The sequence below is a fragment of the Phoca vitulina genome, unplaced genomic scaffold (assembly GCF_004348235.1).
Source record: "Phoca vitulina isolate PV1807 unplaced genomic scaffold, GSC_HSeal_1.0 scaffold13, whole genome shotgun sequence".
Classification (NCBI taxonomy): Eukaryota; Metazoa; Chordata; class Mammalia; order Carnivora; family Phocidae; genus Phoca; species Phoca vitulina.
In genome coordinates this window covers 10,128,555-10,195,556 of record NW_022589716.1, presented here as the reverse complement: position 1 = coordinate 10,195,556, position 67,002 = coordinate 10,128,555, and the positions used below count along the sequence as shown (strand labels likewise).

Genomic DNA, 67,002 nt, shown 5'->3' with positions numbered 1-67,002 from the left:
GGCGGGCAGGGAAGCACACCCTGGAAGTGGAGGTCCGTGCACACGGCATCCACATGACAGGGCGGTGGCTGGCCCAGGCAGCGGTCCACGGGCGGCTCCGGCTCCTCCAGACACTGCAGTCCGTCACCCACGTAGCCGGCATGGCACACACAGCGCCGCGCGTTCTGGGGCGGGAGAGCGGGTGGGTGCTCTTGAGGGCCCCGGGAGGGCGGGGGGGCCCGCTCTGTGGAGCCTCCCCTGCTCCGCGGCTCCGCGGCTCCCCGGCTGCTCACCGGGCCGGTGCTCAAGCAGTCCGCGTGCTCACTGCAGCCCCCGCGGCGGCCATCGGCACAGGGGTCGCGGGCCCGGCAGCTCCAGCCGTCGCCCTCGTAGGCGGGCAGGCAGGCGCAGGTGACCACGGTGCCCACTTGGCTGCAGTTGGCGTGCTCGCTGCAGCCGCCATGCCCGACCCGGCACAGGTCCACCACTGGGGGGCAGGGAGAGAGTGGCAGGACCAGGAGACAGGAGGGGCGGGGGGAGCCCCCCACCTCGCATCCCACCCCCCTGCTCACCTGTGCACGTGCGGCCGTCCCCTTCATAGCCCAGGCCGCACTCACAGCTGCTGTCGGCGCGGCACACGGCCTGGGGTGCGCAGGGCGGGGCACACGCGGGCTGCAGCTCTGTCCCCCCAGGGCCCACCCCACACACCCAGGTGAGGAGCTGCCCTCTTGGAGGCCGCCAACCCCCTTCTCACTGCCCCCCCCCAAGTGCCTCAGCCTGAGTGTGCAGCCGGGCGGCCGGTGTCCGCAAGCCAGCACAAGCATGCGGGGGGGGGGGGGGGGGGGGGGGGGGGGGGGGGGCCCGGGACGGGGGGGGGGGGCGCGGGGCAGAGAGGGCAGGACAGCCCACCTTGGCACTGGGGTCCAAAGGCCCCCGGGGCACAGAGTTCACATGCCGTCCCCGTAAACCTCGCGTGGCACTGACACTGCCCGCTGCCACTCATGCCGTCCACGCACACGCCGTGGCCACTGCAGGGGCTGCCGGCACCGCCAGGGCAAGCTAGCGGGAGGAGGGGGGAGGGCAAGGGACCGGGGCTCTCCTCAGGACCCCTACCACACGCAGCCCCAGCCCGGCCACGCTGTCCATCCCACACCTGGGGCAGCCAAGCCTCTTCCAGAAGGCGCAACTCCCTGCCCCCCAAGTCCCCTTGCTGCTGAGAATCCTACAGACGCCCGCCCCCCCAGTGCTCTGTCCCGGTAAAACACCCTCAGCACCCACACCTGCCCCCGCCCCACCGCCCCGACACTTTTCCTCAGGAGCAGTGGCCGCAGCAACCTCAGGACGCTCACCTCGGCACTCACTGCCGTAGTGACCAGGGCAGCAGCTGGGTTTCCAGGTGGTGGTGGCGCAGTTGCGGTGGCAGCCCCTGCCCAGGCCTTGGGGCTGGCCCCAGAGGCTGGACCGGGCCCAAATGCTGCGCAGGGCCAAGGACTGCAGCGGAGGGGATGTCCAGAACTTTGAGTAGTATCGCCAGCAGGCCTCGGGGCTGCCCTGGGCCAAGAGGAGTCAAACAGCCTAAGCTTTGTGGTCCCTGGGCCCTGCCTGAACCCCCACCCAGCTCCCAGGGCCTCACCTGCTCCTGTGAGCCCTCAGGACAAGGCGGTTCCAGCCCGCAAATGCTGCAGATCTTCTGAAAGGGACAGAAGCCAACACAGTAAGATCAGATGGATCGGCAGACGGGTCGGCTAGGGTCCCGGCCTGTCCACCTCTGACCTATGGCCTCCCTCACCAGCCGCAGCGGCCGAGTCTCAAAATGGTCACAGCGGGCACCAAGACCAGGTGGCTCCAGCAGCTGGTCGATGCCATAGGCCAGGCCACCCTCAAAGGGCAGGTGCCGCTGCACGATGCGGGCATCCTCCTCACCCACTGTGAGCTCACCCTGCGGGCGGAGGAAGGAGAGTACATGGGGTCACAGGTGCGTCGCAGCCCCCCACTTCCAGAGCCCCTGCCCCCTGCTTCCCAGACTCACCGGCCGGGCACGGCTGCAGGAGAAGGAGATGGGGGTCCCATGCATTGTGCGGAGTGGGCCCAGGTTGGGCAGGTCAGATGCCAAGGCCTGAGCAGATGGAGCTACGGTTGGAGCTGGGCGGGCAGGCTGGGTGGCAGGCAGTGGGGACCAAGGACTGGGGGGAGACCCACCTCAATGTTGCGAATCACGTGGCCCCGAAGGATGGCTGCCAGCTTGTCACGGTGGTCTTCGTGGTACAGCCAGGTCTGGCGGTCAGGTGGCAGGGCTTGCAGGGCGGAGTCTGTGGGCCACAGCATGGTGAGGGGCCTATGCGACGCATCCTGAAGCAGGGGCAGGAGGCCAGCCACCTGGCAAGGATTAGCAGAGGTGTGACAATCAGAGACTGGGGGGCAGAGGTAGGGGGCTGGACCACAGAGGCCAGGAAGGGGCTCCAGGGACCCAGGTGGCCTTCCCGCCAGCCGCATTCTTCTGTTGCCATCCCAGGCAGATGCACACGGACATACACGCAGGGATAAACTTGCACACACACCTCGACTATTCTCAGGTATGTGGGCACACATAAGCACACACCCCTGTGCTCACACTGAGAGGCTCAGATACACAGACAGCCTGTGCGCACACGAGGGATAGGCTTACACACAGGTGAGTGTGCAGACAGGTGAACATACACAGTCACTCACACATGGACAGACATCTGCATACACACGCACGGGCACAAATGCCCACACGCGGGAGCAGTACCTTCACAAGGCGGCTGAAGATCTTGTAACCGAAGCCCTCCGCGGCGGCCGTGACGTTTCTCTGCGGGAAGGCACTGGTGAGCCTTGAGGTCAGGCAGGGAGAGAGCACGGGAGGGCCCTGGCAAGCTCCCAGGCCTGTGTCCAGGTCATACCCGCAGGACAGGGGCAGCGTCAGGCTCCCAGTGTAGCACGTCGGGAGGCAGCAGGACTCGGTCGATGAAGTGCAGGACTCCGTTCACCGCCTCGTGGTCGCTGCTCACCACCCGCGCGAAGTCATTGAGATAGATGCTGCCCTGGAGGTGGGGCCCAGGACCGAATGAAGCCCATTGGTGGGACACTGAGGCTAAGGGGTGGGGCCCCAGATGGGGGCGGGGCCTGCACTGGGCGAGTCTTGGGGCAGGTGGGCGGGGCCAAGAGCGCGGGGAAACGCCACCGACCGCCAGGCGGGGCTGGAGGGTGGGGGAGGGGGACGGGCAAGGGCACAGGGCCAGGCTCGGAAGTCCTGGGCCTGGGGACTGGCCCTCGGTAGTGGGCACGGTCCGGAGCCGGACTCGTCTATCTCCCTCTCACTAAAGCCCTGTCCCGGCCCAGGGGAGGTGAGAGGGTCTTAAAGGCGCAGGGACGGGGCCCAGGAGCACAGGGGCAGGGCCTGAAAGCTGCTGAGTCCCGGCTCTCTGGGGTGGTCCAGGGCGGGGGCAGGCCGGCCCGGGGACAGGCCCACCTCCCTCTCGTGGATGCGCAGCGGGTGCCCTGAGAGCGTGGTGACATAGCCTTCCTCCAGCAGCTCCTGGCTGCTCAACTGCCGGCAGCCGACCACGTGGTAGCGGAACACGAGCTGGCGATGGGCGCGAATCCGGGCCAGCTCATCCTGCAGTGGGAGTCATGAAGGTTGAAGGAGGCCCCTGACTGCTGTCTCTGCCCGCCCCACACCCACCCCTGCCCATCCCTGCCCCACAGGGCCCATCCCTTCCCAGCCTTGCTGGGGGTGGGGGAGGGTTGCTTTACCTGGGACAGATTGGTCATTAGATCTGCTCGAGGCACAAAAACTGTGAAAGGCCCATCACCCTTGAGCTCCTTGTATTCCTGTGGGGAGGCAGTAACAGCTTGAGCAGAAGAAGGGCAACTTGTGACCAACTCAGGGCTTCCACGGATCCTCCAGGAAAGACTTGGACTCTGAGAGGGCGTCTGGGTGGCTCAGTGGGTTAGGCGTCTGCCTCTGGCTCAGGTCATGATCCCAGGGTCCTGGGATCGAGTCCTGCATCATCGGGCTCCCTGCTCTGCGGGAAGCCTGCTTCTCCCTCTGCCTCTCCCCACCCCCCCCCCCCCCCCCCCCCGCGCTTGGGCCCCCCCCCCCCCCCCCCTCCCAAAAAAAAAAAAATTAAAAAAAAAAAAAAAAAAAAAAAGACTTGGGCTCTGAGAGTCCAGAACAGCCAACCCCTTGACCAAATGAGAACATGGAGGCCCAGAGACTGGTGGGACCTGCAGATCAGAGAGGCCCAGACTCTCTGGACCGAAGAATTGGAAGCCAGTTGGTCACTTACCAGGAGGTGGAGGCTGAAGAATGAGGCATGCCTGTCCCGAAGGAGCTCCTGGGGGGGGCGAGGATCAGCTCAGATTTTGGGTGGCCCCCATTCAGGGCCTGGTGCCTGTCCCAGCACCTGCGGCCCAAGGTCTGGCCAAGGCAGAGATGAGGAAAGGAAAGCCGGGGGTCTGAGCTGGGGTCAGGATTCATTTCATGGATCATAGCTGGGTCAGGCCCAGGTGGAGTCAGGGGGTCAGGGTCATGGTCAAGGCCAGGATCAGGAACAAATCTGGGGTCTTGACCAATATCATGGGTCAGGCCCATGGAGGTCATAGCCAAGGCTGGGTCAGGGGTCCAGCTTGGGCATCATTACCAGGCCGACTCGGGCGCGGCAGGTGAAGCCATCGCCCACTGTGTGGGCCGCGTCACAGGTGCATGTCCTCTGGCCATCCCCCGTGCTTTTGCACACGGCATAGGGGCTGCAGCCTCCATTATTCTGATGTAGGGACAGGAGAGAGAGGCATCAGTGGCTCCCAGACTCTTTTGCCCCACCCAGCCCTGGGTAAGGGGCCATGAAGACCCCTGTCCAAGCCCCAAAGCCCTGTTGGCTACTGAGCAGTCAGATTCGAGCTTGTGGGAGGGTGGCTCACCCTTTAGAGGCCTTTAGGACCCTGACAGGGGCAAGGAGGGCTGGTTCCCGCCTCGGTCCCCCTCCCCTGTGAAATGAGGTGGGGCTGGGGCCTGACCTGGGAGCAAGGGTCCAGGAGAACGCAGGTCCGGATGCCATCCCCGCTGTAACCCTCACGGCAGCTGCAGGAGACCTGTCCCAAATCCTGATCAGTGCGGCTGCTGGGACCCAAGAGCAGGCCAGCACCCTGGACAGAAGGAGCACCTCCTCCCCAGTCTGAGGGGGGCCCACCCTCTGAGGGCCCACGCCTCTGTTGTGCTGACCTGCTGGGGGCCTGTGGGGATACAGTCGGCATGCATGTGACAGCCCCCGTGGCGGATGAGACAGCCGTTGACTTCTGTGGGGGGAGACGCTAGGATGAGAGGCAGCCCTAGGCAGCCCTTCCATTCATCTGTGCCTTCAGGTGCCCACTGCCAGGCTCTCAGTGCCCCCCGTGGGCCCCTCAGCCTCTCCTAGTCTTATAACACTGAAGCCAGAGCCCTGGCCCCACGTACGCCCAGGGTGGGGGTCCCAGGCTCACCCTGGCACAGCTCCCCGTCTCCTGTGTAGCCATCCTGGCAGGTGCACGTCCGCTGCCCAGGCGCCACCTTGGTGCAGTTGGCATGGGGGGAGCAGCCCCCATGGTCCTGCGCACAGGGGTCCACCTCTAGGGGCAAATGATCCCAGAGAGTTGTGAGGAGCAGACACAGGGACAGCGTGGGGCCAGGGGAGGAGGGCAGGGGAGAAAGGAAGAGGTCAGAGGGAAGGGTGAGACCCAAGATGGAAACCGGATGGAAACTGGCCCCAGAAGGACTGGCGAGGGCTCTGCAGGGAAAGCGTCAGGGCGAAATTTCACGGAAAATCTCAGGGTGGGCGCCCGGAGCATTCCACGTGACCCAACCTGAACAGTAGCTGCCGTTGCCCGAGTATCCTGCGGCACAGACACAGGCCGGGGCCGCCGCCGAGTCCTGTAGGCAGCTGGGAGGGACGGCATTAGCTCAGCCTGGGCCGGGCCTGACCCCAGGGCCCCTACCCGCTTGCCCACCCACCCCAGGCTGAGTTCACTCACTTGGCATTGGGGTCGCACTTCTTTGGGCATTGAGGGCCACTGATCTCTGGGAGGGGAGGGGGTAGGAAGATGGTTCTGGTCGTTTGGACCAGGGAAGTACCTCCCCAGGAGTCACCCTCCTCTCCCCCTTGAGGCTACTCACTCTGATCACAGCGGGGGCCCTGCCAGCCCACATTACAGACACAGCTTCCGTTCCCTTGAAGCCCCTCCTGGCACAGCCCATGGGCACAGTCACAGACTGGGAGCAGGACAAGGGAGGACAGGAGTTGCCCAGTGCCTCCCCCCTGCCCAGGCCGGGCTGTCTCCACGCTTGCTGTCCTCTGCCCTCCCCGGTGCTCACCTCCAGCACAGTTGGGCCCATAGCGGCCCAGCTCACACATCTCACAGGCGGTTCCGTGGAAGCCCTCGTGGCAGCGGCACTCCCCACTGCCCAGGAGCCTGTCCTGGCACTGCCCGTGGCCCGAGCACACACCGCCCTGACCCCCTGGGCACGGCTCGCACAGTGTGCCAAAGAAGCCGGGGCAGCAGTCGGGCACCTGTGGGGAGGGGGCAGGGAGGGGCCAGGCCCAGGCCAGAGGTGGGGAGGAGGGAAATGAGCGGGGCGGTGGGGACAGGCCGTGAAGCCAGCCAATGACGCGAGCAGGGACCAGGGAAATGGAGGCTGCCTTCTACGACCCTCCCCTCCCTGTGGCAGGGGTGAGGAAACAGAGCCTCGGGCCGGGGATGGCTGTGCCGGATCCCACAGTGAGGGACCGACTGCGCTGGGTCCACAGCGGACCCTGGGGCCTGCTTGATGGGGTCCAGGCTGAGCCCCTTTGCCCTCTCCCCATCCCCACTCCCTGGGGCGTGGCCACAGGACAGACACTGGCCCCACTGACCTCAGACCTCTCCGTCTGGGCCCTGGCTCCACTGGCCTCACCCTAGTCCCAGTCCTGCCTCTGCCCTTGACATCTAGTCCGGGTTCCTCCCCTGGGCCTGCCCTCCCACCTCCCCCTTTCTGGTCAGACTCGGGGGTGGGGGTGTTGCGAGGCAAACCTGGATCCTCTTGGCACATGTGTAAGAACAGCCCCGGGAGAAGGAGGAGCCGGATCGGTAGACACAGCTCTTCTTGGGGGTGTTCTGGAAACGGGGACAGGCAGGAGGGCTTAGCCTGTGGCTTGGGCAGGGCCAGGGCAGTGAACGGGAAGCCAGGCAGACAGGGATCAATGGATGAGCAGGACAGCAGATCAGGGACGGGTGGAGACAGGCCGACCTGGGCGCAGGCAGCCCTGGCCTCTAGGAGAGGTGGAGCAGCCCTGGCTGTTCCATGCCCCAAGCGGGGGGGGCGGGCAGCTGGGCCCTGGGAGTCGGACACCCGCAGAGCAGGGAGCGCTGCTGAGCCCCTGTCCTCACCTCCAGCTGGAAGCCCTGAGTGCAGCGGAATCTTCGGGAGCAGTTTACACATTTCTCCTGGGGAGGTGGGGGGGAGTCAGGTGGTCCTGGGATGGGGCCCCCAAACCCACCTTCCTTCCTCTCCTACCCTGTCCCAGTGCCCCTCCCTGCCAGCCAGGCGAGCCAGCACCTCCCAGCTCCGAACCCCCCCAGCTCTTCTCCCCACACCCCCCCCACACCCCCGGGCCTCAGGCTCTCACCCGAAGAGACTCGGCGTGGCTGTGCAGACAGCGGCTTGAGCCCACGGTCAGGACCCCCGACAGGCCAAACAGCGAGCGGCCAGGGGCCTCCAGCACAGGGCCTTCCAGCAGCACATGGTTCACCTCGGGCTGAGGAGTGCGGTGGGAGGCTGAGTCCATCCCCCAACACTACCACCCTCGCCTTGGGGCTATGGGCTGGCGGGGGAGCGGGGGGTCTCCCAGGATGGGTGGTCTCTGGAGCAGAGGTTGCAGGCTCCCTGCCCCCCACCCCTGCAAACCTGGCCGCTATGGTTGTAGAAGACGAGCCAGTGGGCAGGGCCCAGGAGCGAGTTGCGGTGTCCCCCTCTCTGCAGGGCCTCCACGGAGAGTGCCTCCCCCAGGATCACGTGGTGCCTCACGGTGTCTGCGTCCTGGCCGGGAAGCCCGACAGAGAAGCTCAGGGGCTCCAGGGACTGCCAAGTGCCCAGGACGGGACATTCCACCCGCCTTGTCCCTTTGCCATGGGACGGGAGGCTCACTGCGGTTTTCATCCTCCCCCTGCAGTGGCCCCATCCCCGTGGTCTCACCAGCCTGCTGCTGTTGCCCCGGGCCTCCAGAGAGCGGTTTGTGGGCACGAAGATGGTGTAGGCCGTGGCAGCCTCAATCTGGGGCACCAGCTTGTGGTGCTAAGGGCAAGGCGCCAGGGTCACCGATGGGCCTAATCGCCCTCGGCCCCGACCCCGGGGCCAGCCAGCTCCCTCCAGGCCTGGGGGAGGGCACCACAAGCGGGCACTCCCCCTCTCTCCTCTTGCTCACCTGCAGCAGCTCCCGGAAGAGGCGGAAGGCAGGCACCAGGTCCAGCTGCTGCAGCAGGCCCTGCCCGGCTAGCACGTCCCCCCTCGGAGGCAGTAAGACCTGCCGTGGGGAGCACCGGGGCTGCTCAGCACGCCAGTGCCCCTTGGCCTAGGCGGTTCCCCACACACACCCCTCTGGCTGTACCTGGCTGACGACGTGTAGGACACCATTGGTGGCGAGGAGATCGGCCACATCCACGCTGGCGTTCTGAACCCAGACCCTCTGGAAAGCAGCAAGCAGAGCTCAGCCACGGGTAGGCACAGATGGACACTTAAGAGTCAGTACCACACCAACAGAGATTCTGCTGGGCACACAGGCATCTCCTGGCGCCCCCCAGCCTGGCCCGGACACCCTCAGAACCTACCATGGCCTCCAGACCCACCCAGGGCCCATGCACAAGAGCGACAGGCGTGCACGTGCAGACAGAGAGACACAGACGACCCCAGGCAGGGTGGTCCCTGCCGGCCCAAAGACACTGAGTAGCCCCCTGCTGGCCCTGGGCAGGTCCGGGGGACTTCAAGCTCAGCCCCGGGGGCCCTGGCCTGGGAAGATGGTGGCCACTCGAGTTCCCTCCCATGCTCCGCACAGCCCCCTCTGCTGCCCAGCGTTCACCACGTACCCCACGGATGTTGTGAATCTCCCAGCGTGTGGTAGGGCTCAGGGTGGCCACATCCTGCCCACCCAGCCGGGTCAGCTCCTCCTCGGACAAGGCACCCTGGAGAAAATGGGCCCTGTGGGGCGTGGAGCCAGGTTAGTATAACCAACAGAGACCCCTGGGACTGGGCTCCACCCCAAGAGGTGGACACAGCGGGGATGAGAACCTCCGGAGGGGCGGGGTCTCGCACGGAAATCTCTTCCCCATCCCGGGTCCCCGCCCTGGCTGCCCACCTGACCAGTTGCCGCAGCGCCCTTGGCTGTAGCCAGAAGACCTGGTCGTCGGGGCTCAGCCTACGGATGGCAGACTCAGAGGGCACCAGGGCAGTGACTCGGCTGTCGGTGGGAAGAGTGAGGCCAGCACTCTGTGCGTGTGGTGACAGGGGGACAGGAGGAGTGATGAAGGTAGCCACCTGAGATTGCTTGCTCCCAGCCTCGAGGCCTGCCCCCACCTCCAGCTCTTGGAGATATTATGTGGCACCTCTGCATCCAGGGAGGCCTCCTGGATTTGAGCCTCAACCCCAGTATTCTGCCCCGTCCTACCTTGATCCACTGGTAGAAGACGGAGAAGTGGGCATTTGCCTCCAGCTCCTAAGGGGAGGGAAAGAGCTGAGGTCATCAGTCTAGGGACAAATCCAAGCCCCTTCCTCACCAGGACCCTGAGTACTGTCCTTTCTCACCTGAGGTGCACTAGAGGACTCCCCCGACCCGAGCATAGGGACCCACTCACCCGGAAGATGTCTCCGTAGCAGCTGAAGCCATCACCCCCGTAGCCAGAGGGGCATGTGCAGACCCGCTGACCTCCCCCCACTGCCCGGCAGGTGGCCTGGGGTGGGGGTGGGGCAAAGAGACAGGGTCCTCCGTTCAGTACCCAGATGGCAAGCTGGACAGCACCCAGTCTACATCTCACCCTTATCACCTATCCTCCTGCCGTTGTCTGTCCTGCCAACCAGCCCCACCCTCTGTCTATCCAGCCAGCCAGTCTGCATTCATGTTGCTCCCTTGGTTTGCGTGGCCCTGCTCTCCAAGATCACTGAGCATTTGACGTGAGTTACCCCAACCCATCATGACAGATGGGTTGGCAAAGCCCAGGGCAGAGGGAGCACCCAGGAAGGGAGGGCCTGCCCCGAGAGCAGGAGGAGCTAGCTGGGAGGCTTCCAGAACACATGGGCAGAGAGAGGTCAGGGTAGGCACAGGAGCATGGAGTGGGGCAGGGGGTGGAGACTGGAGGCGGGGCAGGGGCTGGGGCCTTAACAAGGAATGGAAGCCCTATCCTGTGGGTGAAGGGGTGACACGGGCTGGATTTGGGGCTTAGAGAGATTCCAATCCTGGCCATAGACAGGGACACCCAGAGAGTGGACCAGAGCTGAGGCCCACCCAGAGAGCCTCCCCCGGGCCCTGGGCCCCCGCGGCCCCTCACCAGGTCATGGCAGCCACCGTTGCCTGCCCGGCAGGGGTCAATAGGACTGCACTCATAGCCATCCCCGGCGAACCCCAGCTTGCAGGTGCACCGGCTCTGGAGAGGTTGGGAGCAGAGGGCCTCAGCTCACCAGGGGCGCCCACCCTCTCCTCCTCTGCTCCCCCGCTCTCCGTGGGCCTTGTCCCCTGGGGAAGCTTGTTCAGACCTGAGGAGCTTCTCCCACACCCCTCCATGGAGATCCCTGTTCCAGACCAGGAGCCCGAGGCCCTGAGGGGAGCCTGGCTCTCAGGAAGAGTCCAGAGAAGGGATGGCATTGGCAGGGAAGCATCCGTGGGGACTTGGTACCCCTCTGCTCTCAGGCCTGAGAGAGGCCAGCAGTGTGTGGTGAGTGGGCAGATGTCTTCGAGGCCGGCCCCAGGGATGGCAGCACACACTCACCTCTGACCCTGCCACCCCGCTCTGATCCTTCCCGCTAAATGCCCGAGTCCGCGGCTTGTTCCCACTGCAGCTGAGTGACCGGCGACACTCCCAGATCTCAGTTGCCCTCGTCTGCAACTTGGGGGCATCTCAACCTGCTTATTCTGGTCCTCGGTTCAGCACTTTAGAACTGTGTAGCTCCTCATGGAGCTGGGGGTGCAGGCGGGTGGTCCAGCCATCGTGGGGCAGGTCCCTGCACTCGCTGACCCTGAGCCAGCCAGGCCTGGCCTCCCCATCGGCACAGTAGACACGTGCGTGCTGCCCGGTGCTCGGGGTCATGGGCCTGACCTGCCTCACATGAAAAGCTCCAGATGCTGAGACCCTGTGGCTGGAGTCTGAGGCTGCAAACTCCACAGCTGGATTTCCAGGAGTCTAGAGGGTTCGGGATGTCACTCCCCTGGGGCAGGAGTCTCCTGCTTTGCTCAGCACGGCATCCCTAAGTCTAGAGCAGGGACCAGCACGCCTGGTACCCCGTGGGAACCTGACGAGTGAAGGAAGGACCTAGTTGTCAGAAGACAGTGGCCCCAAGGCCAGGTAGAGCAGGGGACTCGCGGAGCCGGTTACGAGGGTCCTCATCCCCGAGGGACAGGAGCCCCGGCCTTGGTGGAACAAGGTGTGGAACAAGCGGCCTGGGGCTGGCGCTGGCACGTGCCTGCCTTTAAAACCGCCCCGGCCTTTGTGTTGTCTCCTGCACACTTGGGCTCCTTCTAGAACGGTCGGCACTACCTTTCAGACCTGGATTCTCACTTGTGCCTGGGGTTTGAGGCCCCGAGCAAGAGTTCTCGGAGTGGATGCCCCTGGAGCCAGACGGGGTGGGGTGAGAGTCCCCCGGAACAAATACCCACCGCGCCCCCCCCCCCCCCCCCCCCCCCCCCCCCCCCCAGGCCCGCCGAGCCTCACCTGCCCAGGTCCCACATAGCTGCACAGGGCGTCGGCATGACAACCGCCTCTCGCATCCAGCTCGCACTCGTCGATGGCCACACAGACACGGCCGTCCCCGCTCCAGCCTTTGTGGCATGTGCAGTGGTGGGTACCCCGGGCCCCAGGGACACACTCGGCCTGTGAGAGCCACGGTTGTGACCCAGGGCCGCAGGGCGGAGGGCTGAGGAAAAGGGAGTCCCCCTCCCACCCCCGGGTCAGGACTTCAGGAAGGGCCAATGAGACTGACATTTTCTGAGCAGCCACCACGGTCTGGGTGCGAGCAGGGGTTTCCGGGCACACAGGACAGGCCGTCGCCCTCAAAGCCGTCGAGACAGACGCACCTGGGGCAGGGGAACGAAGGGCCTCCCGTGAGCCTCTGGCCGAGGCTGGAGGCTGGACGAGCCGACATGCACGGTCACGGACGAGGCAGAGAGGAAATGCGATGCTCACCTGGTGACGCCCCCCTGGTTGACGCAGCGGGCCTGCGGGTGGCAGTGCTGGGCCTGCTCAGCGGGCCCACAGTTTCCTGCAGACTCGTTACAGAAGCGGCCGCTGAAGCCTGGGGCACACGTGCCCTGCTGGCACACGCCTCCGCTGCCTGGACGGTTGTCACAGAGACCGTGGACACAGCCACAGTCTGCAGGGAGGACATGGGGACGGGAAAGGTGAGGCGGGGGCAGGGCTGGCTGGGAGCCAGGATGCAGCTGAGGGGGCGCTGGGAATGTGGAGGACGGCAGCCAGCGCAGATATGACTTCAGGGTCACAAAATCAGGGGCCACCCCAGACTCAGGGGAAATGCAAGGGGGGCGTTTGTTGCTTTCAGTCACCCCATTCTAGCTGCCCTGCCCCTAACACCACCATCCGAAAGTGCTTCTGTGTGTCTGACCCAAATCCTGCATGCTTTAGATTAAACCACAGCTCTCGTCCTGCCTGGCATGGGGGAAGGAGACATCATCTATTTTTGTTCTCAAATCCTGCTCCCCTTCCTCTGGCCTTCACCCTTGCTCCTGGCACTCTATTCCCCTTCTTGGGAATCCCCAGCCCCCTTTCCAAGCAGACCCTTTTCTCCCTGTCAGGCAGCATGGGCCAGGACCACCCACCTTCCTGGCACTGGTCTCCATGCTTGTTTGGGTTGGAGCAGATGTGGCAGGCGATGCCCTTGTAGTTTGGGAAGCAGAGGCAGGCCCCATTGCCCCGGACCCCATCGCTGCACTGGGGGTGGGAAGGAAGCAGGATTGGTCATGGGGTGGGGACTGCCTCATCCACTCCCCGCACACATTCACCGTCCACAGGCTGGCTCTGAGCCCCTTCTCCCCCTGGAAGAGACCTCCAAATCACTGGCTCCCCAAAAGACACCCGGCCCTGGAGGCTTCATGGGTGACCTTGGCTCAACCTAGAAATCCACAACTCCTGTGCTGATCCCTGGCACAGCACTAAAGTAACCCTGACGTTACAAAGTGGCGAAAACAGAACACCCAAGGAAACCACTGACGGGGCGCCTGGGTGGCTCAGTCGGTTAAGCGTCTGCCTTCGGCTCAGGTCATGATCCTGGAGTCCCCGCATCGGCCCTGCATCAGGCTCCCTGCTCAGCGGGGAGCCTGCTTCTCCATCTGCCCCTCACCCCATTCGTGCTCTCTCTCTCTCTCTCTCAAATAAATAAATAAAATCTTAAAAAAAAAAAAAAAAGGAAAACCACTGACAAATAAACTTCATGAGGTTTGGCACCTAAAAGGTGCCAAAATCCAACTACTTATTTCTTTTTTTGTGGTGGACAGGAAAGCAAGGTTTACTCAGGGATAGTAAAGCAAAGTTTATTGAGTGATAGTACAAAGCTCCCAAAGAGGGAGGGGACCCAAAAGCGTTGCTCTAATTATTTCTAATTAAAATACTAAAAACAATATGGCCCAGCTTCCTCTGCCCAGCTGTGGGAAAGCCGAGGCCAGGGAGGTAGGCCAGCTCAGACCCACGAGGACCCCCGGCCGGCTCACACAGCTGCCCCCAGGGCTGGCGCACTCACATTGCCTTTGCCGTAGCAAGGGTTGGAGAAGCCCCCAGGACACTGGGCACAGTCAGGCCCAAAAAACCCTTTGCAGCAGCCAGGTTTCTGTGAGAGACAAAGCGTGTCGGAGGGTGAGTCTGGGGCCCCGGCACCCCCACCGCCCAGGCCGCTGTTGCCCCCAGGCCCCACCTATACAGCCGGGTACAGCCCCTCGGGGGTGCAACCCAGCTCTCCCAGGGAGGCAGCCTGCTCCGCCCCAGGGGGAGGCCCCAGCCTACCGCGCAGGGAGCACCCTCGCCCAGGCTCACCAGGACGGTCTGGTTGCAGTAATGAGCGCAGCCCTTCTTCAGGACGTTGAGCCCAGTAGGGTCATGGGTGTAGACACACTCCTTGGGGAAGATGTCCTGGTGGGCGGTGCAAAGCTGGTCAGCAGGTGTGGGTCCTGAGCTGGCCCCCTTTGCCCGGCAGCACGGGTCCAGAGACCTCGCAGCGCTCTGGATCCAGCACCCCTACCCTTAGTGGGGCCGAGAGGGGCTGGGCCTCCGGGTCCAGTTGAGCCTCGCAGCCCCTCTTCCCCGCCTTGATCCGGGGCAGAAGTCTCACTGGGCAGCCCTGAGGGCCAGGCCGAGGGACACTCACCAGCTTCACACTGTTGGGGGGGCACGTGCTCGTGTTCAGGGCTTGGCAGTCCACACAGGAGCCCTGGGCAGGGCAGGGGGAGGCGGGGCAGAGTTAGTCATGGTTTATTTATTCAGCGGACCCTAGGAAAGTGGCATGGAGCCAAGGCCTGAGGTATGAGAGAGTCAACGACAGGAGGGCCAGGGCAGAAGGAAGAGCAAGGGCAAAGGCCCTGCCATGGGGAAGGGCTGAGTGTGGGAGTGTGGGCATCGTAGCAGAGGGCAGGGCCGGAGGGCCAGAAGATGTGGGAGTGATCTCGAAGGAACGATCAGCACGACCGCTGAGACCTGGGGGTGGGGGGGTGGGGTCTGTGCCCAGGCCCCAGCCCCACTGTCAGCCTCCCTGCCCGCTGGAGGAGAACAAGCAGGCCCGGGCCCCCAGCACGTGGCGTGTGCTCACCGCCACGATCTGGTGCTGTTCCTCGCTGCAGTGCTTAGGCAGGATGGGCAGGATGGTCGGGGGCAGCAGGACGCCCTCCAGCATGTGGATCACGCCATTGGAGGCCAGCACATCCACTCTCCGTAGCGGGAGCCCCTCTGGTCCCAGCAGAATGCGCCCCTGTGGCAGAGCCCAGTGTACAAGCGGCCCAGCCTGGCAGCCCCCCGGGCCCGCTGCCGCCCTTACCCCTACAGCCCAGCCTGCAGGCCATCTCCTCTTCCCTTTCCCTGGCAACGCTGCCCGCTCTGGCAAAACCGCTCCAGCCTCCGGGCCCCATGGAGCGCCACCCCGCTGCCCTTGTAACCACCCTCCACATCTTTGGACCCCTCCCTGTCTGTTGGGCCCCAGGAGAGGGATATGATCTGTGCCTGCCTCCCACGTGGCCCCCCCCAGGGCCTGCCCTCCATGGGGCTCGGAGCACAAAGGCAGGTCTAAAAGAGGCCACACCACTGGCCAGTCATCACCATCCCCTCCATTGGTCCATTCATTCCAGATTTGGTTTGTGGAGCTCACCTCCTCGGAGATATTCACAGCCAGGACCTGGTTTGCCATGGTGAGGACCCGGCCCTTGGAGATGAGCTTCTCAATGGTCAGCTGGGTGGAGGAGAGGGTGCCCTTAGGCCGGGCACGAGCCATACCTTAGGGCCCCACACGGCCCCACCCAGGTGACTCACAGCTACCACGTTGGTCCCTAGACTCTCTTTTGCACCCTAAGTGTCCAGATGGATGGGGAGAGGAGAAGGGGCCCTGGGAGATCAGGACCTACAGGCAAACTTCCAGAAGCCCAGCCGAGGGTACAGGCCGGTCTCCCTGCCAGAGCAGAGCCTCTCACCTGGCCGTGGCTGTAGATGTGGTACTTCACCAGCTCCTGCAGTTTGGACAGACCCTGGCAGGAGAGAGAGGGCGTGGCAGGGGCCAGTGGAGGCCCGGGTGCCCCATCTCCCCCATTCCTTCTCCCCGCCGAGCTTACCGCTGTGAAGAGATAGATCAGGCGGCCATCCCGCAACTTGTCCACAGCCTCGTTGCTTGGGGCAAAGACTGTGAAAGGCCCAGGCCCATCCAGGATGGAGGGCAGCCCACAGTTCTGTGGCAATGGGAAGGAGGCTCAGGGAGGCTCTGTGGCCAGCCTCCACCTCTGAGCCCTGCTGGGGCCCTGCCACCCTCAGCCTGCAGGGAACTCCCGTGAGGAGGAAGTAGGAGACAGCGGCAATGGGTCCATGCTACCACAGAACCCCAGGATGGTGACGGGCAGGTTCTAGGATGGGGGCAAGTGCCCGTGCTACTCCAGAGCCCCAGATCACGGTGAGTTAGTAATGAGGGGTCCTGGCCCAAAAGATCAGATGGGCTCAGGCCTTTCCCAACAAACTCACCTCCAGGATGGTTTCGAAGCGGCTGAAGGCCTCAGTAGAGGCAAGGATCTGGCCGATGGTTCTCTGTGGCAAGGGATGAGCATGAGAGCCCCAGAGGAAAGGGGGAGGCTGCTCCAGCCCCAGGGGGGAAGGAGCTCTGTTCCAGCCCCGCCCAGAACCGCCCGGCCCCGCTCTCTGAGCTCTGTGGGGCTCACCAGGTGGGGAGGGGGGGAGGGCACTGGCTTACCTTGGGGTCCTCGGGGAGCTCTGGTGGGGGCTGCCACTGCAGGTTGGTGACCAAGTGGAAGACGCCGTTGGCCGCAGGGTAGTTGGTCTTGTGGATGGCAAACGTCTGCTGGGGGTGCGCTTTGTACTTGTAGGTGTATCTCTGCCGAGACGTGAGGCCTCTGGCTCATCCGCGCCAGGTGCCAGCCTCATGTGCCGAGGCTCCGTTCCACCTCCACACCTCTGCCCGGGCGGCGTCCGCCACCTGGGGCTCCCTGGTCCCCGGGCTGGGGTGGCCCTCCTTACCGTGAAACGGTTGAAAGTGACGGTGATCTCCTGCCCCGCCAGCGTCCACCACCTGCGTGTCTGCTGGGTCCCTGGCTCTTCCAGCATGTGCTGCCCTGCAATGATGTGCTGTTTGCAGAGCTGCCGGGCGAGGGACGCCTGTGGGCACAAGGGGACCAGGGCGCTGAGCGGGCCCAGGGTGGCCACTGGCCGCCATGCCACCCCTGCCCCAGCAACAGAGCAGGCAAGAAGCCTCCCGGGCCTCGGTTCCCCAGAGTCTGGGCCCCGAAAGCCTGGGGCAGGCTCCAGGGAGGAGGCGAGGGCTGGCAGCCAGCTCCTCGAGGGGGCGGGGCTCACATTCATGGTCCTGGAGGACACGGACGAGAGCGACGGTAGCAGCACCGTGAATGGGCCCGACGTGGTGAGGATCTCGCGGCAGCCCTGGTCTGGGAGTCACGAGAGGGTGGATCAGAATGGATCTGGGAAACCCTCAGGCATCAGTCCTAGGTTTTGGAGAGTTGGGTGGAGGGCACTGGGCCTAGGTCTAGGGTAGATGGGAGGCATCAGGATCGGGCGTGGGGGGAGCTAGCCCCCACCGCCAGTCACGCAGCCCACCCCAGCCCACTCTGCTTCCACAGCTCGTGGGCAGAGACAGGGCATCTGTGCAGGGTGTGCCCCTCGCTCCCTGCCGGGCCCGCGGGGTGTGAGGGACAAGGTCACGGGCAGGTGGGGGGTCACACACCCAGCATGGCCAGGGAGACTCTCAGCCGCAGGAACACCACGCCCAGCTGGCCAGCTTTCTGGATCTCGTGCAGCAGGTGTCCATAGCAGGCTCGCCCGTCCCCTATCTCGCCCTCCTTGCACACACAGCTAGGGCCATGGGTAGAACTGGTCAGGGCAGGGGGTGCGGCCAGTCCCTACCTCCTGGCCCTCACCCACCTGTCCCCCCCCGGGCCCTTGACCTGAGGGTGCACACACGGGCACCCTTGCCCCTGCCCAGACCACCCTGTCCGCTCTGCCCCCAGTGCCCACCTGATCTTCCCATCGGGGGTCACCTGGCAGGTGGCTGACCGGTCACAGGAGTGAGGGGAGCAGTAGGCGAAGCAGCCCGCAGAGACATTGTGGTTGATGCTGACCAACCCTGGCTTACACACGCAGGAGGCCTGGGCCACCAGGCAGGGGAAGGAGGGTGGCATCACATCCATGAGAACCACCAGCACCCACAAAGCTATGCTCAGCCGCCACACCACCCACTGAGGGCTGCCATCCTCCTCCCATGTTACCAATGGGCCATCTCCCAGGAGGCCCATGATTTGCCCAGGGCCGAATCGCCAGCGTGGGTGGGGGTGCACGGCACAGGCCTGACCCAGGGCCCCGGCTCACCTTGCCTGGTCTCTGGTACAGGCACAAGGTGGAGTTGCTGGGGCAGCCACCGTAGTTGATGGTGCATGGATCCTGGGGCAGACACACCGTCCCATCACCATGGTAGTCCTTGGGGCAGCGGCACTGTGCCTGCCCTGTGGGGCTCACCGAGCACTGGGCCAGTGGGGAGCAGGGTGATGACTGGCAGGGGTTAGGGGCTGCCAGGGCAGAGAGAGAGAGAGAGAGCGCCCAAGTGAGCTGGGCACCCAGGAGCCCCACCACCTCCATAGCGATGGCCCAAAGAGGAGGTGAGCAGGTTGATCTAGACCTTGGGGACAGGCCCTTCCTCAGGGACACATTGTACTTGCCGTAAATGGCCAGACTGTACTTGCAGGTTTAAAAGGATGCCCTCCCAGCCCCTGCTCACCCTGAGCTTGGGCCTCCAGCCTCTAGGTCACAGACTTACCTCGGCATTCTGTGCCCTGCTGGGTGTGGCCAGGCAGGCAGCTGCAGCCAGGGGCCTCTGCAGAGCACTGGGAGTTCTGGGGACAGTTCAGGGCCCGGCAGACTGGCAGCTCTGAACGAAGAGAGGGGAGTGTTGTGGTGGCCCAAAGCTCCAGGTTGGAAGGAACACAGGTGCAAAGATGCTCTGCCCAATTTGCTGTGTAACTTTGGCCAGAGCCTTGCCCTCTCTGGGCCTTTGGGCAGTGGAGGTCTCAGATGACATTCCCTCCCCCTGACCAGCTGTGTGCCTCTCCTACTTAGACAAAAATAAGGCTGTGGGCAGAGGTCCCTCTGAGGCTCAGGCCCCATCCCTCACCCAGTGGCCTCTTTTGCTCTGGCCACTGAGGACCTGCCACCCCCGGCTGCCCCAGCAGCCCCGCCTACCTTGGTCACAGCGGGGTCCGGTGTATCCAGCAAAGCACAGGCAGCTTCCATCCCCCAGTGGCCCATGGCTACACACGCCGTGCACGCAGCTGCACACTGGGAGGGACACACAGGGACGCACAGGGATACTGAGTCTGCACTTCTGCATTTCTAGAACTCAGCTCCCATAGGCACAATCACGGGAGTGTGGAGCTATGATGCGGGACCAGAGTGGTGATTGGAGCCCCGAGGGAGGGACCTGGCCTAGCCCCGGGGCTCGGAGGGCACTTACTGGAGAAGGCCTCCGAGAACAGCACGGGGCTGGAGGTAGGAGGAAGCAAAGCTCATGTCCCAGGAGGGGGACTGTGAGGCTGAGGGGCTGGGAGGGAGGCTGCCGGGGGCTGGCTATACGGACAGGTCTCCTTGGGCCCCCACGTGGGCAGTGGCCCTGCTCCCTCGCCCTGACAGCACTCACCTGACTGGCAGTTGGGCCCGAACCGGTGGGGGTCTTGGCACTCCTGGCAGGCGGAGCCACCGAAGTTCTCCTGGCAGAGATTTGCACCCAGTCAGTGTGGCCTCTGTGCTGCCCCCCACCCCCCAGCCCTGCCGGGCCCTTACCTGACACACACAGGTCCCGTTCCCAGTGATGCCATCCAGGCAGGTCCCATGGCCATTACACGGGGTCTCAGCACCCCCAGGGCACTCTGTGGACCCCCCCAGAACTCAACTGTGCCCCGAAGAACTCACGCTGCACCCCAGACCCCAGCAGCTCTGGGCAGCCCGGCCCCTCCCTGGGGCAGCCAGAGCCAGGCAGCCAAGCTGTGTCGGCTCTCACTAAGGATCCATTTACTGCAACCGCTGAAGGACGTGCAGGCAGATGCTGCAGAGAGGGAGCCCGGGGCTGGGATACGAGGAGCAAGGCTGGGGCCCCCACCCCGTACCATAGCACTGGGACCCCCAGTAGCCGGGGCAGCAGGCCTTCTCTACCACATCCTTCCAGCACTCCAGGCTGCAGCCACTCATGGACATCAAAGAGTCCCCCAGCTGCACCTCGTAGCTGGGGACAAAGGTGGGCAGGGTGACAGGAGGGCCTCCCAGTCGGCGGCCCCCAGCCCCGCCTCCCCACACCGGGTGCTAGCACTCTAGCTCTACCTCTCCTCTCTCTGCCTGGCCCGGGGCTGAGCACAGGGCCTTGCACATAGTAGGTGCTCAAGAAACACCTCCTGCCCCGACTCCCCCTTGTTCTTTCCTCCCTATCTCTGCCCCACCAAAGGGGCCAAAGGACATGCGGGCAAGTGACTGCCCTCACTGTCCACGCCTGCCAGGCTCTCCCTCGCCCCCCGCCCCCACCCCCACCCCACGGATGCTCCTGGAAGCGGGCAAGGACAGACGGAGGCAGGGACCCGCACCGGCAGTCCTGGGATATCTTCTCTGGTAACTCCCGAAGCCAGCCTGGGGGACACATCCGCCTCTTGATAGCGGGACACATGGTGCAGGGGATGCGAGTGACAAACTTGGTCTTCACATCGCAGCGTCTGGACCGCACCTGGGCCACGGGGGTGGGGGGGTGTTTGGAGGGAGGGGCCTGGCCCCTGCGCCCAGTCCTGACTCTGCTCTGACTGAGCCAAGGCCCAGCACCTCTCTGCAGGCCTCGCTTCCCCGCCTGTTCAGCAGTGAGCCCAGGGAAGGCCCCGGGACACAGGGAAACCTGCCTGTCACAGGTTGTCACTTCCACAGTGTGTTCCTATGTCCACAGCCATGGACTTCTGCCCAGGGCCGCAAACACTCCCCCAGGAGCCTCAGAGCCTATGCCTCCCGACGTGAAGAGAACCCAGCCATTTTGTTCCACCTTAGCCCATTCAGTTGGAGAAACTGGACCCCAGACCCCAAACCACCCAGGGCCTGAATATGTCAGGGACCAGAACTGGACTCTCGCCCTAGTGTCCCTTATCACTTCTCACTGAAAAACAAACAATACCACAGCGGACGCTACTTGGGGGAGCACAGCAACTCCATTCCCAGGCACAGACAGAGCTCACCTCGGGGCTGGCCCTCCGGTCATCGCTTTGCCCCGAGCGTGTCCCCACCGTGCTGCCAAATGACCCTGTCAGCAAGCTTGAGGACCCTCAGCTGCCCGGGGGGGCGGGGGAGACCCAGCAGCCAGTCCCAGACCCAAGAGGCAGGCCCATGAGAGCAGGCGTGCGCAAGAGGGTCTACATGCCTTCCTACGCCCCGACCCCAGGCCTGGCCCCCGGCCCCTCACACCAGCCCGGACCCAGGGGGCCACGGCCCATCATTGGTGTGGCAATGCTGGCGACGAGGAGGCTGAGAAAACCCAGGCGGCTTCCCAGGGGAGGTGACAATTGAATTGGAGCTGAAAGATGCCCAAGAGTTGGCCAGAGTAGTGCCCCTGGTAGAGGGGACAGGAGAGGCAAAAGCCAGGAAGTGGAAGGAGAAGACGACCATGTGTGACAAAGCAGAGAGCCGCCGAGGAGAGGGGCCAGTGGCCGGGCCAGAGAGGGGAGGGAGCATCAGGGCAGCCCCGGGACTGGTTTGTTTTAAATGGGTCCTGGGGGCGCCTGGGGAGCTCAGTTGTTGAGCGTCTGCCTTCGACTCAGGTCATGGTCCCAGGGTCCTGGGATCGAGCCCCACATCGGGCTCCCTGCTCAGCGGGAAGCCTGCTTCTCCCTCTCCCACTCCCCCTGCTTGTGTTCCCTCTCTCGCTGTGTCTCTCTCTGTCAAATAAATAAAATCTTTTAAAAATAATAAATAAATAAATAAAATAAATGGGTCTCTGGCTGCTGCGAGCAGCAGGGATGGGGGTAGGGAAGGGGCCGTCCCCTGAGGGTGCCGAGTGCCAAGAAAGCCCAGGCCTGCAGTCCCATCCCCTGGCCTGCCACGGCGCCTGCAAGTCCTCCATCCCTGGGGCGACCTTCGGGATGGCAGCCCTGTGCCCTGGAGGAGGGAAGCTTCAGTCTTTGTTGTACGTGGGAGAAGGGACCATAGGAGGGTGCATGTGGATGGAGAAGAGGTTCCGGGGGCCTGGGGAGGGACTCAAGAAGATGTTCTCATCTAAAAAAGGCCGAACACACTGTGGTTCGAAAGGAGTGAGCCAGAGCATCTTTCCTAGAACACATTACAGACACGAGGCCGCTCAAAGCAAGAGAAAAGGAGAAACGGCGGCCTGGCACGTTCTTCCGGGGAACACGAGGCCCCAGGGCCTCTCTCTGCCACTGTGATTTGGCCCTTTCCGCTCATGCCTCTGCGGTCGGCGAAGAAGGAAGTTGCCGAGAGTGGCCTCAGGCCGAGCCGTGGGGCTGAGTGCTGTGGTCTCGTTCCCCACCTCGGGGATCCATCTCTGCTGAGCCAGGGAATGTCTAGGAAGTTGGGTAACTCCAGGGCTGGGCAGCTGCTGGCTCAGGGCAAAGGCACCCTTGAGGGCCACCTGGCCAGGCGCGCCCAGCTGCCAGGGAGGCCACCACCAGCCCGGGGACTGACCGGCTTTCAGAGGAATGGTCAGGCCTGGCTAAGGGCTCAGGAGAGAGAGAGGGAGGGAGGGAGGGAGAGAGGGTGGTGGGGTTTGGAGGGCGGGGGTGAGCAGAGGAGGAATCAGGAGCCTCCTGTCCCGCCCGGGGACACACTCACTCCTAGGCTGTCGCATTGGAAGATGTGTGGGAAATGGTGAAGGGTGGATAAGCCAGCCAAACCCTACTTCTCGTGGGGAAGCACACCGGGCCCCTCTGCCTGGAAGGAGCACCAGCCTCCCCAGAGCACTGTCTCGCCGCTGGTCCCTCTGGATCACAGCCCAATGCTGAATCAGATCCCCTTCTTCCCGGGGCACCTCGGGACTGCCTGAGCCAGGCGGGTGCTGCCCCCCCCGCCCCCCCCCCCAATCCAGAGCTGATTTTGCAACGTCTGCTTCCCACAGAGACAGTCACGCTGCTGGGGAAGTTGAGGAGACATGAGGTATTAAGCCTGTCGTAAGAAGGTGGGAGAAATTCCCCCCAAGCTGGGGTCTGGGTCTCAGAACCCAAACTCCCTCAGGGACAGCACCCCCCCCAACTGCTTCCCCTGCCCTGGATCAGCGCCCTTCTCCCTCCACGCCCCAGCTCGAGACCACAGGCCCCGCCGGCACCAGCACAGAGGCGGCACTGAGGAAAAGACTTTTGAATGGAGGGGGGCTAGGACCCCCTCCTCCAGGAAGCCTTCCTTGCTTCTACTGCCTGAACCTGTCTCTATTTACGTTCTGCTTCTGCCCCTCACTGGCTGTGTGACCCAGAGGTCACCCCTACCCCTTGGAGCTTCAGTTTGCTGATATTTAGAGTGGGCCTCATGCCACAGGGGTGCCAGGAGGGCTGGGTGACTGAGGACACGTGAGAAGGCCCGCGCTGCCGCGCCCCTGGCCACAGGCACCCCCGGGACTGTCTGCCCCGCCCAGGCTGGCGGGGCCTCAGCCCGAGAATACAGCTGAGAGGCAGGCAGAGCACAGCTCTCTGAGGAGGAAAAATTCCCAGCGTGAGGCGGCAGGCCTTTGAAATCCCCTCGTTTTCCAATACCGTGCAGGGAAACTGGGGCAGGGAGGGAAGAGGAGCCCACTTGCCCGGCTTAGCACAGCCTAGAACCCTGGGCCCTTCTCCCACCATGGTCACCCTTGCAGCTTCTGGCCTCCCATCCCCAACCCGGAGCTGGTCTGGCCTGGCAGTGGGGTCCCGGGCACGTCCCTCTTCTCCGTACCTCAGCCTGCCTGCTACTGATAGGGGGAGAGTTGCAGCTGCCCCAAGAATCAGATGGACTTGGCCTCACAGGGGAGGGACCCTCATCTGCAGGCAGGCCCCCGGCCAGGCAACTCTCTCTCCATCCTCAGGGTGGGAGGCTCTTCCAGAAGCTCCGGGGCCTGGGTAGACCCGCAGATGGGCAGCCAGGAGGTGGCTGGCACGCGCGGCCCTGACAACCACACCCTGGGCCCATTTCTGCGGAATCACAGGCAGTGGTCAGTCAGGAGCAAGGCCCCAGAGTCGGACTGATCTGTCTCCATCATCCTTGGGCTCTGGCTTCCTCAGGCGGAGAACAGGACCCACCGCCCAGGGGGGCGCGCAGGGGTAATGCCCGGCTGTGCCCAGGCTGTGCACTTGGTAAGCTCTCGGGGTTGAGGGTGTTACTGTTGGCTCCTGTTTACCCAGAGAGACTGGGGGTGAGCAGACCTCCTTCCCCCCCAGGGCCGGACACAGGCACACACATGTGTGTTCCACGCGAGCCTGTTGGCTGGCTAGCCCCTCCAGGGTTCAGGGGGCGCTCCTGGCTCCAACCCCCAGGCCAGGCTCACAGAGAGCCCAAGCCTCAGTCCGGGCAGGGAGGGTAGGAGCATGGGCCCGGCTCTGTCCCCCTCAGCCTCAGGCTGGGGAGCCCCGGGATGGCTGCCCACACCACATCAGGGCTGGCGGGCCGAGCGCGGTCAGAGGAGGGCAAGGCGACACACGGCCGCCAGCCAGCCCGGGAGGTGGACCCACAGCACAGCCCTCTGGGCCTGCTCGGAGGGCAGACGAGTCGCGGCGGCCCTGTGTGTCCCCAGACCTGGGCCCTATCTGTGTACCCCCCCTCCCTGCTCCCACCACTGGCCAGCAGGACCCGAACACCGCATCCCCCTGCAACTGGCTCACACTCACCTTCTGCCCCCTGGTGAAGCTGGAGCCTGCTAGGCAGAAGGCCAGGAGGCAGAGCAGGAGGCGGCCCCGGGGCCCTGCCATGGCTGGTGACGGCGCACGCCGTCCAGGACAGTCAGGGCAACCAGTGTGGGGAACGAGCTCTAGGAGGCAGGCACAGGGCAAGCGGGCGGGCCGGCTGGGGCGGGCAGTCGCTTTAAAAGCAGTCCGGAGGCCCCGCCAGCTCACCCCCACAGGAACCCGCCAGGATTTCCTCCTGCTATCAGCAGCCTGCAGGCGGAAGGGAAGGTGCTGGCCGCTGACCCCTGCATGGTCAGCCTGGGCCCTGCTCAGGGCTTCCTGACCAGAGACCCTCCTCCTGGCATCACAGCCCCCAAGCCCACCATCAGCCACAAGCCTGAGGCCCAGCAGAGGGTGCGGAGCCCGCTCCAATACAAACCACTGCCCAGCCCTCGTCTGCAAGCCCGGCTTAGATCATTCAGAGGCTCTGGGGGTGGGGGGCTCCGGCAGGTGGGGGTAGAGCAGCCCTGAATCGGGTCTGCCTGCTTCCACCTTTCTAACTGCTGAGAGCAGCTGTGGGCCTTGACTCCCTGCCAGCTCTGTGCTAAGCAGACAGCACATCAGACCATTCCGTGGCTCACCTGCCCCAGCTACCCCTCCCCCTGGTCCCTGTACCCCCTTCTCTCCCCAGGGGGCTTCCCGGCTTCCCACTGCACTCCGAACCCCTCCGTGCCAGGCTAGCCCCACCTGGCCTGCTCCGGCCGTGGGCCTCTCCCCTCCCCTAACCTGCTGCTTTGCCCCCAGCTCCTCTCATAGGGACTCTCCCCAAGGTCAGCCTCAGCTCAAGGGTCACCAGCTGTCATTACCTCATAGCGCTTGCTACCAGCTGACACTGTTTATTTCGTGTATTCTCTGTCCCCGCTGGAACTCAGCCACAGGAGAGCAGGACGGTGTCCGGCTGCCTCACACAGTGGGAGCCCCGCGCAGACTTGCGGAGGGCACGAAGGAGGCAGGCGGGTACCTTTATCATGTTACCGGTGCGCAGACCAGGCTCGGAGGCACTAAGGTCTCTGGGCTAATCAGTGTTAAGGTCCCATCCTCAACACGTAAGGGAGACACAACGGCCCAGCCTCTCGCCAGGTCGTGTTCTCATGGACCCAGGCAGGGGTCAGTGTCATGTGGGTCCATGCGGCCTGGAACAGTAGTCCAGGTTGTGGACCCTGCCTCTGGTTGTCACCATCCTCGTTTACACATAACAGATGGAGACAGGCAGGTGGCCATTTGTAAAGGTCTTTGATGAAAGCCCGGTAGGGAGAAGCTTTGTCACCTGCCTCCTCCTCTTCCTCAACAGGCCTCCCCCCGCCCCAGGCTAGAGGAGCCCTTGGGCTGGCCGGGGATGTTGTGAGTGGGGAGACCCTCCCCTTGGTGGCTCCCCCTCCCCCCCAGCAGCCTTCTTGAGGCTCGAGGCCCCAGTGTGGGCACCGAGGGAAGACAGGAGCAGCAGGCTGGGAGCCGGGTTGACCACCCTCCTCCAATCACCTCTTCTCCAGTCCTGCCTGGCCCGGATGGCCCCAGGGCCTTGGGGCCTGATGCCCCTGATTGGGCCAGGATGGGAGAGACAAGTGGGGTTCCAGGGCCCCGCTCTGGCGGCAGGAATGGGAGGAGGAAGGGTGGGACGCACAGCTGGCTCCCAAAGCAATCCCAGGTCCTAGTTTGGCAGGGCTCCCTGAGGCAACCCCACTTGTCTGAGGACACGAGCACACTATCCACCACCTGGGGACACCTCCCACAGGCCTTCCCCCCGCGGGCCCTCTTGGTGAGACCCCCCCCCAGCCCCCACCCTATGCAATCCCAGACTCTAGGGTTTACCTCACAACAGACTGCAGCTTCGGCTGGGACATTGCAGACCTGCAGGAGGCAGAAAGCCAGTGAGCCAGGGTGCCGCACGTGCCCTGAGGCTCAGGGTGCAAGCCCAGCCCTGCCCAGCCCTATCCAAGGGCCCCCCCCCCCCCCCCCCGTGCCAGCACTCGGGGGCCGGCCCACCAGCACCACCCGAGCAGAGCTGCTCCCTTGCCCTCCATGCCCTTCTCTCTCCTTCCTTTCCCCCGCTGTCCCCAGGAGCCCACCTTCCTGCTTCCCTAGGGGACCCTCTCCCTCATGCCAACCTTGCCCTGGGCCGGTGCCCTGCTGAGACCCCAGTGGCCCTTGAAATAAAAGACCCAGACTGTGTCAAACTCTGCTTTATTGGAATAGAGAAAACAGGCGACAGGAATCACACTCGGTGCTGGCAGCTCTAGGTCCCCTGCCACCACCCCTTTCAGCCCCAAGGCCGGGAGACTCCTGTCCCCATGGGGCTCTCCCACTTGACTGGGGCAGGAGAGGCCTCCACTTTGGAAAACTGCACGGGGTGGGAGCTTTTGATGTGCACTACGCTACCAGCTTCACAATTAGCAGCGAACTCCCACAATGACAACACGACTGGACGAGACATTTCGGGGAAGGACACAGAACAGTAAAGCTGACCCACGGCGCCACTTGTTAATAACAGCCCCACGACAGAAAACACGACACTGGCGCGCCGGCCACACCGCCCCAGGGGGAGGCAACAGAGCCAACGGGAGGCGGATGGCACAGGGAGGCCCCGGAGGGGGCCGGCGCTTTCACTCCCAGCACTGGAAAGAAGTCACTGAAGTCACTGAATGCACATTCTCTGCAAGGATGGTCCAACGAGGGGACCCAAAAGGGGGGAGAAACACTTTAAAAAGAACAAAGAAAGCCTGCTTCCCGCCCTGAGTGGACGCCTGGCCGGACATGGCAGGTGGCAAGAGCCGGCCGTGGTCCAGGCTAGCCGGTGAGCTCGACGGGCAGCTCCCGGCCGCACAGGGCCTCCCACTGGCGGGCCAACAGCGAGATGAGCTTCTCGCGGCTCTCGGCGCTGGGCACAAACACCTGCCACTGGACCTCACGGCCCTGGCCGGCTCTGGTGGGACCACCTGGCACCTCCCCGAAGTGGTCCAGGGTGACGTTGCCCATGAGGTCGTGGCCCTGCACGTCGTCAAACACGAGGGTTAGGGCCTGCGGGTAGGTCTGGTAGCCCATGAGCACGCGGTCCAGGTCCCGGACGCGGCGGCCGTCGTCCAGCCGGTACCGGTCTCTCTGCGGTGGCTCTTTGGCGAATTCGGGCAGTGGGTAGTGGACGAAGTCCTCGTCCAGGAGGAAGATCTCAGCGCTGGTGAGCAGGAGTGTCTTGGGGCGCAGCATGCCCCTGCAGCGCCCGGGGGGCGGTGTGCCCACCTGGAAGGCCTGCACATAGAGCAGGATGCTGAGGGACGGCGCCTTCTCTGGGTCGGCCATCTTCTGGGCCACAGTGAATGTCAGGTCCCCGATCTCCTCCTCACTGGGGTAGGTGAACTTGACGCGGCTTGAGTGGATCAGCTCGTAGTTTTCCAGCTTCCCTGCAGAGAGGGGCGCCCCAGGGTCGTAGCCTGGCCTGGCCGGCGCTGGGGCCCAGAGCACCCGTGAACCCAAGCCACCCATGATGGCAGGACCAGGGCCCAGCAGAAGCAGGGGAGTGGCTCCAGGCCCCCACGCTCGGGCGGAGACCCACAGGCCAGCAGCTCAGCGCACGGCAGGCACTCGAGACGCCAACTGCCGGGTGGCTGAGAGTTTGCTGGGATGTAGGCTCTGCCGTGGAAAAGCCCACGGAAAAGCCTCGCTGGCTAAGCGGGAAGGAGAGAAAGTGAGCGAGGCAGAGGGGGTCCTGGGCAGAGAGAGGTGCCCTGGGGCCTGCTGCAGCCCGAGCCGGGCTGGGGGGTACCTGCAGTCTTGTTCCCAAACTCGGAGTAGAAGTCCTTGTCGACAGGCTCGGGGGAGGGTGTGCGCTCTAGTGAGGAGAGCACGCCCATGAGGTGCTGTAGGAAGCAGTGTGTCAGGTAGCTGTCCCGTGTCAAGCAGGTAACCACCTGCATCGGGGAGGAGCCTGTGGGAGAAGGGGCTGGTCACGGCTGCGGGCCGCCTCTCCCCCACCTCATCCCTGCCCCCCCGGAGACCAGAGGAGGATCCACGTGGGAAAGCATCATGGGGCCTGGGGAGATAGCTATTTCTTGGGCCGGAAGGGCTGTGACATTTTTCTGGAAAGGGATGCAGAGGCATTAGGGAAAAAGCTTAGCTTTCTCTCTTCAGGAAGTGTGAGTCAGAAACATCCTGCCCGTGAGCCCTGGGCCCACTCTCCCTGCCCGCCGGGCACTCGGCCGCCTCGGTCCCGCCTCGCACTTGAGCCCTGGGGGATTCTGCACGCTCAGCAGTTCCTGAAGCTGCTTCCTCCCGCTCCGGTGAACGGGCTTGTGAGCAGAGATAACTCAGGCTGCGATAACGCACCCACATATGGAAGGTGGAAGCCCACTGGTGACACTGGCCTTCACCCAAAATAGGACAAAGCACGGCGGTCACTCACCCGTCAGCCGGAAATACTGGTCGAAAAGCCCAACGTTGACTGCCTGCAAGTCGCTGAGCTTTAAAACAAAGCACTGGGAGATGTGGAAGGGACTGTTGTTGTAGTCTGTGTTCTTCTGATGCCAGAAATCTGCGACGGAGAGACAGGCACCAAGTGTGGTGCCAGGCAAGCACGGGGGTCCCGGGTGCGCAGCTCTGGCCAGCAGGCAAGGAGCCGCCCCTGCCTCTACGGACGGAAAGCCTCACGGGCCACGCATTCCAGGCTCTGAGCCTTGCCTGGCTTCAGCCGAGGCACCAGGAGCCCTACAACGGGCCACTGGCAAAGGCTCCCACTGGGGTCCCACAGGACAGAGGCTGCCCAAGCCCCTCCTCGCCCCCCGCCAGTTCCCGGGCCCTGGCCGGGCCCTGCCTTGTGTGCTGGCCTTAGGTCTCTCATGATACCTCCAGGAGAGAATATGGTTGTCAAGGCCCCTTCCTGAGACAAGGGAGGCTTGGCCCAGCACGGCCAAATCCCTGCTGCCTCAGGCCCCGCGGCCTGTCTCCTCGGGCACGTGCTCTGAACTCCCGGGTGCCAGGCCCTGGCGCCTACCCTGCAGGGGCTCGGAGAAGTAACGGCGCAGGCCGTCATGCAGCACGAAGTACACGGCCTTGGTGGAGAGCAGCACGCAGGCGGTCACCTCCAGCCCCGGGGTCTGGTAGAACACCACTGAGCACCACATGAGGTGCCTCAACTCCTCGTTTTCCACCTGGACACAGAAGGGCTGGGTCTGGGCCCGAAGCAGAGCAGGGCGGGGGGCACAAAACTCTCTTCTAGGCCGTGCCTGCCTGACAACAGAGCTCTGGGCAGGGCACCCCCCTCTCCCCGCCGGTCAGCCCCACGGCCCTGGTGACCTGCACGTCCCAGTGACATGCCCGCAGTCCTGGATGAGGAGGCACAGGACCCTCATCACATCTGGTCCATGCATTTATAAACTTGGAAGCAGAGAAGAATGGAAGGGTGGGAGATGTGTGTGGGGCGGGGTGTGTCTGGGGCCCAAGGTGAGGAGTGGCCACAGGGAGAGGTGGTGGCAGAGACAACGGACCGGGGTGGGGCAGCCCAGGACCTGCCCCCCGCGACTCCAGCTTTCTGCACGCGAGGGCCAGCCAGCAGGCCCGCTCCGGGCCTCTACCTCGGCGATACTGCCGTGAAAGAGCTCGATGATGGTGCTCCCCCGCAGGCTGGCGATGTGACGGAGGGATGGGCAGGCGGGCAGGTGTGAGGGGAGCTGATTCTCCTCCGACGTGGAGCGGATCAGGTGCTCGCTTGGGTACTGAGCGGGGGCCTCCGCCTGCACCTGCGGCTCGGCTGGGGCCAGGGCCGGGGCCTCCACAGAGGCTGGGGCTGGGCTCTCCGCTGGGGACTGCTCTGGGGCCGAGGCCTCTGCTGGGGCCGAAGATGGAAGCGAGGCCTCCACTGGGCCCAAGGCCTCTTCCAGGGCTGGAGCTGGGCCCTCCACCGGGGACAGGTCCAAGGCTGGTGCCTCCACTGGGGCTGGGGCTGGGGCTGGAGCTGGAGCTGGAGTCTCTGCTGAGGCTTCCTGGGGCCGCTGGTCACTGCTGCACCTCCCAATCCCCCGAGAGATACTGTGTTAGCACCGGGACCCCGAGTGGAGAGTCCTATCACACACAACCTCAGAGTGTGATGGAACAAGCACCATGTCTGAGGTCACCCGGGGATGTCATCTCTAGGTTCCCCACAGGAAGCAGAACAAAGGGAAAGTACCAGGCCCTTGCTCTTAGAAGGGAGATGGGTGGTCGGGGGAAAGACAGGCAGTCTGCTACCCCAGGCAGGGACGGCCAGATGTACGGCCCATGGACTAAGAATTCATTTTCAGAAGGTTGTAGAAGCATCAGAAATGCCACTCCAGAGTCCAGAGCGCCAACCAAGGTGCCCAGGCCCGGGACCTGAGTGCAACCAGAGGTGAGAACCAAAACCAAACGGCCCCTCAGCTTGCCTTTGGGTCCTCCTCAGGCAGCCCAGGCTGTCACCCCACCCCGCCAACATCCACGTGGCCACACTGGGTTTTCATAGGTCTGTTCCAAGCACAAGACCAAACAATGCTCACAACCCTGAAAGCTCAGGTTAGGAGCTGACCCCGAGGTGGGGAGGACCCTACTACCGGCCTACATGCCTGGGGCCCAGGCTGAGGGGTCTTTTGGACATCCTCTCTGTTGGGATAGTCCAGCCGTCGAAAGAAATCCCTGGGCTGTGCCCCCTCATCCTGCGGCAGAGATGTGTCTGCTGGGATAGAGCAGAGCAGCTGTTTTCTGCATGCAGTCCCCATTGGGGGCAGGTTCCAGCCACGCTTGGGGACAGCATGGAAATGGGAGACGAGGTGTCACCACTCGAGGCCTCGGCGGTGGGGGGAGGCCATGGGACTTAAACTGGGCCCAAGAAGGGTACCCGATTCATCCAGGGAGAGGCTGGGAGCCCCTTCGGAACCTCAGTTGGGGGGCTGGGATTAGAGGCAGAAGGTATGAGATGTTGGGGTGAGGACAGCGTTACTACTGTCCACAAGGACAGAAGAGAAAATGATGCTGTATCTCAAGACAACAGGAAGACCAACAGACGAAGGGCTTTCTTGCCCATGTTGGGGAAGCCCCAGCATGTGTGAAGCCAGGGGCCAGTGGCAGAAGACAGGCACCCTCCAGGGCACGAGGCCCCTCTGGAGTCTTGGGTGCAGGTGAGCTGAGGGTAGGACCACGGCAGCCCACAGGCCTCCCTCTAGCCTCAGCTCCAGATGGTCCTGACGGAAGCCCAGGCAGGGTGCCAGGGGGAAGGCAGACAGAGGACGCAGGGACAGAGGGAGGAAGAATAGGACAAGACTGCCACGACTTCCCTGTCTCCCCTGATGCAAGAAGGAAAGGCGCTCTGAGCGAGGGAACCGCCCGGCTCTCAAACTCAGACCTCAGACTCTGCTGCTCTCAGCCAACAAGTTCCTCTGGAAAAACTCACAGAATTACATGCAAAGAGAGAGCCCCTCAGCGACCCAGTTCTTCCTGAAAAGGGGTAGATGGCTCACCAGCAGAGTAAGGCTTGGCACGGGGTGTCAGAGGGAGCCAAGGGCAATGCTGAGGCTGGTCAGCAGCCGAGGAGGGACAGAGGACCCAGGCCCACCCTGGGCCCACTCACACATGCGGACACTCACAGATCTCATTTGGGGTGAATGGTCTCAGACACGGTGCCCACCCCCCCCCGCCACCCCAAGAGCCTGTGCTCGGTCTCACCTGGCCCTGTCCTCGGCAGCTTGGCCTTCCACAAGGGGGCTCTGGGACCGGGCCCCGGTTGCGGGGGTCTTGGCAATGACCACGGTCTTCAGGTCCTGCAGCGAGGCCCGTAGCTGGTTGTAGATGCGCAGGAAGTGGAACTTCTCATGGGGCAGCACAAAGATGGCAGTGACAAAGCGGTAGCCCACGAGCAGCTCCAGCACGTGGCCGTCGGCGAAGGCACCCCGCGGCTGGGTGCAGCTGCGCGTGGGGTCCAGCAGCACCGTGGACAGCGGCACGCGGCTGAGCTTGAAGCTGTTGCGGTTGCGACAGTTGTGGGTGCCGCGGTTGGGCATGGGGTTGAAGTCGGCCTTGATGACGTTGAGGTGCTGGGGCGTGAGCAGTAGCCAGTAGGGGATTGCAGCAGACTTGACGGCCTCGGAGGGCGCGCAGCAGGAGCGGCGCACGGCCGAGCAGAGCGTGCAGCTGGCCCACTCGATGTTGCCCGAGTAGTCCCCAGCGGCGGTCTGCACCATGCGCTTGTCGCTGTAGACCAGGTAGACTGGGAAGCAGCCCTGGCTGCGCTCCTGGCAGCCGCCCGCCACCTTGTAGAAGGTGAGCAGCTGGCGGAGGAACTCCTGCAGGCTGGTGTGGCTGCCGTAGAGCACGGGGCTGCACAGCATGGCCATGTGCTGCGGGGCAAAGCAGGAGCGCAGGTCGGCATGGAACTCGTGCAGGTTGGCGGCGTCCGAGATGATGAAGAGCGTGTTCTCGCTGTGCCGCACCTTGAGCACCAGGCACAGCTCCGGCATGAGGAAGCCGAACTCGGTGAGGTCGCCGTGGGGGAAGCAGAAGACGAAGCGCAGGGACGACAGGATGTGCTGGCCGCTGCCCCGCGACTCCTGGTGCGGGATCTCGAAGACGGCGACGCCGAAGTCGGTGAGCACGAGGCAGGCGGCGAACTGGCGGATGCTGCCCTGCACGTGGATCAGGAAGCACCACAGCACCTTGAGGATGCGGATGTGCTCCAGCAGGAAGTCCTCGTCTGCGCCCAGGGCCCACTCCAGGGCCAGGCGCTCCTCCTCGCCGTCCTCCTCCTCCTCCTCCTCCTCCTCTTCCTCCCCCTGGCCACCCTCCTCCTCTTCCTCCGCATCTGGGGGCCCCATTTCGAAGTAGCGGTTCTCAGCGGCGTCCTCCTCGTCATCATCGTCATCCTCGCCCTGCTCGCCCTGGGCCTCCTCCCGCTGGTTGGCGGCCTCGATCCAGGCGGGCAGCTGCCGCTCAATGGCCTGCCGGATGAGTGTGCTCAGGCGCTGGATGAAGTCCTGGTTGGTGGCCGTGTAGCCGATACAGGTGAAGGGCAGGAAGATGATCTGGCCAGACCCGGGCACCACCTGAACCTCCGGCTCCGCATGCTCCGGGCTGCGTAGGGAGAGGACAGGTCAACAGCACGCTGGGCTGGGCCAGCCCTACCGCTCACATGCAAAGCCTGCATGTGGCCTTGACGGACCAGCTCAAGGGTCTCCCAAGCCTTTGAAACAGCTGAGCCCGTGTCCATGACAAGTGCCCCAGTCGGGAGCCGGGGTGCTGGAAGGCTGGGACTGCCAGCTCAGTGAGAGTCTACGCCCCCAGGGCTCAGACCACAGGCGCTCAGCCCTGTCCTACCCACACCACACGGGCTCCCCCAACAAAAGCAACAGAAAGACCTCTCAGTCACTCAGAGGCTGGCTGTGAGCCCCAAAGAGAACGAGAGCTCAAGGGCATGAAGTCACTTGTTGACAATGGTTCCCTTCAGGGGCACCCAGCGGCCTCTGGGATGGAAGTCAGGGAGTAAGCCAGGTGGGTCTTAGGACTTTCACATTTGAATGCTAGCTCCTCTTGGGGCGCCTGGGTGGCTCAGTCGTTAAGCGTCTGCCTTCGGCTCAGGTCATGATCTCAGGTCCTGGGATCGAGCCCCACATCGGGCTCCCTGCTCAGCAGGGAATCTGCTTCTCCCTCTGCCTCCACCCCCGGCCCCGGCTTGTGCTCTCTCTCAAAATCTTAAAAAAAACATGCTGTCTCCTCTTGGCTACTGTGGCCTCCGTGAAAAAGCATATACAGAACTTCTACGAAGGCTCAGGGGGTGAATACCTCAGGTTTTGGAAGAGCCCATCCACATAATCTTTTTTTAGCAGTGCTTTAAGAATGTAACAATCATTCTCAGCTCAGACTGTACAAAATAGGCTGTGGACCAAATCGGCCTTGATCTGCTGACCCCTAGTATGGGATAACGTGTCAGACAAACTCCAGCGATTAGGATTTGGAAACAGACCAGAGCCCACCTCGTTGCTGTTTATTTATTTAAAGGAAGAAATAGCTCTGAAGCACTTCTACGAACAGATTGTTAACAAAATCCAACTGGTTCCCACTAGTCCACAGCTGGGCATGTGCAGAAGGCCTAGGATGCCTTCTTAACCTCTTCCTTACCTCACACCGCCAACAGCTCCAGGTATGTCCCGTAAATCATCAGAAGGTGCCTGACGAAGAAGGACATGCAGTGAGCCCCCTACTTGCTGCAGCCATTTCCTGGCACCTACTGGGTGCCGGACCCTGAGCCAGGCACCCTGCCCCAGCTCACCACCCTGCAGGAAGCTCCTCACCATCCCCACGCTTCTCTCGGGGGCGGATACTGGGGCCCAGAAAGGCCGAGAGAGACTCAGCCAGTTACACGGCAGTGCACTACAGGGCTGCGATTGCGGCCTCTGTCTGGCCCCAGCCCATGCCCCCAGGCCCTGGGCCGGAGCCTCCTGCCACTCTGCAGCTCAGCACGTGCCCCTAGGTCTGGCATCCGAGTGCTCCTCATGCCACCCCAGAGGGTCCAAGTGGACAGTCTAGCAATGCGGCAACTGGCCCGCAGAGATCTCAATGAGCAGAGGCTACGCAGCACCTGGCAAGGCCCTCCCAGTGGTCTCTGGGCAGTGCGGAGGACCTAGGGCCCGGGAACCCCCTACTGTGTGCCCCTGGGGAGAGCGGAGGGAGGAGTGCCAAGGAGTGCTGGGACAGAGCGAGGACTCCGCAAACTGCCCAGGGTCACAGGGCCGTCACCCTGGACTACTGAACACAGGGCTGGATGGAGGCCCAGGAACCAAGCAGAATCCCCACATCACACCTGCCTTCCTCCTCTCTTCCCAGGACAGAGAGAGAAGTTCCAGAACCCTCAGCAGTAGCCACAGAGGAGGTGCTGGAATCAGAGTGTGTCCCAGACTACTAGGGTAACATGCAGGAGCGGGAGGAAGAGCCCAGCATGCCAGGCAACAGTGGAGAAAGTCTTCCTGATGGGTGTGGGACCCAAACCATCCCCACCTAGGGCTTTCTGAACTGCCTTTCCCAGGAGAGTCCACTTATGGCAGGGGAGGGGGGCGGCGGCTAAGGGCCATCTGGATTTGCCCCTAAGGGCCTGGTGAGAGAACTGCCTGTTCCTATTAGCCCCGAGAGAGACAGACAGAGACGAGAAACAGATACATACAAACACGGACAGACAGACAAGGAACACAAACTGCTCATCACAAAGCAGAGCGCACCAGGCAGCAGCAGCATCTGCCCCAACTCCAGCCAGGCCACCTCCACCTTCCAGCCGAGGCAAATCCTACTTCCGGACAGCCCCCGGCAGGACAGTTGGTCCACAGAGATAAGCAATCCCCAGAAACAGGAGGGGGGGCATTACCTGTCCGGAAGGGATGGACTCTAAGGAATCAGAGCATCCCCTGGCAATGGGCCGGTCCTCGGGTGTCAGACTGTCCGTGGATGAGAGGCTGCTGGCCAGGGCCTCCTCCTGCACGAACATGATACCTGGAGAGACCAGGGGCGGGCGGGCAGGGTGGGCAGGGAGAGTAGCCATTCAACAAACAGGGCTGGGCCCTCAGGCTTCCGGCAGGACTAGGGGCCTCGTCAGACCCCCTAACCCAGCCACATGGATCACAGAAGAAAACATTAAAAACGGAAATCTTAACCTCGAAAAAAGAACAAATGACTGCTTATCTAACTTCAGGGCAGGGACAGACTTTCTAAGCCTAAATCCAAAGAAGAAATTGACATGTGTGTGACTATGTAACCACCAGACTTCTGTAAGAAAAAACTGAAGATAAAAATGAAATGAGAAAAAAAGTACTTGCAATACTTGACAAAGATGTGTGTCTTTAATCTATAAAAGGCTCTTCCAGATAACAAGGACGGAAGTGGGGGCGGGCTGGAAACCCCGTTAGGAGACCGCAGGCATGAGCAGCCGTCCCACAAAGGAATGGCCGTTGGAAAGAACACAGAAAGCAAGGCGCACCCCCACAAGGAACCGCAGAAGGGCGAGTCGAAACATGACCTCAGTTTTGCCTTGCTTTGGCAAAGGTCTGACAGCCTGCTCTGGCCTTGGCCTAACTGGGCAGAGGCGGGCAGTGGGCACAAGCTGGCCTGCCTGCTGGAGAGCAGTGTGGCAGTATGTCCATCAAGAGCCTTCAACGTGTTCACTCCTGGAACCTCTTTCTAGGAGAATGACTGAACTTGGCCCCCCACCCCACTAACACATCTCTGCAAGCTTCACAGACATGCGAGGGCTCAGGACCCCTCACGCGTGAGGCCGGGCCTCCTCGCAGGCTGTTTTCCTCCGGGGCTGGCAAGGACGAACTGTGCTCAGCACCCATGGCCCGTTTTCCACAGGACACTCCCCGCTGACCCTCCACGGACAGCGCACTGACTCATGCACCCCAGAAACACCCGGCGTTCTTAAACCCTGCTGAGGCTGTGCGATGAACACAGCTTGCCTGGGCCTGTTACTTCACTCCATTTTCCACAGTGGTGGAGAGTAAAGACTTTTTAAAAACCTTTTCCTAAATGTAGCTAGCTGGGAGAACGCTGAACACCGACCCCCAGGTTCAGAGGTCTGAAGGAGCCCAGGGCTTGCCTGGCTTTGCCACCAGTCACCATGGTTCAGTGAAATGACTGAGCTCCAGAGATCCCGGGCCCTTGTGCAGCTCAGCTGCCCCCCAGGGACAGGACAACCCATGCAGCCCAGGGGCTCTGCCCACAGACTAGCCGAGCCCAGAGCCCGAGCCCAGAGCCCAAGCCCAGAGCCCCAGCCCCACGCCCCGAGCGAAGCAGCGGGCACTATGCGCAGGCAGGGGGGCGGCAAGCGCGCAGCCATGCACGAGGTGCGGTTCTCGCCTGGAGTCCACCCCTCTCCTCCCTCACACGCAGATCCTCTCTTCCTTCGAGGTTCACCTCACACACTACCTCCACTGCAAAGCCCTCTCTGCTCTAGACATGCCTCTCCCTTCTACAAACGCCCCCACGTCATCCTGCCCTCGGGCACAGCAGCTCACCTCCCCAAGAGGCTCCAGGTTCCTTAGGGGCACTGTCCTGGTCATCTGGAATCGCCCAATAAGGACGCAAGGAAGGGAAGCCCTTACTGACCATTCCTGACGAGCCAGGAGCAGCGTTAAGCGCTTCCCCAGTATTAGCTCATGCACGCCTCTCATTATTTACCACAGTTCATCAAATCTAAGATGCGTGGATGGGGCGCCATCTTGGTCTTAGCGGGTGTCCACGGAAGGCGTTCACACGACTCCATCACGAGTACCAGCTGGCTGACAGCGACTATGAGACGCCATGACTGAAAGACGCATCTCAATTTCAGAGAAGTCACGGTGGAAACGGGTGCATCTTAGAAACGATGAAGTAGGGTATGTCCACTTCACAGTTGAGGAAACAGAGCTTCAGAGAGGCTGCACGTTGCTTGAAGGCACACGGCCAGGGAAGCTGGGATGCAAACTGAGCTGCCTCCCTCCCGGGTGCCTGCTCCTAACCACTTCTCTATGGACCTGGCTGAAGAATCAACTCTGGCATTTCGTCCGTCAGCCCCTACTGGTCACAATCCTCCATGGCTCCAACAAGCTGGCTAACAGCTCCTGAGACAACCAGAGGCCTGGTGTTAACGGGATAGCGCCCAGTTTATTCACAAGTATGTTTATATCTACAGGGGGGAGGCTGGGAGCAGAGCTGCTCCCTTTGGGAGAAATCCTGGCCCATCCAGGCAAGACCCTGGACGGGTAGCACAGGGCTGAGCACAACCCTCTGCAGACTCCTCCTTAGTGAGAAAAAGCAACGTTTTCTTGCCGCTACCCACCCACGCCCTGTTTGGAACTGAGGAAATGTGGACGGGCACAGTCTTTCTGCTTCCTTCCTGGCCCGTGGACTGTACAAACAAGTGGTCAGGAAGGGTCACTCAGAGGATGAGACGAGAGGCATCAGAGTGCCTAGATGGGGCCCGAATTCTGTTGTTTCTCACAGAAAGGAAAGAGATGTGCACACAAAGACATCCACTACAGTTTTATTCATAAGAGGTGCAAATCTGGAGACAATGTCTAAATGTCTGGTAGCCGGGAAAGAGGCGGGGGGGGGAGGGGGCTGTGTACAGACTACAGTGAGCCAGTCTGTGACACGTCCCTGGGAGCGGGGCAGACGCCTTCCTGCCCACCCAGGGGCTGCCCGCAGCTGCAGCTCTGGGGGCACACACCTCATGTCCCGCCCCCACGGGCTGCGCTTTCCCGGCTGGTCCTCCGCTTGCTCGTTCACTCACACACTCACTCGCTCATCGATTCGACAAACGCTGACTGAGAACCGGCAGGTGCCCGGCCTCGAGGACCAGCCACATCTCCCCGTCCCCCAGAGGCCTAGTCCCACGGCTTCTCCGCAGGCTGGCGGGTGCTGTGACGGGGCAGCACTGGTGGCCCCCAAGAGGGCTCTGGCCCGGCGGCAGGGAAGCTTCTTTGCAGGGATACAAACCCCCTCCTCCTTTTCATGTAAAAAAAAAAAACAAAAAAAAAAAACCCCAGAATTTCTCAGTCAAGAGTGTTACAGAAGCAGACTGACAATTACTCTGGCCCTTACTAACACCACCGTTCCGTTCTCGTGAATCCTCTCTCCTACCTCAGGGTCATGACCCCGGTGAGCTGCCGGCCACAGGCGTCGCGGTTCAACCTGAGCGCGTCTCCTTTCTCCCCTCGGCCCCCCCGCGGGATGGCAGCAGAGCAGAGTTCGTACCACAGCCCGGTCCCCCTCGCGCCCTCTGACGCCTGTCACACGCCATGTTTTGTTAGCGTGAATAATGCTGCAGCTCCCCATCAACTTATCCCACTCAGATAAAATCCCCACCGGCGGGATTACCAGGTCAAGGGGCGGGAACGTTTTTCTGGCTCTTGAAACATAGGGTCAAACTGTTTTCCCAAGACCTCACACCAAGTTCTGCGTCTCCAGGAGCCCGGGCGGGTGGGCGGCGTTCTTTCCTGTGTGTCCCGAGCCTTGGCTCCACTCGGGACGGCACACCCTCCCCTCTTCCGTGGGGGCCGGGCCAGCAGACACTCTCATGGGACCTGCTTCACTCACTCATCTCCGAGGATGCCTGGGTTCAGAGGTGAAAGCCCTTTGAAAACGCTAAGACAGTGGGCGGGTGAAGGGAACTGGTCTTCCACGGGTCCACGGACAGCCCATCTCGGCCCCACACACACAGTGTTTGGGGCTGGATCACACCGCAAGAGCCATAGAGATGAGGCAATGATAAAAGAAAGCTTCCTACACAGGGGTCGGGGTGCCCGATTCAGGAAAGTCACCGGGCCTGGCGTCCCGTTAGCAAGGAGCCAATCTGCCCATGCTGCCTGCGGGGGAGCAGCGGCCCGAGCCTGTTCAAAGGGCAGCCTCGGGCCCCCCCCAGAAACCCTTGGGCTCCTATGGGAACCGGATGTGGGACTGAGGCCAACTGGGGACCCTTGCTAAGCAAACCACAGAGCTGAAACCAAGCCGGCACCCCCCCACCGCTACCCCAAGAGGTGCCGCTTACAGACAGCGCCATGCCCTCCCTGTGTCTGAACCCTGCCGGCACCTCCCCCCAAGCCCAGCCGGGAGCCCAGGCAGGACCTGTGCCACTCTGCTAGCTGGCAAGACACATACACAATTACCTTGGTTGGAGAGGATGGGCTGGGGCAGGGAGGCGGCGGTGGGAGCCACGCTGGGAGGGGAGCCACTGGGTCGGACGCAGGGGGCAGCTGAGAGCCGGGAATCCTCAATGATCTGAGGAGGAGTGCTCAAGTCAGCTCCAGGGGAGGAGGAAGGAGCTCCCAGCTCTCACAAGCGTGGTGATGGTGAAGGCGGTCCCGCCTAGTCCACACAACCCCGCGTGGCAGCTGCCGCCACCGCCCGCCTCGAGTAGGGGAGAACAGAGGGGAGGATGCTTGCCCAAGGTCAAGCAGCCAGGACATGGAGGGGTGCGGCCAGGACACAGGGGCCCTGAGTGCTCCACGGCCCTGTCTGGCTCTTCACCATCACTCCTGTCACCTCCCACACAAAGACCCACCTTCTTTTCCGAGTTGTTCAGCTTTGACTTGACTTCCTTGGCTTTCTGAATTGCTTTTAGCACTTCCACGGTGTCCAGCTCCTTCTCTGTGGTTGCTGTGTTGTCCAGACAGACCTACAGAGTTCAGGGAGTGGCCATCAGCACAGGGGTTGACGAAGCAGAGTGGAAGGGGCCCCGCGAGGACACAGGAGGCCAAGGGAGGCTCTGCCCCCTGGCAGGTGAGCTCTTCACCCCCCATGGAAGTGACCCCAGAGCTCCCCCACTGCCCGGGCCATTTCTGGGAGCCCCGCTGTGCACAGGGGGTACAAGAGGCACTGTGACGGCCTCTCGGGTGGCTGGGGTGGGGGAAGGTGGTGACCTGATCCAAGCCCCCAATTATGGCAAAACTCCAATCAGTGGGAACGAGGGGAGGGCCTCTGGGCTGGGGACCTGGGAGGGCAAAGACACGGGGAATAGGAATAGCAGACAGGTGGGGACCCCCATCTGCAAATCAGGAGGGGGTTGTGACTAGCAAGCAGTGAGGGCTGGTAGTGTGGTCGACGGAGGACAGTCCCAAGGGCCCGTGGAAGAGCTGCTGCCACGGCATGCAGCCGGGGGGGGGGGGGGGGGGGGGGGGGGGGCATCTTGTGAACCCGGGCGGGGGGGGGGGGGGGAAAAGGGGGCGGGGGGCTATGAAAAGAGATGAGGAGGGTGGCGGGGGGGAAGGAAGCAGACAGACGCCCAGGTATCTTCTGGCCTGGGATCTGGGGAGAAGGGGGAGAGGCCTGCTCGAGAGTGAAAGGACGGGTGAAGCCGGCTGAGGGTCTGTGTGGCTGGCATGGCAGCAGGTGGCCAGAGCATGCATGGCAGGCAGCAGATGCTGGCTGGAGCGCACGGCAAAGGTGGGCAAACCCTTTAAGGTCTGCCGTCCACAAAACACAGCGTGGCTTTAACAGGCTCAAGACAGTCCCTCCACCCTGGGTCTGTGCCTGCTGGCTGGTGGGGAGCCCTCCTGGCCCGAAGCTCTGACAGAGGCGACAGGACAGCAGCCAGCAGGAACCAGGGCCGCCGGCGCCCCCACAGAAGGGGCAGGGCAATCTCCCCCTGGGGAGGCAGCAGACTTCCCGGAACCGTCCTTCTGAAGCAGGGAGGCAGAGGACAGTGGACATCGCCTCCGGCACGGCCTGGGAAGAGCCAGACTCCATCCAGGCCGTCTCTCTGACAGAGCAGAGCCGCCCAGCAGCTTACCTCGGAGGCCCTCTCTCCGAACTGAGCCAGCACCTTGGTTCGGTAGTCAGGGATGATGCTCAGGGGGTTGTTCAGCAGGGCCACGTGCTCCAGACACGGGAGGCTGCCGATGCTCCTGACCTCCTCCATCTGCAAGAAACGAGTTCCCTTCCCTCATCCCTTCTCTGAATGCTTCGGCAACAGGCCAACACGTCGGAGGGCCTCTTTTCAACACGAGACAGCTCCACCATTCTTCTTCAGGGTGAGAAACTCCCAGGCACAGCCATCCCAGGACCCCGGGAGCCTTCCGGGCCGAGGCTCACCTGCTCGATCCTGTTGTCGCGGAGGTCCAGGTTGACCAGGGAGTAGAGCTTGTGCAGGCCGCTCAGACTCTCCAGGAGGTTGCCCGCCAGGCTGAGGGTCTTGATGTTGCCCAGTTTGGTGTGCACCCCTTCCAGGGAGGAGAGCTTGTTGTAGGACAGGTCGAGGTGTACGAGGTTGTAGAGGTGCTGCAGCGGCATCGAGGACAGGGCACAACCGGGTCAGGCCCGGGCTCCCGAGCAGGCGGGCTGCCACGAACACGCGGCGGGCCTCCCACCCTCCAACGCCCACCTGCCCCGGACAGCTATTGGCAAGGGCCAGCCCTGCTCCCCAGCACATGCCACGGCCCCGGGGCACCCCCTGCAGAGGCATCTCGGCCCACAGGGGAGGGGCCAGCTGTGAAAATCAGGCTGTCTGTCACCGTGAGGGAGGTGTACCGTCTTCATCACACTCAACTTATACTTCCGCGTCTTTTCCCCACTCTTTGAATCTAGAGCAACAATCGCCCAGTGCGTCACTGAGACCCTAAGGGGACACCAGCAGACCCCGCCTTTACAAACCTCCCGTGCACCCAGACACCTTTTGGGGGCCTAAGAGAGAAAACCCCAGGGGATGGCCAAGCTCCCAGGGCAGCATCAGCCTCCTGAACTCTCAGGAGAACAGGACCTCGAGAAGCCCACAGAAGGTGGTCTTTAAAGACATGAATTACCTGCAGGTTGTCCACGACCAGCACTCCGTTGTGACTCAGGTCCAGGAACTCAATCTTTGGAATCAGTTTCTTGAGAAAGAAGAGAGATACGTGAGGTTACCCTAGGACGCAGGACCCTCGGTGGCCCCTGTACCTGGTGGACAGACACCGTGAGATGCTTCTTCCTGACCACGGACGCCCCAGCCGGACAGCTCTGTGGGGCTGCTGCTGGGACGCCTCCCGTGCCCACCCAGCAGCCTATCCCAGGGGCACACGGGGCCCCCAGTGCTGAACACAGGCCACTGTTCCTAAAGAAGCCCTGGCTTGTGAAACGGACAGTGGCAAGGTCCCAGACGGGGAAGAAATTTCATCCCTCTTCTTCAGCCCTACCCAACCCCTCCAAAGAGTGCAAATACAGGAATCGCTCTCCTCTTGCCCAGGTACTATCTGCATGTCACTCTTATGGGGGTGTGTCTGGCATCTATGGAGTGATTTTCCACTCCACTCCCTGGGAGTAAATGTCCGCACTTACTATGTTTCTCTTATCAAATGTGCATGCGATCAATATGCTTCAGTGGGCTCTAACCACCACCTCACCTATTTTAAATAATCCCACTTAGAAATTAATTTAAAAACTTGAAGCAATGCACAGAGCACTGGGTAGAGGTTTTCCATGGTCCTTCTGAAAAGGCCAAGTTGAATACTCAACCTCAGGGTGTGATCAGGCCAGAGAAGCCCCCAGCACCTGCAGCTGAGAACGTACCACAGACTCGTCAATCTCGGAGATGCTGTTGTGGCTCAGGTCTAGAGTGGTCAGTGCCTGCCACGTGGGGATGACAGCGGTCACAGGGCCTTCCAGGGCTGTGCCTTCTGGCTCCCACTCATCAAATTCCGAGGCTTCGGGAACAAGGACTTCCTGTGTAAGAACATCTGTTGAGCACCACAGCTGGCCTCACGCAACACAATCATTGCAAAATTTCAGGAAGGGCTTCAGCACATTTAGCATGTGGAAGTAAACTTGCATTAAAATGGGCTTCAGTTCATATGGCTTTCCCCGATTGTGAAATACTTGAAAAGCTTAGCAACCTAACAGCCACTTGGAATGTGTTCTGACCCTGCCTCATTAGCAAATGCTTTTCAAACCCAGAAGAGCCTTTTGCTCTGTGGTGCTGCCTTTTCTGGCTTAAACCTCAGGAGCTGAAGATCAGAATTCATGGTGTTTCCAGGGACCGGTGCTTTCCCAGTGAGGAAATGGTCCCCACTGAGGACAGTAGGCCATTACTGCCCATTACGTCACAGGGGAGCAGCAGGGACACAGGGGCACCATCAGAGGGCAGGAAGGCAGGCCTCCCTGTTTTGGCAGTTGATGCCCAGAAGACCTCTCCTCCCTCGATGGATCCACTTGGGCCCTTTCAGCGAGGCCGCAGGGAGCGCCTCGGAGAGAAGCCGGGTTGCCCAACACCCCAGCTCTTTACACAAGCCCATCTCAGCCAGCGGCCTCAAGATTTCACCAAACCCAAATCTGGATCAGACACTGGAAGTCACAGAAGTAGCCACTATGTTTGTTCTATACCCGCAGAAGGATTTTAACATTGATAAGATGTAATCCACAGAAAGGTAAACAGAAAAGAAACCCCTTACTTTCTCAATTCGAGTATTTCTGTTGCTCACACACAAACGAGAGCGAGCAGCATTTCCACAACCTGGCCTGTCTACCTCAAGGCCTCTCAGGGCAAGACACAAACAAGTATGAAACCAGGGCTTCTTAAGCTTAGAGGAACATTGATATCAATCTAATGAACATTCTGTCCCTTGCCACTACTTAGCAATTTGTTCACCTCCAAAACCAGTGACATTTTTGGGGGGTGGGGGTGGGGAGACCCGGTTCCTTCAACTCTCTTGTTTAACAGTGTGGATTTCTGACGAAGACACAGACCACAGCGTCCCAGGGACTGTCAAGCAGTGGGAGGATCCGCATGAGTGTGCGGCCGCCCAGCGGGCAGGTCCAACCTCCACCGTCCGGCAACAGCTGGGACGCTCGCACCGGCCCTCAGCACGGAGGAGCGCGGCGCGTCGGCGCAGGACCCTGCCCCTCATGCCCCGGCAGGAAACGGGTGGAGCTCACCTTCATAGAGGTTGCGGAGAAGCGGACGCTTATTGTGGCTAGGGTGGGCTTTGACGCGACGAGTCCCCGGATGTGCCTGGCACCACAGTGACTTATCTGGAACAAAAAACAGCTGCATCTCAGAAAAGGCTGTAAGGGCTGACTAGGGCTTGGCAGGTGGACAGGAAAAGCGAGCTCTGGAAAGCACAACTTGAGAGCGAAGGGCCTTGGGCACACAGTGAGTACGATGTGCCCTCTTGCTCACCCAGCCCTGCTTCGCTGGCCTTGGTTGCCCTGCAGCGAGGAGGGAGGGCTACACGCCCAAGCACGCCCATGAACGCTACCCACCTACACGCCCCAACTGTGGGGCCTCACCCTGCGAGCAGAGGCTGAGTTAGGCACTCTTCTAACTCCCCGGTCCTTCCTCAGCCAGCTCTGGCGGAGGCACACACCATAGGTTCCCATCAAGGGATGTGGTCCTCAAGGTCTCTGGGACTAATCCAGAATGGTGCGGGCAGAATAGTCCCATGGGTAGCAGAGGCTCTGGAGTTAGACTTGGCTGAATTCAGATCCCAGCTTCCCCTCATTGACTGTGTGGTCCTGGCCAAACTTCCTTACCTCCCGAACCCTCAGTTTTCTGAATAAAAATACCCATTTCATAGGGCTGTTGGGAAGCTTCCATCGAGAAGCGTCCATCAGGACACAGGGCTGAACACAGAAGCACACTCCAGAAATAGATGCTTTAAAGCATTTTTAAAAATTATCCATTACTGAGGCCCCTTGCATTTAAAAAATGTTAACAAAACTGACATCGTGAACCCGGGAATTTGGTAGTGAGTAACACAAAGTATTTCCTGCTAGGTGTGGGCACACCGGAGGGCAGAGAACCCTCAACGCCCTCTGGGGGTGTGCTCTGGGAGGCACAGATTTGGAAATGGCTCTGCCTGACCCTCAGGACGCCCTCCCAGCACTTCAACTTGAGCCATGAGGAGAAAGAGCCAAGTGCTGGAGCTCCACCCTGTCCACACGCTGCCTGTGCCCAGAGCAGACGTGCAGACCAGCCAAGAGCAGTAGAGGCCCCTCTCTCTCCAGACCTTCAGATGGGCCTGACTTGCCTAGCGGGGGTCTGTCACATACTGACAAACACGAAAGCAACAAGGCCTGACGGGTAAGCCCAGACACACTCTCTAGCCACAGTAATCAGAAGCAAGACCACACCCGCGTGGGCTCAGCCCCGCCTAGACTCCAGGGGTCCTGGGTCTTACCTCCACCTGGTGAAGAGCCTTGAATATTGACAGATCAAAAGGCAGGAGTTGCTCTTGAATGTTGCTGGTTCCAAATGGTCCTTCTGTGCCAGAAACCTGTGGCCAGACACAGGGCTTGAATCAGGGCCGCTGCTCCAAGTGCTCCCCGGCCACGTTCGTGGGGGGCTGTTGCAGCAGCTGCAGACCTGACTTGCGGCTCTGCCGGGCCACGTGAGGCGCAGGAGGCACGTACCTCCACTGACCACTTGCGTGGTCAACAAAGCAGGCTAAAGTCAAAGTTTAAAGCAAGGGGGCCCTGGGTCACGACTGCCCCCTGGTGCTCACTGCCAGAAGTGCAGTGCCAAGAACACCAAAGGTGGCCTTCCAGCTCCCAGGGCCCATTCAGCCACCTTCACACACACTGCCAGCCAGTGAGCTCTTCGGCCCCACCTGGGCTCCATGCCCACAACCGAGAGGCTCTCCAAGCTACCACAGCTTTACCTTCAAGTACTTAAGGCGACAGGTGAAGTCCAGGATGTGCCCGAGGTCAGTCTTGGCGTCCCCACTGGCACACGTGGGCTTTCCGTGGTGCAGCTGCTCAGTGACCGCGTACAGCTGCAGGGGCCCGATGGCAAAGACCTCGCCAGCCCCCAGGAGCTGTTCTCCTGCAACAGCCGTGCCCCCAGGGTGAGCGCCCGGCCCCGGCCCCACTGGGCAGCCGGGGCGTCTGCCCCCCTGGCCAACAGTTAGCAAGCGTGAGGCAAGCACCCTCAGGACGAAGCCATGGTCCTGAGCTCACGCTGGGCACAGGGCAGACCCAGGACACACGATTACAAAGGAGGGAAGGGCCCTGAGAATGTGCGACTGGGGAGCCTCCCTGAGGCGAGGCCGAGTCAAAATCTGCGGCACTGAGCTGGGACCAAGCCGGTGTGAGGCACGTCGGGGCAGCAGACCCACGCCACAACCTGCACACAGCCCGAGGTTAGGCGGGGCCTAAGGAGCCAGCCCAGCGCAGGACCTGCGAGCAGGCGGGGTTCTCAACAGTCCTCACTCTGCTCCTCCCGGCCAGGCCCCCTCTCGTCCTCAGTGACCTCATCGGCACCGCTTGGAAGGAAGGCGGGGAGATGCCCGACATGAGGCTGAACGGCAGGAGCGCTCACTACACGTTAGCTACTGTTACGAGGCTCTTTGGCAGGGTCATGACCCAGGACTCGCTTCTGTTTGACGTCTCAACTCTCTCAGGTCAGGACAAAGCAGGTGCAAGATGGCAGCAGGTCACCCACCTTCCAGAACTCCACCACAGGGCTTTGGACTAGATCCTGAGCCTGGGGTTAGCCCCTGACACGGGGACTCAAGAGTCCTAAGGTAAAAGACCACAGCTTCTTAGACCTGGCTGCCTGTAGGGCCGGTGGGCAGGTAGACAGGCAGGCTCGGCTGTGGACCAGGCCCAGGGATTTGAGCAACCCTGGGGAGGTGGGCCCTGGTGCGCACTCGTTGGCAGGAGTTCCGTGCCACCCTGGATCCCGGCTGCCTGACAAGTCTGGGCGAGTGGCCACTGTTTTGGGGACTCCCGGCCACATACCTTTTTCAAAGAGTTCCTCAGCCAGTGCCGCAGTGATGCCGTTTATCTCCTGCAGAGAAATGAGCCCGCAGTTAGAGTTCCCCTGCCCCCAGGCCCTCGGACTCACACTCCCGGCCAGCTACTCTCTCTGTTGCTGCAATGTCAACTCTCTAGAAAGTTAATAAAACAAATAGAGCTTGTAACATACGACAGGAGAGAGAGGAAACTATAAATCAAATTGCCCAGGAGGGGAAACAGAGTATCTCCAGTCCTGTGGACATCTGGAATGTCGCTTCAAAGGAAGAACAGGAACAGACTATCGCGCGACTCAGCACCCACAGGCCCTGGCTGTGGCACGAGGCCTGGGAGGCTGGCCAAGCCTGGCGATCCTCGCAGTCAGCTGGGAAGCCAGCAGCCCCCAAAACTGGCCCCAGAGGATCCCGGGAGAGGGCGTGGCTGAGAGGAAGTCCTGTTTCTTCTGAGAGTGACCGTTTCTACTTTCGTTCATGTTCCAAAGGTGCCTTAAGAAAGTGAGTGCTGGCTCTCTGCCTGTGCTCGTCCTTCAAGCCTTGCAACAGTCCCCATGGCCCCAGGGTCCTAAGAAAGAGGCAGGAAAGGACTTCCTTTCAGGAGGCCGGAAAGACTAAGCCCTCAGTCATATTCAGAGCTGGCGTGCTGGGATCTACACCATGGTGGGCGATGCCTGAGCGCCTGGCTCACTCCGCGGCCCCAACGCCCCATGCGAGGAAGATGGCATCCTGAACCCCGTTTCACAGATGAGCAAACTGAGGTAGAGAGTTGCTGTACTCTCCAGTGTTACATGGCCAGGAAGCAGCAAAGCGACTTGGCCTTGAAGTCTATCTCTGTACATAAGCCATTGCCTCGGCACTTTCGTGTGTGATCCTGGGGATGGCAGGACCCCACGGCCCCCAGCCCGACATCGGGCAGGTAAGAATTTTAACGAACTGACAGATGGCAGCCAACGGGACTTTTGGTAAACAGGCTTGGACGGAGACCACGCGGTTGCCTTCATGACTCATGGGGACATCTCGGCCACGAGGATGTGCGATTCACATGTTGATGGGACTCAAAAGGCACCAGGTTGCAGGAGACAGAGTGTCCTTTTCCTGTTTTTCTTTGTGGTTTGTCTCCTTATCTTTCATACATGATGGATATGCTGACGGTTGTTTATATGCTGCAAATATCTTCTCCCTGTCATGCAGGCCTCTTACCTTTGTGGCGGTTTTCCTGACACACAGAGATGCTTCATCTTTATAAAAGTTGTTTAAGGGCGCCTGGGTGGCTCAGTTGGTTAAGCGACTGCCTTCGGCTCAGGTCATGATCCTGGAGTCCCTGGATCGAGTCCCGCATCGGGCTCCCTGCCGAGCAGGGAGCCTGCTTCTCCCTCTGACCCTCCCCCCCTCACGTGCTCTCTCTCTCTCATTCTCTCTGTCTCAAATAAATAAATAAAATCTTTAAAAAAAAAAAAAAAAAAAGTTGTTTAATATGTGATTCTTTTCCTTTGTGACTTCAGGGCTCTTCCCCCATCCCAAGATTATAGAGATATTCCTCTTTTTAATACTTTATGCTAGCTTTTATTTTATTATTATTATTTTTAATACTTTATGCTAGCTTTTAAAAATGTGTTTATTTCTTTAAGCTTCTCAAAATTCAGTTTACACACAGTGTGAGAAGAACCCCCCTTCGGCATCACAAGTGGACAAAAAGCCCAGTGCGGGGGGGCAGGGGGGAAATGAGCAAACACAGCCCCAGCATTAAGAAGCACAGGGTCTGGCAAGATCCAAGGTCGGATGCAAAGGGGCCGTCAGGACAACACAGGCTCTGAGCAGGAGAGGGTTCCAGGTAGGGAGGAGAGAGGCTCTCCGTTCAGGCCGAAGCTCAACTTCAGTCTCTTGCAACGACCTAAACTCAATTTAGTTTCCTTGACAGCAGTAAAGAACTGAAGATTAGTAAGAGCCTGGAATGATCCAAATGCTCGTTTCTCTACCAACAGTTTTAAGCGCCGTGGTAGGCGTCTAAGTCAGCACTTCCCCAGCCCGCTGCTGTGAGCATCACCTGGTCAGCCCTGAAAGAGGCAGGTTCCTGAGCAGCAACTCTCTGGCCCGTGCTAGTGACACTGGGGCTCCCAGAAGGTCTCCCTCGGGAAAGGGCTCCCTGCCCTCCATCCACACCTAACAATGTTACATTTCTTCGGGCAACTGCCCTCAACACCCCCTCAGGGGACAAGGCTGGCATTTCTGGAAAACACAGAAAGCTGCAAGATAGCGAGGGTCAAGGGCCGATGCTAAGCAGAGAGCAGGTTTTTTACTTCTGAGCAATCTAAAAAGCAAACTATGTGACAATTGCTTTCCGCTCTTCCGGGCACAGGAAGTGCACACTAATGTTACACTGTCTACTTTTGCAACACTACCTAGTTTCCCAGGCTCGTCTCCCCCTGCGGAGACTTCATCAGAGAGAACACAGGGATGCCTCGGCCCCTGAGTTTACGGTACAAGTCTCCTGAGAGGAGAATTTTGTTGGCCTCCTCAGAGTTCTGGTTAAGCCAGCCTTGCATACAGAGCAAAGGTGTGCAGAGTCAGTACCCGCCCCAGTCTAAGTCACTACAGATTCTGCTAGGAGGTCACCTGTGCGGACAGGTGACGCCCCCACACCTCACCCAATCTAGGCGGAAGGGACCTAAAGTGCTTCGGGGTGCCACAAAGGTCTGAACTAAGAAGCATTTTTTAAAAAAGACATTCTTTATACCTCAAAAAAAAAAAAATTCAGTTAAAATAAAATTAGCTACACTTAAAAAAACCAGTAACACCCATCCCTAAATGGGTTATAGACCCGCCAGTCGGGCGCCTGCCAGGATCCCGAGTTGAGCTGCACACAAATGCGCCATGAACTGGTCAGGCTGTAGCTCGGCGGCTGCCACTCTGAGCACGTCTGCGCAGGCAGAGCCCGCGACCACGTACACCCTGCAGCACCTGTGCCCGTGCTCAAGGAGTAACCCCGGGCCCGCCCAGCACTCCTGCTGGGAGCGTACTCGAGCACAGAGCCCTTGGTAATGGGGCACAGACAAGGGACTCCATCACACGGCACTGTGTGGTTCACACACCCATGCTAAGGGTCAGGGGTGGGGAGGACCCTATGTAACTTTTATTTCATGACCGTGATGAGGCATTCTAGCAAAGAGTCAGGTATGTTATGTGCAATTTGGCTTTAAGTAAAAATTCCCTACTGAGAGATTCAAGCCTCAAGTTTCACTGGAGAGAGCTCCAAGGCCATAAGTTACAGAGAAATCTGTCTTCACTTACAGCCTCAGTACTTGCAGCTGAGACAAAGGATGAAGGTGAATGCTAAGGCTGACATCAAGACGGTAACCGTTTGAGGCACCGGGGTGGCCAGGCGGTTGAGCATCCAACTTTTGATTTCTGCTCACATTATGATCTTGGGATTGTGAGATCGAGCCCTGCGTCAGGCTCCGCGCTTAGCGGGGAGTCTGCTTGTCCCTTTCCCTCTGCTCCTCCCCCCAGCTCGCTTGCTTGCTCTCTCATACAAATGAATGAATAAATACAATCTTAAAAAAAAAAATGGTTCAAATTTCGAAAAGTATCTTTGTCCTAGTCCACTGGCTTTAAAATAAGAAAATGATAGAAATGCCACCTTTGCCAAGAACTGAGTGCCTCTCCTTACCAGGGCAGCCAGTACTGGCTGGCACCTGGTGAGTCCCGGTGGGCCCACTGCTCTTGCAGGTCCTTTACTGTCACTGCACAGCCTCCTCCAATGCTCAAGGGCTGGGGGTCATCACCCCCAAGCTTACAAAGGAGGAACTGGGACACAAAGAGGTCAAATGATGGACTTAGAATAAACGGTGCAGGGGGGGGGCACCTGGGTGGCTCAGTTGGTTAAGCAGCAGTTCTTGGTTTTGGCTTGAGTCATGATCTCAGGCCTGTGAGATCGAGCCCACATCAGGCTTGGTGCTGAGCATGGAGCCTGCATGAGATTCTTTCTCCCCTTCCCTACGCCCCTCGTGCGTGCTCTCGCTCTCAGGGGAAAAAAAAAAAAAGGCTTAAAGGGTCTGGAAATGGCCTGCCTCCCGAGTCCACTGGTTGACATCCTGCCACAAAATGGTGTGCTAGAGGGCGCCTGGGTGGCTCAGTTGGTTAAGCGTCTGCCTTCGGCTCAGGTCATGATCCTGGAGTCCCTGGATCGAGTCCCACATCGGGCTCCCTGCTCAGCGGGGAGTCTGCTTCTCCCTCTGACCCTCTTCCCTCTCGTGCTCTCATTCTCTCTCACTCAAATAAATAAATGAAATTAAAAGAAAAAATCAGTTAAAAAAAAAATGGTGTGCTAGAAATTCTTTGTGGGATTCCGTTTCATTGAATTTGAAAACCTCTGCTCGTGGGGTGATGGGATGAGGTTTGCCACGGAGTCCCAGGAGTTCCAGAAGCCACAGCTATCTGGAGAGAAACAGCACAGCAACAGGCCCAGTGCCGAGGTGTGCCCACTCACAGCAACACAGGGCTGCCCTGGCCCATGCAATCCCCATCTCAGAGTTGGCCATGGAGAGAAGCGCTGCCTTCTTTCCTTGCCATCAAAATCCACACTGCAAAAAAATGAAGTTGGAACCCCTTACCTCACACCGTAAATAAAAACTAACTCAACATGGACAAAAGACCTAAATATAAGAGCTAAAGCTATAAAACTCTCAGAAGAAAACCAAGTTGTAAATTTCTGTAACCTGGAACTAGGCAATGGTTTCTAAGAACATCAAAAACACAAGTGACCAAAGGAAAAAAATGGATGAACCGAACTTCATCAAAATCTCAAACTTTTGTATTTCAAAGGCACTACCAAGAAAATGAAAAGACAATTCACACAATGGAAGAAAACATTTGCACATCACATTTCTGATAAGGGTTTAATATCCAAAATATATATATATGAAAAAACTCCTACAACTCAACCATAAAAACACAAGTAACCTGATTTTTTTTTTTTTAATATTTTATTTATTTATTTGACAGAGAGAGAGAACACAAGTAAGCAGAGTGGCAGGCAGATGGAGAGGGAGAAGCAGGCTCCCCGCTGAGCAGGGAGCCGGACGTGGGGCTCGATCCCAGGACCCCAGGATCATGACCTGAGCCGAAGGCAGCCGCTTAACCGACTGAGCCACCCAGGCGCCCCGTAACCTGATTTTTTAAAGTGCTGAGGACATCTGAATACACGTCTCCAATGAAGATATGCAAATGACCAATAAGCACGTGAAAAGAGGCTCAACCTCATTAGGGAAATGCAAATCAAAAGCACCATGAGAGGGCACCTGGGTGGCTCAGTTGGTTAAGCAACTGCCTTCGGCTCAGGTCATGATTCTGGAGTCCCGGGATCGAGTCCCACATCGGGCTCCCTGCTCAGCGGGGGGTCTGCTTCTCCCTCTGACCCTTCCCCTCTCATGCTCTCTGCCTCCCATTCTCTCTCTCAGATAAATAAATAAAATCTTAAAAAAAAAAAAAGCACCATGAGATACCACTTCACAGCCACCAGGATGGTTATCAAAAAAGTGGACAGAAACAAGTTTGAGAAGGATGTGGGGAGAGGAAAACCTGCACAGTGCTGATGCGAATGTAAAATGGTGCTGGAAAAAAATGGAAAAAAAATTTGGCAGTTCCTCAAAAAGCTAAAGTTACCATAAGACCCAGCAATGCCACTCTTATGTATACCCAACAGAAAGGAAATCCTATGTCCACACAAATCCTTATATATGAATGTCCACAGCAGCAATATTCTTACTAGCCAAAATGTGGAAACAACCCAAGCGTCCATCAACTGATGGATAATGTTGTATACCTAATCAGCAGAATATGACTCAGGCAAAAAGGACCAAAGTACAATACAAATGGACCTTGAAAGCATCATGCTAAGTGAGAGAAGCCCATCACAAAGGCCACATTTGTATGATTCCATTTATATGAAATGTCCAGAATAGGCAAATCCATGGGGACAGAAAGTACATTAGTGATTGCTGATGGGTACAAGGTTTCTCTTCACAGTGATGAATGTTCTGGAATTAGACAGTGGTAATATCTGCACAACTCTGTGAATATACTAAAACCAGGGAATTGTATACTTTCAATGTTTGTTTGTTTGTTTTCTTTTAGATTTATTTATTTGAGAGAGAGCGTGCGCATCAGCGCGCGTGCACAAGCCGGGCAAGGAGCATGGGGAGAGGGAGAAAGAGAGAAGCAGAGTCTCCACTGAACTGGATCTCAGGACCCTAAGATCATGACCTGAACTGAAATCAAGAGTCGCTTAACAGACTGAGCCACCCAGGTGCCCCAGGAATTGTATATTTTAAAAGTGTGAATTTTGGGATTGGGACGCCTGAATGGCTTAGTCAGTTAAGTGTCTGCCTTTGGCTCAGGTCATGATCCCAGGGTCCTGGGATCGAGCCCGCATCAGGCTCCTTGCTCAGCAGGGAGCCTGCTTCTCCCTCTGCCCCTCCCCCTGCTTGTGCTCTCTTCCCTCTCTCTCTGACAAATAAATAAATATTTTTAAAAAAGACATGCAATCTACTTTTTTTAAAAAGTGAATTTTATGATATGTAAACTATATTTTAATAAAGAAAAAAACCCACACTCCAGACAACTAGGGTTCCCTGAGTCCACCCTGTCCAATGTCAGCCCCACAAGAAGTGGAACATGTTGGGAATAATTTCAGAGAGGACACTGATGGGACAAAGGCTAGAAGAACTATTCCCTAAGAACTCCCAGCCTATAGAAAAGGCTGAGGAATCTTTTAGGCCCTCTTTGTTCAAACTCACTTGAGGATCTAGTGGTTCTCAAATCAGGTGAGATTTTGCCCCTCGGGGGATATCTGGCAATGCAGGAGGCCATTCTGGTTGTCCCAACCTGGGGCGGCTATTAGCACCTCGCGCGTAGAGGCCAGAGATGCTGCTAAACAGCGCGTGGGACAGTCCTCACGACAATGACCCAGTCCTAACTGTCAACAGTGCCACAGCTGAGAAACCATGATTTAATTTCATGAGGGGTTAGTTTTTAAAAATCCTTGGATTTATATAACCCAGGGGCCCTTCTGGTAACAGTATTTCAGTACGTCCAAACTGTTCCAAGCAGTAAAGCATGCCTCAAAACAGAACCTCAGGTGTGGGCCGGCCCAGGCCCACCTCAGGCAAACCTATTTCAAAAGAGCAGCCCAGGCCTTCCCACGCTTGGAGTGGGGCAAACCTGCCACTCAAAGACCTAGGTCTTCAGCAATGAATTATACTTTCAAAGGGCTGCTTATCAAGTTTTATCCTTAAACGGCTAACCAAAGCTTTCTTAAAGAACAGCATTTCCTAAAATACTAACCGGTAAAGTTTATCTGAAACACTCACATAAGAAATAGAAATTTTTCCTCACATAAGGAAAGACAACGTAAAAAAATGTCTACAATAGGAAACTGAGAACTACAGTTGCTAGTGTATGCTGAATAAAATCCAAAGCATATAGATGGATAGATAGATACAGCCCATCCGTAAATGCCACCCATTTTCCACAGCCCCTCCAAGCTTAGTGACCCAATGCTAGCGTCATCACCAAATTTCCAGGCTCTACCTAGCACTCCAAAAAAGGTTCGGCTGTCTTACTCTGAAAACACTTCAAGAAAATTGTGTTGTAAACATATTTGAGCCCTTAAGACCACAACCCACAGGTCCCTTCCCAAAGGGTGAGCCTGAAAATGGAGTGGACTCTTTCATATCTTCATCACATAAAAGGAAAACAATTAAATGTCAATTATCCAAAAATCTATTACCCAGAGATTAACTACTCCTAGTACTGCGGTGTATGATCTTTCAGAATTTTCCTAGGCAAATATACTCACATAAATTTCTTTTCATAAAAAGGGGACCATTCTACACACCATTTTATGGTATGCTCATTTCATATAGTAACATACTTATTTTCCTATGTCAACAAATCCACAGCTGCACCATCATTTTCTAGCAGAATATCCGATTACAGGGTTGTACCCCTTGATTTTTTGAAAAACACCTCCTACTGGACTTTTTCAAAACATTTTTTATTTGAGAGAAAGAGAGAGAAAGTGCACGCTTGAGAGAGGGGAGGAGCAGATGGGGAGGGAGAATCCCAAGCAGACTCCCCGCTGAGCGCAGAGCCTGATGAGGGGCTCGATCCCACAACCCCAAGATCACTAACCTGAGCTGAAACCAAGAGCGGGTCACCCAACCAAATGCGCCACCCAGGCGCCCCTCCTATTGGACTTTTTTTTTTTTTAAGTTTTTTTTTTTTTTTTTTTAAAGGTTTTATTTATTTGACAGAGAGAAAGACAGCCAGAGAGGGAACACAAGCAGGGGGAGTGGGAGAGGGAGAAGCAGGCTTCCTGCGGAGCAGGGAGCCTGATGTGGGGCTCAATCCCAGGACCCTGGGATCATGACCTGAGCCGAAGGCAGACGCTTAACGACTGAGCCACCCAGGCGCCCCAGGACTTTTGATTGTCTTCAGTATTTCGCTACTATCCTGGAATGTACCTACGTCCTGTTTACGCTTGCCTGATTGCTTTCCCCCTAGAATAAATTCTCAGAAGTGGAACTGTGAGTTTTTTCAACGTCTGAGTTTCACATGGCCAAACTTCCCTCTGTGAGGTGTGACAACTCATCCTGTCACCAGCAGCCCATGAACGTTGTTCCTCCATCCAGAGCCGTTCCGGGACACACACTCCCGGTGGAGTCTATCTACTGACCCTCGGCACCTCGGACCCTGAGGATGCCCTCCCATGGCCATATTCTGCCAACAGAGGCTGATTCCTTCATCTCGAGCTGAACCAACAGCGAAACCGTCCTCTATCCCAGGTGTCAGCTGTTTCCACTCTACCCCCATCCATTCGGAAAACTAGCCTGAACACCCACAGGCTGTTTTCACTATACAAAATGCCACATGGTAAAGGAAAACCTCTGTGGCCACGGTCTAATTTAGAGCAAATCTGTCAGTAAATGGGCTTCTGCCCACACCCCATCCACAGCAGGGTGATGTTCCTCCATCTTCTAACCTCAGGGTACAACTCCGCCCCACCTCCCCCGAAAGCAGAGGCTCACGCTGGTTTGCTGCCTCGAGCCTGGTGGTTGAGGGCTGGCAGGAGAGACCTGGAGAGGAACTTACGTAGAGATGAAAATGTAAGAAGTGGGCCAGCACGCTGGGGGCCACACCAGGGAAGGCAGCCAGGAGCGTCTGCAGGTAGACCTCCAGATCCTTCTCCCTCTTTTCCACCAAGCTTCTTGAGTTTTTCCCAATGATCTTTTTAGGCGGAAGCAGGTTTTTATCAATTTTCCTTTCTGCAACCAGCTGTAAGAAAATAGAAGCATGGTCAACCACAGCCCCAGAGGTCTGTGATGTTGCAGGATCGAGGCAAGCAGCGTGCGGACAGGTGCTTGCCAAAACTCCCACAACCCCTTCCGGCAGTGGTATCAGAATTAGCGATCCAACTAGTGCATCTGGAATTTGGCCTCATCAGATTCAAATAGTATTAGAAATACCAGGACCTTGATTGCAGACAAGGAGCTCCATCTGGAGCCTGTAGAGACAGTCAGAAAATACCCCCAGGCCCCTAAAAACCACCACTTTTTTCCAAAGCAGAATGAAAACCAATCAGGGCGGTGGCCTGTCTTTAAAACACTCATGTTGCAAATGACCCAGAGAAAGGTGGCTCTCTCCAAAAACAAAGGAAGAAATGGAATCACAGCCAGACATTAAAGTCAAGGCTCCGGAGTAGCTCTAGTCAGGTGGGACAAGTTTAAACCTGTTCCCTCCCCGGGACACTGACCATTATAGGCACGGAGCTGGTTCTGCCCTCACTTTAATGTGTGGCACAATGGAAATTTGGCCTAAAAGCCCCCAAGCCCTGAGACACAGACTCCCAGTTCTCAAGAGTTACCTTTTCGTGGAGATCATAGAAATCGCTGTAGCGGTGCTTGACTGTCCATTCATGGCTGCCATCAGTGACCTGGATGATATAAACCTACAAGGGAAAACCGACAGTCCTTGCCCAGCCAGCCAAAAGGAAAGCCCCGTCCTCCCCTCAGCAATAGCCACAGGCCACCCAGACCACCCAGCCCCCAGGCCAAAGTTAGGCTACCCTTGCCCACTAGCCTCTGCATCTGACCCTCGCCAAGCAGCAGGACCCCCTCGCAGCTTCCTCCATGGCCCTAGCACCAGCTGGCAGGCACATGGGATCAATCCGTGGGTCTACCTAACAGTGAGGAACAAAAAAGGTGACCATCTTATCAAGCGATCTCTTTAGTTTTTTACTTCCAGCCTCTAACCTGAGCTGCAGGCAAGGCCACCCCCTCCAAGAGCAGCAGAACAGGGTGGGGTCTGGCAGGACTAGCTTCTCTGCTGTGTATTTTTCCAGGTGCCCTGACTATATCCTAGAAGCAAGTCCCTTCCCAACACTTTCAGCTGGTTCCTGGCTAGGATTTCTGCTGCTGAGCCAGGCGTCAAAGCACTAAGAAGCCGATGGGAGGGTGGGGGGAAGGGAAGTGATGAACAATCAAGACTAGCAGAAGGCAATATGGCTTAGCAGGTTAAGGGAAAGGGCCTTGGAGTCAAGGAAGACCTGAGTTCAATATTTGGTTCTGCCATTTCCTGGCTGGCCTATGTAAGTGACTGGGAGCCTAAATTCTCTCTGAGCCTCAGTTTCTCCATCTTAAAATCTGATAGATTTAGTAACTGAATAAAGTAATTCAAGCAAAATGCTTTGTACAAGGTCTGACATGCAGCAAGCGTTCAACAAAAGGTGTGTTAATAATATAATAATCATCAGCACACCCGGAGACAAACCGTGGGGTCAGCCTCGATCACCACTTCCCCTATATCCATGCAAAAGGGGCTCAGCCCCGCGAATAGGGAGAGCTTTTTGGAGCTGACGTCCTAGCTGAATGCTGCTTATGGGCAATGGCCTACCGGCCATCAGCTCTGAGACCTCAACCCTCACCTGGAAAGGCCCCCCCCCCTGGTCTCAGCGTCCCGCCCCTCTCTGCAGCATGTAGGGAAGGGGGAGGAGAAATCATCAAATCAGCTGAAGCCTCCAGAGAAGAGCAGCCATTTCTCCAGGGCTGGCCTGTTGCGCCAGGATCCGCCCCCAGCCCCTCTTCCCAGCCTGGCAGCTTCCCTCCCCCTCCTGCCGCCCAGGAAAGGAAAAAGAGCCAGAGAAATGACCCTCAGGAAGAGGGTTAGGATGAGGGCCAAGGGGGTGGGGTGAAGGCAGGGCCAAAGCCCCCCCCCCCGCCCCCATCCTCAGGGAACAAAGAACAGGAGGCTGGGAGATGCTCAATACGCCCCCACCCCAAGGCCAGTCCCTGCCTGGCTGCCTACCAGGCCCACAAGCCTGGCGACTAACCCCATCCAGATCCAGAAAAGCCTCCCAACTCCATCACAGTCTGGAACTCCACCCCTCTTTTCTGTTCTCCACCTCCCCCAAGGCCTTGAAGTGTGTGGGCGCCTTGTTGCCCCAACAGGCTCCCTCCGCCCAAAGCCATGAAGACCCCTGAGGTTCCTGGGTCTTATACTTTCAGCCCAGAGTGACGACCTCAATTCCCCCGCGTCACGGCTCCACTCCTCCCCGATCTGGTCTCTGCCTGACTCCCAAGGCCTTGGGGCTCCAGATCCCCCCTTTTTTAAAGCAAATCTCAACTGCGACCCCAACCCCCACCCCCAGATCAAGGCCCCGCTCCCTCTTCTTCATGGCCTGCAGGACCCCGGACCTTTCCCCGATTCCATCCATCAGAGACCCCTCCCCTCCCGGACCCCCTGTCACGTCCTCCCAGGCCGGCGCCCCTGCAGGCCTAGAGGATCTAGAAGGGCCTCCGCCTCATCTAGACTCCCGTCTTCCGCAGACCCCTTTATCCCCAGATCCTCCCCAACCCTAGCCCTCATTTCTGAAAGCGTACCCCACCCCTTCCCCAAGCTGCCTCCCTGGGACCCACCCCAGGACCCTGTTCCCGGACCTGCGAAACCCCATACGCCTTCCCCAGATTCCCCTCCTCGAAACCGAGGCCCCCCGCTACCCCGTCCTCCCCGGTGGCGGGGCCCAGATCCCCCCTAGCACCCTCCCGACTTGGGACTCCGGGTTCCAGCCGCCACCCCCAGTTCTGGCGCCCGCGCCCCCTGCACACCGTATACGTGTCCACGAGCTCAGAGCCCACGACGCGCGCCTCCTTGACCGGCTCGGCCTCTCGCTCGGACCCGAAGCTGCGCGCCGCCGCCGCCATGTTCCGGGCTCCGTTGCTGCAGCCGCCACTGCCGGGCGCAGACTGGCAGCAGCAGGGGGCGGGGTCAGCGTCCCACCGCCCCCTGGCCCCCACCGCCCCCCGCCCCCGCCGCGCGCCGCGCAGCCATCTTGGCCCCACCGCCTCCTCTCGCCCTCGCCCCGCCCCTCGCGCGTAATTGACAGCAGCCGCCAACAGCGCGCGTGCGCAGGCCGCAGAGGCCTGAGCGCTCGCGTCATTTGTAAGCTAGCTTTGCGGCGTTCCCCGCAGCCTGGGAGAAACTGAGGCACCGGGCGGGGGTAGCTCTGGGCATTGCCACTCGGTGCGCGGGAAGGGAGGACGGAAAACCTCGCACCTCCCGGGCTACCCGAAGCAAGTCACTGCTCCACCTGGCCTCTGTTTTTCCCCCTCCAGAAAGAGGCAGTAATCGCGCCCCGCCTGGCTCTCGGGCTCATTCCCTGGAGGGCACGAGAGGACTGAAGGAGAAGATATGAGCTGGGGGCGCCTGGGTGGCTTAGTCGTTAAGCCTCTGCCTTCGGCTCGGGTCGTGGTCGCAGGGTCCTGCGATCGAGCCCCACATCGGGCTCCCTGCTCAGCGGGAAGCCTGCTTCTCCCTCTCCCACTCCCCCTGCTTGTGTTCCCGCTCTCGCTGTCTCTCTGTCAAACAAATAAATAACATCTTTAAAATAAAAAAAATATATGAGCTGTGCTTAGAGCTCGAGCTGGACAGAGTAACTCTGCGCCAGTTCTTAACCTCTCGGAGGTTTGGAGACCTCTTCTATTGTATGCGGTTCATCTATGCAATGCGCGACACTCAAGGCAGGGAGCTGGTGTAGTTATCGAGAGGGCTCTGCATGTGGGTGGAAGGAAGGGATATGTGCTGGTCATCGAGTGCAAGACCCCCCGATGGTGTCCTACCAGAGCTCAGAAGGTGGGGGCGACAGGCTGGCCCTGGATCCAGAAACTACAGTGCTGGAATGGGGTAGCACAGAGATGGAGCCCTAACCCAGGGGAAGACCCTGACCCAGAAGAGGGAGATGGTAGCCGAGCTGGAGGGGAGGAGTCTAGCACAGATCGGGCATCTGTGGGTGTGTTTATTGAACGACTAAATGCAGCTCACCCAAGCCCAGAGCTAGTACTGCTCTCCCTGGGGAGATGAGAGGTCTTGGGCATGGATGCTCTGACACCCTGGCTGAATGGGCTCCACACCCCTCTGTACTAAGGTGGGTCAATGACTTCCTTCTCCAACGGTTACACAGCACCGTACTCTGAACTTGGCATCCGAGGCTGCTCTTGGCAGGGCCTCTCCTTGCATACTGCTGGCCAGCACCGGCCACCCCCCCCCCGCCCCCCGCCTCCAACAGGTTTAGCTTAAGGCAGGGGCTGCCAAGTCAGCCATACCCTGAGCAAGTCACCAGCCCTCCAGGAGCCTCAGTTTCCTCAGCTGAAAATTGGGGATAATATTGCCCACCTCCCTGACTGGAGTTGAGCTGCTGTGTGTAGGGGCCTGGCCTGGGGCCCGCTACTTCGAAGCACCTGTCCTGTCCTTGGCTCACGTTTTCATTCATTCAAGAAACTTTTCCAGAGAGTCCCCTGGGAGCCATAGAGGACGGAGGGAAAAAGACGTGGTCCTTGCAGCCCTTCATCTGCTCCCTGCGCTGGGCAGAGGACACAGGGACTCAGGCCAGCCTGAGATCACCAGGGCTGGGGGAGGGGGTGGAGGATACTGCGCGCAGGGGTGGGCTGGGCCGGCCCGGAATGCGGTGGGGCAGGGCTATTTAAGCCCAGGGCTGGCTGGCAACCCCAGCAGCCTGCCCTGTGAGCCGCCAGCATGGATGACATCTACAAGGCTGCGGTGAGGGACTGGGCTGGGCAGGGCTGGGGTGGGTGGGCCCACTGGGAGCTCACTCAACTCACGTTGGGGGATGAGGTCACCCCACGAAGGTGGTGGGGACCCAGGAGAGGGCTCATGCAACTTTCAGCCCAGGCCTTAGAAGGGAAGGTGGATCTGGCATTCCAGTTCCAGGGTGTGGAAGGAGTGAGGGGTTCAGGGGCTGGAGAGGAGCTTTCAGGAGGGTGGAGGAGGTCACCGCTTTTAGCATCATGTCTGCCCCTGTCTCCAAGTGTCTGTAGTCTGTGTCACTATCTTCCAACCACATCTCCCTTCACTCGTGTCCGTGATCTCTGGATCTTTGCCTTTCTCAGTCCCTTTCCATCTCTTTGTTCCTCCCAGCTGTCCCTCTGAGTCTCTGTTGCTGTCTCGCTTGTTCCCACCCCCCTTTCCTGCCCCTCACATTCTGCTTCTCACACTTATAATCCCCAACCTACCGCCAGCTCCTTGGATGGCTGAAGACGCTGTGGAGGGTGGGACAGGAGTTTGAGGAGGGGGCTGGAGAGCCAGAATCCTGAGCTGGAGAAGGGGCTTAGAAGTTTGAGGTAGGCAGGGAAGCACTGGGCATGGGGGAGAGACAGGGGGGAAGGAATAGAGAACCGGGGCCGCAGCCCCCATCAGGCCTGGCAGGCTCAGGGCTCAGCGGTCTAGCCAGGGGTGAGGGCTGGAGAGTGGTCACCCCAAGTCCCTGCAGCATCCTGGGGTCACTGAGGGACTTCAGATAGTAGTCCCTCCCCGGAGTGGGGGGTGTTGCTGACCTCCCCCTGCCCCAGAGGTGAGGACATTCGGCCCAGACAGCTGTCCCCAAGGGAACCCCTCCCTCAGCCCTGGGAGTGCAGCCCCACTCCTGGGCGGGCAAGAGCTACAGCTGGTTCTGGGGCTGCCCCTGCCTACCCCGCAGGCGTCCACGGAGCTGGGGCACTCCACCCCGTGCCCATACAAGGCCTGGTGGGGCTGGGGACTAATTTTGGCTCCTGAGGCACCAGCAGGCCAGGGGGCCAGATAACACTGCCCCACCCCCCTGCATGCCAGAGTCCCCAGAACAATCACCAGGTTTAACTTTGTCCCCCGTTAAAAATAGCCCAGTGGCCATCCCGGTCAGGTTACAGTGCGTGGCTTTGCCCATCCCCACACTGGTTTTATTGTCCCAACCTGAGGGACAGCTGTCCCTCAGGCCACCCAGCTTGGATTTCAGCAGGGGGGCCAAAAGGGCATTGAGTGGTCACTGACTATTGTTACTCAGGGTCACCTTGGCCCTGGAGGGGGCACCCACCTGTCACCCTGGCCCTAAGCCCAGCCTCAGTGAGGCCAGCGGGGTCACCTCAGGGCTTTGGGGGGCAGGGAGGGAGGACTGTGACCTGGGAATGGCCTGCCTCTTCCTGGCTTCAGTTTCCCAATCTGTGGAATGGGTTGGTTTCCTTAATAGCAGCTAAGTCCTGAATCTGAGTCCTGAGACCTCCTTTCCTCTCTAGGTAGAACAGCTGACAGAAGAGCAGAAAAATGGTGAGTGCCCCAGCACACGTGGGAGTACAGCAGTGTCGGGCTGGAAGAGCATAAGGACCCCAGAGGCTGGGGTCCCTCTTACTGTGACCTCAGAGGTCTTGAAGGGAAATGGGCAGTTGACAGGTAGCCCCAGAGGTCTGGCCTTCTGGGGTCCTGGCTTCTGAGCCCTGGCCACTCTGTAACTCCCCCACCCCCCCCCCCCCCCCGCCACGTTTGGACACAGAATTCAAGGCAGCCTTTGACATCTTCGTGCTGGGCGCCGAGGATGGCTGCATCAGCACCAAGGAGCTGGGCAAGGTGATGAGGATGCTGGGCCAGAACCCCACACCTGAGGAGCTGCAGGAGATGATTGACGAAGTGGATGAGGACGGTGAGCCCCCCTGCCCCCCAGGCCCCAGACCCGCCTCACCCTCAGCTTGCTTGGGACCCGAGTCCTGGCTCTGCCACTTATTACTCTGTGCCCTCGAAGGAACCCGTTAGCCTCTCTGAGCCTCAGTCGTGTCATCTATGAAATGGGGATAACGACCACACTCATCTCCGGGGTTGCTGTGAGGACGCGTGCAGGGACAGCACCGGGGTTACCGTCCAGAGCATTCTAGCCACCCCTCACCTTGCAGGCAGCGGGACAGTAGACTTTGATGAGTTCCTGGTCATGATGGTTCGGTGCATGAAGGATGACAGCAAAGGAAAGTCTGAGGAGGAGCTGTCGGACCTCTTTCGCATGTTTGACAAGTGAGTGCATAACCCTGGATCTCTGACCCTGACCCTAGCAGAGCTGGGGAAAGGGGGACAGTCTTGTGACCTCAAGCCCTCAGTCTCCCATTCTGTGCAATGGGAGAATGGGATGGCCCACCTCCCAGCGGCCTTGCCTTGCCTCCTGGGGTCATGGGTGGGCCTGCTTCTTCCCTTCCTCTGGCCCACACCATGAGCTCTGAGGTCCTCTTCACCCCCCACCCCTGCACAGAAATGCTGATGGTTACATAGACCTGGATGAGCTGAAGGTGATGCTTCAGGCTACGGGTGAGACCATCACGGAAGACGACATTGAGGAGCTCATGAAGGATGGTGACAAGAACAACGATGGCCGCATTGACTATGACGGTGAGGGGGGGCGCTGTGCTGGATCCCTGCTGCCCACACCCTGGCCAGACCCCTTCTCTGACCTAGGCCTCTCCTCTCTCCACAGAGTTCCTGGAGTTCATGAAGGGGGTGGAGTAAGACACCAACGCCCGCCCAGAGCTGCCTGTGCCACCTTCCATCTCCATGGTGGGGGCCAGGGGCTGGGGTCCCCAGGATGGGAGCTTGGTGTGTTCTCGATTGTGGGCCCTCCCTGACTGCCTCCCCCAGTCCTATCCTAGGGAATTCAAATAAAGCCCTGCTCCCTGGAGGCCTGGTGTCTGGCTTTCATTCCCGGGGCGGGGGGGGGGGGGGGGGGGGGGGTTGCTGTGGATGCTCTGATGACCATTTCCTGCCTTATCCTTGAGCCTGTGCTCTACCCATCCCCGTACACCATCTTCTGCCAGAGGGCTTAGATTAGGCTAGAGATTACCACATTCCATGGCCCACTGGCTCCTTTCTATGACTGCTAATGCCCGGGCCCTGTCTCCAGAGATTCAGCATCTGGACTTGGTGGTGGCCCAGGAATCCACATTGAACAGGCTCCTGGGGGCTGTGGCTTTGATTGCCAATTGGCAGCTGAGAGGTCCTGTGCTTGGAGAGAGCAGAGCACCCTGCTAGGCCCTGGAGGCCCCTTGGCATGGCAGCCCAGCTCCTTCTCAGCTCTGGTTGCAGAGAAGCGGCGTGCTCCAGGGGCCCACTTGCTTGCATTTCATGCTGGTAACACCGACTCCCTGTGACTGAGGGACACACCGTCTGTTCTCCCTCCATTCACCCATTTGCCAGCTGAGGACCCTAGGGCCCGGAGAGGTGCAGGGACCTGTCAAGGTCATCCAGTGAGTCTGGCGGAGAACAGAGCCACGTGGCTCCCAGCCCGGGGCTCGGTCTGATGCACCAGCTGCCCTGAACCTCGGAGGCTCCAGCAGCCCACTTTCCCTCCCTGATGGAATGGAAGTGTGAGGCTTGGTGGCTCTCAGCTTAGTGGGGGCCAGAGCCACGGCCACAACAGTGGCGCTGGCCTTGGAGAGGGGGGAGGCGAGGACGTGGAGGTGTCAGCAGGGGCGCTCACAGGAGCGACAGCCGCCGCGGTGTGCAGGCTCGGCAGAATGCCAGCAGCTGGGCTCCCCGCTCCCCCCAGCCACTCCAAGGCCTTTCCACCTGTGCCTCAGCCTCAGCATTCCCCAGACAGGCCCAGCATTCCGGAGACAGTCTTGGAATTCTGGAGATGCCTCCAGGGCAGGCCAGAGCGCGGGAGCTGTCCGGCCCCTGGAGAGGCCTCGGGGAGAGCGGAGGGGTCCCTTCAGGCCTGCCCTTGGGAGCTGGAGAACTCAAGGACCTACACCTCCGTCACACGGAGGAGCGACGACATCCTGGGAGAGGAGGCAGGGCCACCGTGGGTGCACCTGCCCTAGTCGCATCCCTACCCTGTGCCTGGCATGAGGGCTGGATGCTGGAACCCTTCAGAGGGAGGCCCCATCCCTAATTTCATGAAATTGACCATCGGCTCAGGAAGATAAGAGGGTGCTGAGTGGAGTGAGGAAACCAGTGTGGTGCTGGAATGGGGATTATGGAGAAGCGGTGGCCACGACGCAAGAGTGGTCCGGGATCCTGGAAGAAGTGCGTTTCTGGTGGGACAATCACAGAAGAGATGGCAAATCCTTTTTCCACGTCAAAGTTGCGATGCCTCTGGGATGGGGTGGCAGGGATGTCAAGGCAGGGCTGGAGCTAAGTGAGGGTGCAGAGAGAGCGCTGTAAAGTCCCATGTCCTCAGAGTAAGAAGGGCTTTCCCAGCCCTGGTCCCAGATGAGGCCCCTGGGGAGAGGGAGTATAGACAGAGGTGGCCAGGACTGGACACCGGCCATCCCATGTGGGTAGTCCGGGACAGGAGGTGTGGCCAGGGGGATGCGAGAGACCCTGGCTGAGTGAGGGGCCCTGGGAGCCAGGAGGGAAGGATGGGGACATTGAAGGCAGCTGGTGGCTCTGGGGTTAGGGACCTGGAGGCCCCTGAGGCCTTGGTCACCTGGACATGAGGGTTTCCTTGGAGCCCGACTGGAGAGGACCAAAGGAGTGAGATGAGGTGAAGGGGAGCTGGTGGGCACGGACAGTACTGTGCAGCCCTGCAGGAAATGTGCTGGAGCTGCAGGGAGACATGGAGTCCAGGGAAGCTCGTTTAAGGAAGTGGGGCAGGGAATGCTGCGGAAAAA

General features: G+C 59.9%; 3 protein-coding genes across 6 annotated transcripts in view; 1 reads left to right on the top strand and 2 right to left on the bottom strand.

Moving 5' to 3' along the window:
• STAB1 (stabilin 1) overlaps positions 1-24,966 on the bottom strand; it is a 26,969-nt gene extending 2,003 nt beyond the window's left edge. Inside the window, 59 exon segments of the mRNA XM_032411425.1 lie at positions 20-164; positions 273-466; positions 552-756; positions 848-1,038; positions 1,329-1,530; positions 1,613-1,669; positions 1,769-1,918; positions 2,009-2,095; positions 2,179-2,355; positions 2,750-2,809; positions 2,901-3,041; positions 3,470-3,616; positions 3,754-3,831; positions 4,290-4,337; positions 4,644-4,766; positions 5,017-5,091; positions 5,222-5,295; positions 5,479-5,604; positions 5,839-5,915; positions 6,007-6,052; positions 6,149-6,244; positions 6,347-6,542; positions 7,042-7,125; positions 7,399-7,455; positions 7,638-7,766; positions 7,916-8,047; positions 8,204-8,302; positions 8,433-8,531; positions 8,616-8,693; positions 9,091-9,202; positions 9,360-9,490; positions 9,669-9,716; positions 9,856-9,951; positions 10,546-10,641; positions 11,923-12,081; positions 12,191-12,284; positions 12,394-12,580; positions 13,044-13,155; positions 13,961-14,047; positions 14,251-14,346; positions 14,582-14,644; positions 15,020-15,178; positions 15,572-15,652; positions 15,891-15,944; positions 16,029-16,142; positions 16,429-16,491; positions 16,655-16,795; positions 16,939-17,076; positions 17,275-17,363; positions 17,660-17,787; positions 17,950-18,080; positions 18,301-18,497; positions 18,746-18,856; positions 19,168-19,263; positions 19,622-19,691; positions 19,765-19,850; positions 20,088-20,203; positions 20,556-20,692; positions 24,810-24,966. Coding sequence (XP_032267316.1) covers positions 20-164; positions 273-466; positions 552-756; positions 848-1,038; positions 1,329-1,530; positions 1,613-1,669; positions 1,769-1,918; positions 2,009-2,095; positions 2,179-2,355; positions 2,750-2,809; positions 2,901-3,041; positions 3,470-3,616; positions 3,754-3,831; positions 4,290-4,337; positions 4,644-4,766; positions 5,017-5,091; positions 5,222-5,295; positions 5,479-5,604; positions 5,839-5,915; positions 6,007-6,052; positions 6,149-6,244; positions 6,347-6,542; positions 7,042-7,125; positions 7,399-7,455; positions 7,638-7,766; positions 7,916-8,047; positions 8,204-8,302; positions 8,433-8,531; positions 8,616-8,693; positions 9,091-9,202; positions 9,360-9,490; positions 9,669-9,716; positions 9,856-9,951; positions 10,546-10,641; positions 11,923-12,081; positions 12,191-12,284; positions 12,394-12,580; positions 13,044-13,155; positions 13,961-14,047; positions 14,251-14,346; positions 14,582-14,644; positions 15,020-15,178; positions 15,572-15,652; positions 15,891-15,944; positions 16,029-16,142; positions 16,429-16,491; positions 16,655-16,795; positions 16,939-17,076; positions 17,275-17,363; positions 17,660-17,787; positions 17,950-18,080; positions 18,301-18,497; positions 18,746-18,856; positions 19,168-19,263; positions 19,622-19,691; positions 19,765-19,850; positions 20,088-20,203; positions 20,556-20,692; positions 24,810-24,890 — 6,646 coding nt within the window. The 5' untranslated portion in view covers positions 24,891-24,966.
• Positions 24,967-27,031: 2,065 nt separating this feature from the next.
• NISCH (nischarin) lies at positions 27,032-60,383 on the bottom strand. Of its 4 annotated transcripts, none has more exons than XM_032411421.1 (21): positions 60,196-60,383; positions 57,957-58,040; positions 57,185-57,367; positions 48,024-48,072; positions 46,943-47,106; positions 46,463-46,558; positions 45,219-45,314; positions 43,857-44,009; positions 43,115-43,183; positions 42,408-42,593; positions 42,106-42,234; positions 40,879-40,992; positions 40,484-40,595; positions 36,208-36,332; positions 34,971-35,020; positions 32,526-33,926; positions 30,428-30,863; positions 29,848-30,004; positions 29,260-29,388; positions 28,624-28,785; positions 27,032-28,261 (listed from the first exon to the last, which is right to left on the bottom strand). In XM_032411421.1, the coding sequence occupies exons 1-21, from the start codon at positions 60,289-60,291 to the stop codon at positions 27,651-27,653; spliced, it is 4,602 nt and encodes a 1,533-aa protein (XP_032267312.1). In that variant the 5' UTR covers positions 60,292-60,383; the 3' UTR covers positions 27,032-27,650. The 4 variants fall into 4 exon arrangements, 3 of the variants coding, with proteins under 3 accessions (XP_032267312.1, XP_032267313.1, XP_032267314.1); XM_032411422.1 differs by having other exon boundaries at positions 30,428-30,860; XM_032411423.1 differs by having other exon boundaries at positions 30,428-30,854.
• A 1,704-nt stretch (positions 60,384-62,087) lies between these two features.
• Positions 62,088-65,070, top strand: TNNC1 (troponin C1, slow skeletal and cardiac type). The gene is made up of 6 exons (XM_032412197.1): positions 62,088-62,143; positions 63,652-63,682; positions 63,906-64,052; positions 64,300-64,414; positions 64,647-64,783; positions 64,869-65,070. Exons 1-6 carry the CDS (start codon positions 62,120-62,122, stop codon positions 64,898-64,900), a joined length of 486 nt encoding a protein of 161 aa, XP_032268088.1. The 5' UTR covers positions 62,088-62,119; the 3' UTR covers positions 64,901-65,070.
• The last annotated feature ends 1,932 nt before the right edge of the window (positions 65,071-67,002 follow it).

Coding starts and splice junctions, on each gene's coding strand:
- TNNC1 (XM_032412197.1), top strand. CDS start 62,120: ATGGATGACATCTACAAGGCTGCG. Junction 63,683..63,905: donor GACAGAAGAGCAGAAAAATG/GTGAGTGCCCCA, acceptor GTTTGGACACAG/AATTCAAGGCAGCCTTTGAC. Junction 64,784..64,868: donor TGGCCGCATTGACTATGACG/GTGAGGGGGGGC, acceptor CTCTCTCCACAG/AGTTCCTGGAGTTCATGAAG.
- NISCH (XM_032411421.1), bottom strand. CDS start 60,291: ATGGCGGCGGCGGCGCGCAGCTTCGGGTCCGAGCGAGAGGCCGAGCCG. Junction 58,041..60,195: donor AGCTCGTGGACACGTATACG/GTGTGCAGGGGG, acceptor TTTCCCTTGTAG/GTTTATATCATCCAGGTCAC. Junction 42,235..42,407: donor GCGACAACAGGATCGAGCAG/GTGAGCCTCGGC, acceptor CGTTTCTTGCAG/ATGGAGGAGGTCAGGAGCAT.